At 48.1% G+C, this 72,089-nt stretch overlaps 1 pseudogene; it reads left to right on the plus strand.

Moving 5' to 3' along the window:
• The first annotated feature begins 9,034 nt into the window (after positions 1-9,034).
• On the plus strand, positions 9,035-45,943 carry LOC144121997 (uncharacterized; annotated as a pseudogene).
• The last annotated feature ends 26,146 nt before the right edge of the window (positions 45,944-72,089 follow it).

The following is a 72,089-nucleotide window of genomic DNA, read 5'->3' on the forward strand; positions in this document are numbered from 1 at the left end:
GAAGGCTAGTTTTCTCTGTAAGTCTCCCAAAAGGCATCCTTTGCCTACGTTAGGCGCCATGCAGAGTGGCAAGAAGTAATGTTTCCTTTCAAGAAACCAGGGAAGGCGATCGCTGGTAGCTGTAGGTTTATGGGGCAGCGTAGTTTAAAATTTTCTTTTAGACATCATGATGGGCTGCTCGGTTCATAGTGATTGCCAAAAAAACTGCGCGAAGATGATTCGACAAGAAGAGAGACGTGCGTCCCTCTTTGTGCCCCTTCTCTTCCCGACGTCTTCGCGAGTTTTTTTGGCGAACAAAGTTGCAGCCACTGCATCAAGGTGAACCAAGATCTGGGAGGTAAAATGGTGTGCCCTTCTTTAGAAACCGCTTTCCACTTGCAGCGTGATACGCACAGGTTGTACGGGTGAGAGAGAAGGTTTATGAATAAGGTTAGCGGGTCATTCACATGTGGTTTCATAGCGCAAATCCTTGAAGGAACAAGACACATGCATTTGTGCCGTCTCTCTTCTTTGCACTTCTTTAGAAGCCGCTTCGCACCTGTAGCGTGATACGCACAGGTTCTACGGGTGAGAGAGTAGGATTATAATTTAGGTTAGTGGGTAATTCACTTGTGGTTTCATAGCACAAATACTGGAAGGAACAAGCCACATGCATTTGTGCGGTCTCTCTTCGTTGTTTTGCGATGTCAGGCATCTCCCAGACATCATTCGAATCTCACAGCGCTAAAGGTTCCGATAGGAATCATTTTGCTGCGCTTGACAATGGTGATTTCCTTGCAGCCCAACATAGCAGCGACGAATCCGCAATATAGAATTATCGAGTTCTGCGATGATACCTACATTCAGTAATTGCAGAGACAGTTTTGCCAGTTAGAATAGGGAAAGAAGGAAACTATGGGGACGCTGAAGCCACCTTTAACGTGGAATGCGATAGGATTAAATTACACATTTGCCACAGTTCTTGCTGCAACATCTGTGCGAGTTTGCGTCAGTTTCTTTGAAATTGTCGGCGCACCAATCAGCATATTCGGATTGCTAGCTGCAGATAGCTGTGCTCACAACGTGGTCAGCCCGTTGCGATAACGTCACAAGGTCGCATGACCTCTCTCGACTAAACAACGAATATAATGAACTTATGGCGAATTCCGGTCCTTACCTAATCATTAATGCCCTCGCAGTGATATTTGGCTGCATTCACTCCTTCAATTATCCAATGCTGTCGTCCGTCATGCGGTGCCAGTGCTCATTGTTTGGCCAGTTCATTCTGGGCCGCGATTTCGCCTTTTAGAAATAGAGAGCACCTGTCAAAGGACTCCAAGAAAAGTATCGTAAACGTCCGTGTATGGCTGACTTACCTCACCATGTCGACCAATGCTGTGTCAGCACGCGCAACAATTCCTCGTCCTTCGTAAGCGGGAAAAAAGAATTTCAGGCATATTTTTAGATGCTTAAAGATCGAAAGGGTAGCAGCTTTCTTGATAACAGACTTATCGTTTAATGAAAAAGACCAGATCTCTCTAAAAAATACTGTTAAGAAGACACTATTGCATCACTAAGTAGCGGCAAATATACATGCAGCTTGAAAATTCCCGAAATTTAATATTGAGAGTGAAAATTTACAGGATGAGTGTCTGAGGAAAATAATACATTGGTTAAGGAACCTGACACAAAAACGTGACTGGAGTGTTTGGGAAAAGTGTACACAAGAGTTTTCGGCATGCATGTTCTCAGAACAAAAAATAGCAGTGGCTTATTTCAGCTATGCCAGGATATACGTAGCCCGAGCTGCACTTCCCCCCTTGTTGCGCATGTTGTCTAGCTTGTTGTTGTGACTGTAATGTTAAGGAATAAAGAAGTATTCGGTGAAATAGTGTTATTCATTGTTTTGACAGATATAAACACTGCCTATGATCGGTAAAGTAACAGGCAGTTGTCTAAATCCTGCCTACACAGTATTTAGACTGGTTGGCTTCTCTCAGATACACAAGGTCAACGGTAGTTCTTCGATGTGTAGTCGGAATGCGAGGATCGCTAGCTAAATTAAAATGAAACTTCCCTTTGATGTATCGACTAAGAAAATTTTGTTTCCTATTGAAATCATCACACCGAGTCGTATCACCTCACCTTTTGTACACACTGGCGCTTCCACACGACCCCACACGACCCCACACGTGCCATTGGTGACGTCATGCACCGCACACCAGCTGCCCTTCTCCGGTTGCCGCACATGCGCACTCACACGCGGCGCCCGCTGGCCTCGTCGGACGCGCGCGGCTCCTCGCGCAGCGGTGTCGCCACCCCCTTATGGCTCCTCTCCAGTTTCACGCATGCGCACTGTCGGCCTCCCCGGATCATGGTGAAATGCTCGGCTGGGTAGCGTAGTGTAGCTCTCGCAACGAAATTACTCTTGCGCCGCCTCACGACGCTGCCGCCCATTATTAGCTAAAGATTCGTGATCGTTTCCACACACATTCAGTCTTTTGACGCGATTAGCGTACGTCGCTAGATCCAAAAAATTTTTCAGCAAAGCCGCAACCCGTAACATGGCACCTTTTGTGGCCGATAGTAAAAGCTCCATCCGCTGATACGAGCACAATGAGTTGAAATTGTTGTTACAAAAATATAGATTTTTCTTCGAAGACATGCTTCCTGTACGCGGCGCCGCCGATATCGCGACGTTCTAGCCACGTACGAGAGTCATTCTCAATACTGAAAGGATCCTTCCGTCGCTTTGCAGAGAGAAGCGGGCATCCCGCCCCCCGACCCCGCCCACACTACCAAGTGTGCCTGTCATCGGGACAACGGTTAGGAACGTCGGTCACGTGATGCGCGGTCGCCGCTACATGGAGAGGGAATTCCTTTCGACGTGACTACGTCACAGACGGCATCCTTCATCCTTTTGCACAGCTGAAGCGTGAGCGGTAAGAACGAAAACTGTTTCCTTACTACGTATTTTATATTAGCGAGGCAATCAGCTATAGAGACCATTGCATATTCTTTCTTTTCATTACTGCGGTATTAATAACTATATGCACCCATCCATGCAGGCCTGTGTTGCAGTCTTGTATCAATCGCGAATCGTAAACTTACGTTTTTTGTCCCGCTGCTCTTCCCATGAAGCTGGCTCTTCGGGCAAATACGGGCCGCCGCTTCCATGAGCCTCCCATTGTTCAAGAAAGATATATTCGGGCGCAGGCGGGCGTTCGCTGTGAGTCAAAGTGAGTCAGGGGACAAAGCGGATATACTGATTGGTATAGTGAAGTCTAAAAATATATTAAATAAATATTGCGATCATAAACGGTTTTCCGCTCAATTGTGCTTTTGTCTAGAATTGCTGGGTATAAATGATTTTTTTTTGGAAACTGTCTCCGGAAAAAAATCAACTACGGCCTCTCTGTTCGAACTTGGTGGCAAATTTTCGAAAACTACACGAAACCTTAAGAGCGCTGTCGAATGGTGGAAAAGCATTTTGAAGATGTACTAGTTGATTCGCTAAGCGACTCGAATACAAGAGAATGCGATCAGCTATCTGAATATTTCGGATATTCGCGAGTCTCTACTGAAGAGAAATATTCGATGCACCGAGGCCGCACTAAACGATGCTAATTACAGTTAACCACTACAGGGTAAACATAAAACTAACGAGGAAATTTGCTATAATAGCGCCAGTTATTAATTTATCACGCTCGTTTCATGCCGACCGCCAACATCGCCGGCATGACCACTTAGAAGTCATCTCTGTAGCTAACAAAACCATATTTTTGTATAACTTATTTTACCCGCGAATATCCGGTAGTGAGCGTCGTCTCTTCTGTCGTCCGCAATGTCGACCGGCACATTTAATTTTTTCTCGAGTTTACGTTGCGCACAGATAGGAAGGCCGGAACGCCGGTTTGTCTGAAGACGGTCGCTGTTTCACCAGTCACACTTACAATCGAAAAGAGTCTAAATACGTTTAATATTCGACGCAGAATGTGCAGGCGCAGCAGCAAGCATTCGGCATTGGATATGCCGCTGCGACGCATTGGTTACGGCAGCAGAAGGTTCACGAAACATCCCGGGATCCTGTCATGGCGAGCTTACCGCCTTAAATATCTGTAGTACACCCGAAAGAGGGACTTTAAGGGTATTCTATTCAATAAATAAACACACGCTAATTTCACGCTAAAGTCATGCTGAGTGGAAGTTCCCGCCATCAAGTCCTGCCTCTGGCCACGGCTGTCGCATTTCAATGCATGCAATGTATGAACTGTAAGCACCTTGAAATTTTTGTGCGCGACAACTACCCCGAGTGACTGCTGTAAATACGGATCCCCCTTCATAACGTGCCTAACGGGTCACACTGCTCTTCTGGGATGCAAAAGTTATTAGGCATGAACAACTGTCATTGACAGTTAACTTTACACGTGAAAGGCACAAGGCAATTGCAGTGATCCTGGGCGATGCAAGGTTCGTACCTGAAAGGCCTCGAGTTCCTTAATGATTCCGCCAGATGAAACGTGTGGCTCTGAAACAAAATGTGCACAGCTATGAAAGCAGGAGGCAGTTTTTTCTAAAACGTGGAATTTGTAGAGTTAACGAGGCAAGCAGTTCTCAGCCATCCGAACAGAGCGTTGTACAAAGTCCGCTCTTCCCCCTTCATATTCAGGGCAACACAGGGGGCGTAAATAAAGAAGACAAAAGCTGAGTACTTCTCACGTATCAAGTGAAAGCCTTCCAATTGCCTGAGGCCGAAGGAATAGCTTGCAATAGAGGCTGGCTTGAAATTCTGGAGCTGAGAAGAAATATAAAGTGTGCTCATAGGCTGTTTGAGCTAAAATGATTCTTTCACGATCGCAGTGACGGCATTGGAGGACGTCATAATCCATTGGTAGGCTAGTAAATTGAGATATGTGAATGATCTTTTATGTATTAACTCTTAGGCTGTTCTTTTCAATTAGTGAATAGGAGCGATCCGTCAGGGTATTTTATATCAGTTACCGGGTGTGGAGAAATATAAAACTGCCCTTAGCGCAGTGGATCGAGTAACTTCAGCTGTTCAGACGTATCTAAGGGACACATAAGCAGAGCGCAGCCACGACTACCTCTCTCCAGCTCTGCCAGAGCAGTGCCTCGCATATCGCCACTCTAACCAGAGGGAAAGCGCGAAAGGAGCATGATGCCTCAACTCTGACATACGTCACTTCGTGGAAGTGATGCGTCAACTCGGACATACGTCACTTCGTGGGAGCGACCATATAGCAGGCTCCGCAGCCACCCCGCGTCCCTTGGATACGTCTGCACGGCCGAAATTCCAAGCGTCGTAGAGCTTCGAGAAATTACATCTTTACACATCTACTAACTGGAACCAGCAGTCTTGATGGCCCGCTACAATTCTCTAATTGCTACCAAGCTCCCAACAGTTAAAATTTAAACTTTAATTAGCAAATCTAAGTAACTTACTGTACAGTCAACTTCTATCAAAACCGCTTCGGCGTTCATAAATGCCGACGCCATGATCGGGAAACAATCATGACTTTTAGCAAAAAATGCCTGTTTTTGAAAATCAGTTACCTTCTTGTGAAGACCCTGTACTTCTTTTCTGTCTTGAACGGTTCCAAGAAAGCTTAATGCCTCATTATGCCTAGACGCGCAGTGATCGAGTGCGTATGTAAAGCAGAGCTCACAGTGGTAGCTTCCACTTTGCTGCCACTGCCACGTTAGCCATAGCGAACGCCATCGCCAGTTGTTACGGAAAGCGCAGATGCGTTTTGTGCGTGCGCCTTTGGGTTCTCCTCCCTACGCGCCTCCTTCGCGCTGTTTTATCAATGCTGAAAGACACGAGTACGACGCCCAAAATGGCGCTCTAATGCTGCTAGCCCAAAAGTGCGCATTTATGTCCAACGCTAAAAATAACACCTTGATTTTCTGGAATACACCTCTGCGACTGCAGGCTTGTATATTCATGAATGCATTGCATGTTTAATACGTCTTGTCCTCTGTACATGTACGCGCGGTTCCACTGCCGGTCGGGCTTTGCCACTCTAGCCGTATGGAGCCTTGGCAGGTCGGATGTCTGTACATTGTGTTTATATTTGGCGCAGTGATGTATTATTATCAGCATATTATTATACGCACATAATATACCAATTAGTGGCAGTCAGAGGCTATCCAGATGCGATTTAAATTTACAGACGCATCTGTTTAGCAAAAGACAGTGGGAAACACACTGCATAAAATCGCGCCGAAAACGCCCCTGATCACGTGACTAACCTCGTCCTCACAGCCATAGCCTCCGGTCACTTGCTTGGTGGTTATCAGCGTCCGGTGAAGGAACCGCGTCCGGTGCTCTACCAACTAAGCTACGGCGATGGCTGTCCAGTCTGCTGCTCTCGGATGCGGTATTTGGAGGTCGTGGGTTCTGATCCCACCGTCGGCATGGGTGTTCTTTCTGCTGCTTTATAATGAATTTTCTTTAGGCTTAAGAATAATCGAAGCATTAATAAAAAAAGAGAACAATAAAAACATCCCCTGTGCACCATAGTTTCGGTGACTTGGCTTCCCCCCCCCCCCCCACACACACACACACACGCACACACACACATATATATATATATATATATATATATATATATATATATATATATATATATATATATATATATATATATATATATATATAGACAAAAGAAAGGAAAATGGGTGACTCGTTATGCATGTGAGACAAGCTAACAGCCACAGAAATCAAGGAGCATAGGGCATTTCTATTGTAGTTTTTTGTTGTGTACCTATGAAGATTGTTAGTAAAAATTTTACAAATAATTCTTAGGTCGTGGGTTCGGTTGCCACCGGCGGCATGTGGTTTTTTTCTGCCTTTTTTAATGAGTGCGAACCTTTAAGCGAACAAAGCTTTACCAACAATATCCATTGAACAACACCACAAATTAAAAAAAATGGTTGCCGTTTAGCTCAGCTATACTAGCGAAAGCTGCAAACGAAAGCTTGGTTTGGCTGTGGTTTTACTTGGGCAACGGTTCCCTATCCTTTTCCGTATACCTTGCATGACCAGTAATGTCTTTGGGATCGTCAGACTCGGCCCGGCGCCGACGATACACAGTCGCAACCGACGGCTTGGTATCTATGACTAAAATTTTAAAATGATTCGCGACTGCGAAATCAAATGAAGAGCGTTAGATAAGTTGTCTTCACCAAAGCTTTCGCCAAATTCGAATACCAAATCATACATCATGAAACGACGATTCGATTGGTGCCATCCGTATTCCTCTGCGACCACCGGTTATCCCGCCATGGCCCTCCGAAGGTCGCCTCTCATTACGATTTTGAGGACCAAAGGTCGTCGGTACGAATCCTTCACACAAGCCGGGATTCAACTTTACTAACAACTTTTTGCAGAGAATTGCGCCAATTTGTTCGACATCACTACAAACCGTCTGCGCCAAACGCGCGGCCCATATTTTTGTCATCAATGATGACTTCTAGTGGCACAAGTCTGGGCGCACGCTCGTATTCATACGGTACATATAAAGCTAAACGCCAGCATAGGAGATAAACCAGCGAGCGCCTGTTGCAAGGCTGTTTTCTAAGAGGTGAGTTCGCTCAGCCCTTCTAGGCCAGTAAAGCTTTGGCTTTAAAAATGTCCTATGCCTCTTAGCGTCTGTGGCTGTTAGCTTTTTCATATGTATAACGCCCCAGGCATTTCCCTTCCCTTGTCTGCTTAATTTATTAACGAGGGTCTCGGTTTTGACAGCCTTGTTGCTATGGATTTCGCGGGTGTGTGTGTGTGTGTGAGTACAGAAGCCAACAGCCACCGAAAGCAAGGAGTATACGGGAATTTTAATGCGACAACGTTAAGGGCCCCATGTCGCAGAAAAACCGGTGTCGTCGGCGTCGGCCGCGAGCGAAGAATCCTGCAATCAATTTCATAAATAAAATCAGCGCATACGCACCGCCATCATGTAGCAAACGCAAAATACCAGCTCCTCGCAATGTATGGCGCTGCCCCGAAAGATGGCGCACCACTCGCCCTCTTCTCCCCTTCGTCTCGTTTGAGCACATTGGGGCCGCGCGCGGACCAGTGCGAAGATGACCCAATACCCTTGCGTTTTATAAGTTTTCTCGCTCTCTCCCCTTCAAACTTCCAGCGTGCGTCACTCGAACCATTATGTTTAGGCGACGCGTCTCCTCTTTCCGCTCACAGCGCGATTCCTAGGTGCAGCGTACGGATCGGATCGAAAAAACATTTATTGAGCTCTAGAAAAGAGATCTTCGCGGCTTCAGACAGTGTCTTCCATCTTCCGATGGCGTCTTCCGTCTTCATTCACATGGTTGTTGCCTTAGTCCAAGGCTCAACTGAGTATGGCCATCTCGCGAGCTCGCTCTACTAGGCACCTTTGACCTTTCAAGCTTACGCTAGAAAGCATACTCTCCCACTGCTCCGGACTCGGGTTTTTCATTTTATGGATAGTTGCAGGCTCAATCTTTTGACCAGCCCATGATATATGGTATAAATGTGGTTTCTTTCCGCACCATGGGCACCTAGCCTCATAATGCGTAGGGAACATTTTATTAAAAAGGTTTAGATTCGGCAAAGTATCCGTCTGCAGATGTCGCCATGCAACAGCATCCTCTCTGTTTAGATCCTTATGTGGGGGTGGATACTTCAGTCTGACCCTTTATAATAATTTAGGATATCTGAGTAGCTCATGGGTACTGACTCGGGTTCCTCAAGGCTGGATGTGCCGGACGCCCGGTTGGTGTGCCCTCGAGCTATCCTATCCGCCTCTTGGTTCCCTGTTATGCCAGTGTGCCCTGGTACCCAGGTTATGGTATGCTGAACTTTGTTTCCCTGATCGCTTGAGCAGAGTATGTGGCGTGGTCTGCGCCCAATTCTGCCGTTTGTATAATTACGGCATGATGCTTGAGAGTTCGTTATTATTGTTAACGACCTGCCAGATTGGTAGCCCTCCAGTGCTGTCACAGCTACAGCTGCCTCTTCGCCCTCGACTACCATGCAGTCCTGTAGGTGCAGCGACCGATGCGGGTCGCCTCTGACGTGATCGCTTCGCCGTTGCGCGTCTTGTCGGAAAGCGTCCCCTGCCATGTGTGCCGTGCTGCTGACGAGGAACCAGGCGTCTGCGTGGTGCTCCCAAGCGAGATAGAGGAAGATCCCATCGGTACATCAGCCCCGTGACCGCGTCCACCTTCATGGCGCGCCGCGGCCCGGCTGTCCGTGCCGATCACGACGTTTGGCTCGCGTACATCATTCCTCTCTACGAGGCACCGAAATCGTTGGTTCGATCCGCTTGCTCTCTAACTGAAGTTTGCTGTGGACGGAGAAGTGTTGTATTATGAAAACTACGTCATATTGTGACTCAACAGCACGCCGAGCGAAAGAGTTGGCGGTGGGAACGGGGTGCGATAACACTATCGCGTTCCACTGTTAAAGGCGATGCTTAAGCGTCCTCCAACTTTCTTTAATAAGTGGTGATGTTAAATGGAGATTGTTACTGAATATTTTATCGCTTAAAGGTAACTGGCTAAAAATGCCGAAGAAAAAAATCACATGCCGCTAGTGGAAGTCGAACTCACGACCTCCCATTTACCCGTCCGGTGCTCTACCAACTAAGCGGCGGCGACGACTGTTGGACCTTCTGCTTTCTTTGGTATTTAAGCTTACGTGTTACCTAACCTTGAGAGTGTTCATCAGCGCCACCCTCCTCCATAAGCGGTGGACGTAGTACGTCCTGAATTACCGATCGATGGTGGACGTAGAACGTCGCCAGAACGGCGAAGGTGGAAGCTTTCCGGGGACCCTCTTATGTCTCTTATGGCATCAAGGTTGCCAGCACCGAGACCTCCGTTAAGAAATTAGGCAGACAAGGACGATGAAAATGAAGAGCTCGTTACTTAATTGAGGTTAAAGGTATCTGGTGAAGAAAACGATAATACAGTATACGGTTTGATAAAGCTGTCCATTAAGAGAGCTTATCCTCGACCCTCCCAGAGGTCGCGCTGGGAGGCGTACCGCGACTGGGAGCCACAGGGTGACCCGTCGTTTATCGCCAGTCTTGTCGAACGGCTGGCACGGGACCAGGCAGAAACACTTACCCGTGGCAAGGTCATGGTGCACGCGGCATATGCAGGTGGCGAAGCGGGGATGCACTATAGACCCACCATGCCGATTTAAAGAATAGCGCGTTACTGCCGCACAAAGGAGAAAAGACTCTCGTAGGCGTATTGAGTTTCAGTAAAATGTGCACGCCGCAAAACGTAGGATTAAACCTGTCAAAAACAACTTTGTTACCATCGCTTCTCCGACCTTATAAGTTACTGTAAATAGGAGCTAGAATAAACTATACTCGCGGACAGCTTTTAGTGGCTACGCAGCAGAATCTACGGGTGTGCTCACCAACTTAAAGGCCTATCTTTCTTCCTCGTGGGAGAGTGATAAGAGCGCGCTTGTGAAAGCCTTGCGCCTCGCCCTCCTCGCTCCCATTGCATAGCCACAAAAAAGCTGGCCTCCAGTTTGGACATAACTTCTCTGTACAATATTACTGTGCCATAACGCTCGCTGTGTCCACTTATAGGTACTGAAGACCAGAGGCCAACGCCTGAATACATGCTGTGGTGACGCTTCTTGAAATATTACAGAACCGGTGGATTGCGCGTAATCGTTCTGGCATTTCCAATCGCAGTTGTGAAAAAACTAGCCCCTTAATTCTCCCTTCAACATTGTCTTGTAGTAATGTTCGATGATATTTCACACGGTTTATTGATGACAGAAAGCGATCTTTTGAAACAGATACAATATAGTGATCATTGTGGTATGTAACCTTGGAGATGATTTCTGGCACATTGGCCATCGCACCCTTGCTGGCGCATACTCCGCTAAGAAAGCTTTGCACATGAATGTGAAAAATACCCGATTAGTTTTATAGGTAGTATTTATTCTTAATTTTATTTTAGACTATTGAAATGGATTAGTTTTTTATTATTGCTACCTCAGATATAGACTGCGCGGACTTTCGAATATTTCTAGCACCTTTTTAAGAGCTAGATTTCTCTCTTGCTAAAACTAAGACTCCTGTTTTGTGAGGTCTATATTTCATGACTCTGTCTGGACTCGAGCTTAAGAATTTATCGCGGGCGCTAAATTTCTCGATGATCAGAAGTAGCGTTCCTCTTTGTGAGTGAATAGAAGAGTGAGAGCGAAAAACTTAATTCGCTCTCGAGAGTGTTCGTATTTTTCAAGCCATATTTCCTCCGCTGTGCCGACTGAATTTATGGCTTTGATGGGCGCACTTTAGCAGTAGACTTTTCATGGCAGACGTAAGGAAGCGCTTGTTGTGTGTGCTACTGCCCAGCACTCTTTGAGATCCGAGTTTTTTTATTCTCTTTATTTCTTTGTTTGACAGTTATCCAACTTAGGCAGTCGGGGATTTTCACTGCGTTGAAGGTCCCTACAGTGATGTAAGCCGTCGCAGACTATATATGCAGACTGTATTGTGGGCTACGAGGAAGGAAGCAGCTTGTTCGTTATTATTCGCTTAGAGATGCGTGGATCACTTTACACGGCGATTCGTTCGTTGCTACATGGTAACGCGGCAGGAACAAGAGCCGGCTTGATCGTTTTTGTTTCCCGGAACATCTGGCCGCTCATGTCATTGGTTCTGATGTCCTAACGTTTCCGCCTGATGCTCCACGCGTCTCTGGTCATTTTCCAGTATCGGTGAGGCTGCACTTTCTTCAGCCTTACCCGTCCAGGGAACGAAGGAAAATGGATATTACATTAGTATAACACATGTTAGCGTAGTCACTTTGTATAAGGTTCTTGCAAACACATGCAGTCGTCGCGCACAACCGCGCGAATGAGACACTCTGAAAGCCAGTTGGCGTACAGAGGTAATGAAAGCAGGCCGGGATAGAAAGTCGCCTTTAACTGCAGAAATTAATGACACTCTTCGAAGGACATGCATTGTGCGGTGTGGTGGGCCCCTTACTTTCAACATGCAGCACTACACGTATCAGCTGCAAGCGCGTGATGAACTTTTGCTTCGCCTCAGCTCCCGAACAGCAGCACAGATATATGTCAATGGTAGATTAGGTGCAGACCCCGCAGTGCTTCGCAGCCTCCGCTGCAGTTCCGTGGAAGGTCGAGCAACGATCCGGTTTGTGGAACTATCAGATGGAGGGCAGTTTGATAGCCCTGAGGACATCAAGACTGTTTTCAGTGCGCATTTCACGCACATATTTTAGGCTGAAAGCACATGCATAGACAACCTAGATGCAGCTGTGTGTGAATTCTGCTCAGGCATAGTCTGTTTACCTGAAGGGCGCCGCGACAGCCTATGCAGTCCAATAACATTGAAATAGCTGCGCCTGGTATTCCAGAGGATGAATTACTCCTATGCAGCTGGTCCTGACGGGTCTACAACTCGTTTTCTACAAAAATTCTTTCTCTGAGATACATGTTCAGTTCTCTTCAATGGTTAATGGCCTTTTTAATGGTAATATTTAGCGAGAGACAAGTCGTATTCCTCCTGAAAAGTGGTGGCGTGCCGTCTGACTCGAAGGCATAGAGTCCCTTTTCCCTTTTGTACTCTGACTACAACATACTAGCCGAAAAATTATCGTATCTCATAACATCACTTCTTCCTGACCTAATAAGCAATGTCCAGGCATGTTATGTGCCTTGACGCACATTTTTTTTCTTTACAAGCCTTAAAGCGGCCATGACAAGGTCGCTCTTCATATTGCAGTTTTGTGCTTCAATAGCTAATACAAGAACTTATGACTCAGTTTCCGAAATTTGGCTGCCCTGCGCACACTGTATATTAAAAAAAATGCGATCGAAATTGAGAAAGGGGAACTCCTCCCACCGGAAGCGACCGCCATATTGAATGCTCTCGTGACGTCACTAGGGCATGCACGGAGCAACGTCGTCTGCTCTCGTTGCTGCAATGTGTGCAGCGAGGGCCAATACCACGCCCCCCCCCCCTCTCTACTGTCGCGGACGATCGAAATAGCAGCCGTCCCCAATTTATGAGTGACTGGTGCCGCAAAAGCGTTAATAACAGTAACGCCGTTATTCTTCCGTATAGGTAGGGTCCAGTCACACTAGGTCGATGAGACGGCGACCGACGTTCGGTTGGCTGGTCGGTAGGCAAACGCCGTCCCTGACGCACCAGTCTGTAACGCTAGACCGTAGACGACGCCAGCACGACCAGCGACCCCGTATCGCAGTAGTGTAAAGAGTGAATTTAGTGGCAACTGGCAGAGTGTGGTGGGGGACTAGTACTATGACATTCTGTAAACTTAAGAACTTTAAAACTTATTGGACCTGATGCTAGTCACGGCGACATACGCGATGTGCGTCCACCAGCGAAGATGCGCTTTCATTCGGTGCCTGCGCATAGAACCTACCGGCGAGACAAGCGACACGGGCAGAAAACGCCGCACGACGGTGCCGCTGGTCGCTCGCCGCCGTCGCCTGCGCATGTGCGGCCGAGCTAAATCTTCACGCCCAGTATATATACGGCCCGAAACACTGCGCTTCTGTATTTTATCGGTGTAAAAAAAGCGAAGCGAGCGGCTGCATTTAATATCTTCACACTTTCTTACTAATCAGTGGGGATCTCTTGCTAGATTCTTGAAATTCGGTTGACGGTGGACTACCGGCATCTTCCTGACAAGGCCTAGCGAGTACGCAGGATGCGTGTGTGCGTTTTCGGCGATTGCTGAGAGCGAATACACAAGTTTTAGGGCCTTAAAATAGCTCTCGAGCGTAGTTTTGGCTACAATATCCTTAAGCGACGACTGCCTGCATCGCAGGACGCGAGTACAATACGGGGGAAGTGTCAATATGTAACCCGGTCTTCACAGCATGCATGTGCTGAAGGCAGCCGGCAGCAGCCGTCGGCGTCGACGGTGGCCAACAAATCTGGTTGTTTTCTTTAATAAAAGTTTTGTCCGAACGTAACTTTAGCTAAAGCGATTTAAAATGAAATATTGATGACACAAGAGAAAACATATACAATTGGAGAGAAGGGCCGGTTCTACGCGAAGCGTTTCCCAACCAGGTAATATAGCATCAGTGACGCTTATTACAGTGTTATAATTGTGCGTAAAGGAGTAAAACTACAACTTGTGAGCAATACTACATATTATTTAAGCTAGAGAGAGCCAACCTTAAGTTTTATGCCACGCAAACGAGCAGTAATGTTTGCGCACAGCTATGTAAACAACAACAGCGCGGGGCTGCAGCGGTCGTAATTGTCGCACTCCTGGGCCACAATGCGCACGCAGAGTAAACACTAAATGATGTACTATTATTTAAAAGCACTCATTTAGACGGCGGCGACTATTCATCGGTGCGGGCAGTGAAAGCATTCGAGCAGCATAGGGTTCTGCAAGCGGCTTGGTTCCTGCAAAATTGTTCTACGAGCCGAAGGGAATGTATGTTCGACTTACAAATGCTGACAAGCAGCGGGGAAGTCGTCTCATGCGGCACTTTTGCCTTGTCCTTTCGTGCTTCAAGGCTATACTCTAGTGCCACCTTGTGATAATTTGAGTTTAATTATCTAGCTGATGAATACGGGAGAAGAAATTGGTAGCCATACTACAAAATGCCGCGGCTTTCACAGCGCTCATCGGCGAAGGCATGGAGGACACGGGCAGCTTTTCACATACGGGAGCACTTGACTGCTCAAAAGAGACTACACTCGTAACATAAAAATAACACGTTTCTGAGCGAAAGTTATAAAGGAGGGGTACATCGATTTCTGTTTCCTCAACAATCACAAAACGGGCGCCACGAGAATGTCCGCTTTCCCAAGGATCATTCAGCTCGCGTACTAAGTTGAAGGCTTCCCTTAAGAGAACACGGAAAATGCATTTTATTTCGATAAGCCTAAAAAAACTTTCCGAGCGACCGCCGTTTATGGTGTGCATACAAGCACCTCAACAGCGCGCAGTAGACGACGCGGGGCGGGTATGCCCCTGTGACGTCAGCGATGAGAAGTTGCCGTACCAGCAAGCAGTTCGCAGAAGAAACAGAAAAAACTCGTTTTAAAAATATTTGCAGCACAGAGCTAACTGAAACGGGAGAATTTTAATTCGACGTGTTGAGAATTAAATGCGATAAGCAAAGTATGCGTGAAAATAGGTTGTCATGGCCTCTTTAACTCGCGAACTGTTTACATTTGCTACGCGCACACAGGTTTCAGGTGCGTTAGTTTCCCTGGATGAAGAAGAAGCCCTCAATCGCGTGGAGAGAGACTATCGTTTCAAGTATTACACTGCTTCGGCTTATCTATGCGCCTCATAGGCGTCTTGAGGCTGCTGTACACAGTTATAGAAGCTAGTCTTGTAGACAACGATCAGCTAATTGACTCCATCGCAGTGAGCCAGGGTACACACCAGGGCTGCCCACTGTCTTCAATTCTCTGCGTCCTTTGCATAGAATCGTTCTCGCAAAAGATTCAAAGTTGCAAGTCGATACGTGGCTTCCCTCTCTCAGGCATGAGCGAGGTTAGAGTAGCAGCGTATGTTGATGATATCTTCCTTTTCACTAGGAACATTGACAGCTACAGATCATTCCTGCAGCTTTTTCACTCCTACAGCTGCATACCATGTTGGCGCCTCAATCCGGCTAAAATCCAAGCGTTACGCTTTAGATCCTCTGACGATGAATTCTCTGATGGTGTCGAATGGGTACATGAAGTAAAAGTACAAGGTGTAACGTTCCTAGCCACAGGTGAAGTAGCCCGTACCACCTGAAATGAAATGAGACGCAGAGCTCAAAAAGCAGATCGAAGTCGCCAGGACCTTCCCCCAACCATCTTCTGAACGAGCATACTTTATTAGAACCAGTATTGTAGCATCTCTCTTCTATGTCGCTAAAATTGGATGTCCTCCTCGACGCGTCCTCCAGAGGTTATCCACCGCGTGTAGCTCTTTCTTTTGGGACGGACAGACAGAGAGCTTAGCAAGTGTCTTTGTTCGCTCGGCAACGAAGATCGGTGGTTTCAGCATTTCAGACCTCGAAGCTGTGTCCCGTGTTAAGCTTAAGAGCCATGTGGGATCTCATCTCGGACACAATGTACCGAGAAAGAGAGCTAACTGCATAAATAATGCGCGCATCGTGCCATATCTATAAACTATCAAATTGGAAAGGCCATGCGGCCGAGACGTTACTGGCATTCTAGTCATATGTGTTGAAATCGTTACATTTTCTTGAAAACACCCTACCTGAATGTGAATTGAGACACCTGACCGCAAGTGAAACTTGTGAATATGTGGCGTTTCACACATTGAATGTAGACCAGCGCAGAAAGCGCACAAAAGGCGGGAACAAAAAGTTTCTGCCTCCCTCCCCGCAGATGTCCGCAACTTTACCTGACTTCGAGAATGGGAAGCGCTGCCTATAGATGACCGCCTCATGCCCGCAATGCGGTCGAACTGAAACCTTAAGTCTTGCTCTTTATAAATGCCCGGTCACACGCAACTTTTGGCGTTTGGTAACGTGCATGTTTAAAGTACGTTTCAATGGCAGAGTCGCCACAGAGAAATCTGTAGAACATAGAATGTTATGTTTCCCCTACTGGATTGTCAAGAACCTTAAGTACTTAAACGAGGAACCAGTTATCCTAGGAGAGGAATCCGTCCTCCGGCGCAGGTCGTCGAGATTCATTGCCAAAAATAGAAGAGTGACCACGCCCATCCTTGCCTACTAGGAATGTTGGCCAATGTATGTACTTCTCCTGCATTGGATGCAGCTGCGTAAAGCCAGCTCGTGCAAATTTGAACAATGGGAGTGGAAATTATTACACCAATTACTTGACCAAAGTGCAGATTTGTATGGATATTGTCGCCGACAAACGTAGGGCGGCACGAAAAGGGGCTTTTTTTAATCCGAAGGCCAGAAACCCAGCAGCGCGCGGTCGAACGGGAACGTCCTCTTCTTCGCTCCCACACGAGCCCAGTAATGCCGCTCGGCCGCATGGCGGCGCTCGCAGAATGTGAGCAGTGTGGCATTGCCCCCCTCCTTTCAAGAGGTATCGCCTCGATGCCTCCGGCAAGGGGGATAAAGAGTGTGGAGACACCGAAAGTGCGATGGCGTGTGGTGGCAGCTCTGAATGTGAACTCCGGGAGGGGCTAACGGGCGTAATATGGTTTCATGCGGGACACGTGGACGACTTCAGACTTTGGCGGGCGAGAAGACCGGACAACTCCTTGCGGGTACACTTCATAGTTCACATCGCTGAGTTGGCGTAGCACCTCGTAGGGGCCGAAGTAGCGCCGCAGAAGCTTTTCAGAGCGACCGCGCACACGTATAGGGCTCCATACCCAGACGTGCTCGCCGGGTTGGTAAATCACCTCCCTGTGGCGGAGGTTGTAACGCCGGGCGTCAGTTGTCTGCTGGTGGCGAATGCGTTGTCGAGCAAGGTGGCGAGCGGCTTCTGCATCGCGAACGAATTGGTCAGCGCCTGGGACAGACGAGGGTGTACAATCCGGGAGCAGCATGGCGTCAAGCATGGTCAGGGCATCTCGGCCATACGCCAAACGGAAGGGGGTGAAGCGCGTCGTTTCTTGGAGGGCGGTGTTGTACGCAAACGTGATGTAGGGAAGTATTTCGTCCCAGTTGCGATGGTCAGCGTCGAAATACATAGACATCATATCTGTGATGGTCTTGTTCAGCCTCTCAGTATGTCCATTCGTTTGAGGATGGTAAGCAGTCGTTTTTCTATGACTGGTGCCACTAAGACGGAGGACCTCGTGTGTAAGAGCCGACGTAAACGCGGTTCCCCGGTCAGTTAATACAACCACGGGAGCGCCGTGGCGAAGCACGATGTGGTGAACAAAGAACTGTGCAATTTCAGCCGCGGTGCCACGGGGAAGAGCCTTGGTTTCACAATAGCGGCTTAGGTAGTCCGTGGCAACAACAATATACCGGTTTCCCATGGAGGACACCGGGAATGGGCCCAGTAAGTCCATGCCGACTTGTTGGAATGGGATTTGCGGTGGATCAATTGGCTTCTCGAAGGCCGGCCGGTTTTGTCGGTGGTACCTTCCGTCGTTGACACTCACGGCAGGTTCGAACGTAGCGTTGGACGACCGCAGCAAGCCGTGGCCAGTAGTATTTGTGGCGGAGGCGTCCCAATGTTCTGGAAAAACCGAGGTGGCCAGAAGAAAGGTCGTCGTGGCATGCAGAGAGAACTTCCTTACCAAGCACGGTTGGGACAACGAGGAGATACGCAGTGTCGGTCGGACCGTAGTTTTTCTTGTAGAGGACTCCATCTATTAAGCAGAACGACGAATGTCCGCGCGAGAAGAGTCTGGGCGGAGACGGAGCGGTTCCTTCGAGGTACTCGATTAGAGGCAGCAGTTCGCAGTCGGCCCTCTGGTGGTGGGCAAGGTCGGATGTGGTGACAGCGCCGAGGAAAGCAGAATCGTCGTCGGACTCATCTGGTGGTGTTACGTCTCGCCTACGACGCGCGGTATAGCCGGCGCGGATGCAGCGGACGCCGCGGCTTCGTTCATCGCGGCGCAACGCCTCCCGCCAAGCGCGTCCAGGCAGGTTTCAGTGCCACGTGTCGTCGTGCGTGCGTGTGTGCCACGCGTGCGTGCCACGCTTGTCAAAGCGCGGCAGCCGGGGAGAGGAGCTCCCCAACTGGGAGGCGAGGAGGTCTGACCGGCGCCGGCCCGGCGGACGCGCCCGTCACGTCTGTTCATGTCCGTGCGTCGCCGTCTTGTGCGACTCTTCCCAAGCCGTTCCTTCTTGCCCTCGACTCCGAGGGTATAAAAAGACAGCTGCGCCGGACGCCAAGAGACACTTCGATTCCTTCCTTCGAGTAACGTGGTCGCCCTGACCGGCTGCTCTTTTGCGATGCCAGAATAAACAAGTTGTTCTGTTGCCAGTCGACTCATCCTTTGCCGGGACCTTCGGATGTTTCCATCTGTGCCCCAGGCCGCCAGGCCAACGCTACCCTTGGGGCTTGCAACCCATGTGCAACAGTGGGCACGGAAGAGGAGCTCGGGAGAGACAGTCTGCATCGCTATGTTGCCGACCCGACTTATACACGATGGTGACGTCGAACTCTTGCAACCGAAGGCTCCACCGTGCAAGTCGCCCCGATGGATCTTTGATGTTCGCAAGCAAGCACAAGGAGTGATGATCGCTGACGACTCGAAACGGGCGGCCGTACAGGTATGGACGAAATTTTGTGATTGCCCACACAACAGCGAGACACTCCTTTTCCGTTGTGGAATAATTCACTTCGGAACGGGACAAAGTGCGACTTACGTATGCGATCACGCGTTCCACACCGTCTTGCCACTGCACAATCACCGCACCGAGGCCCACATTGCTGGCATCTGTGTGCAGTTCCGTGTCGGCCTGCTCGTCGAAGTGGGCAAGGATAGGCGTAGATTGGAGGCGGGCCTTAAGCTCTATGAAAGCTTTTTCCTGATCTTGGCCCCAGAAAAAGGGTTCGGAGTCTTTTGTCAGGCGATTCAGCGGCTCTGCGAGCTTGGAGAAGTTTGTACGAACCTCCGATAATAGGCGCAAAGCCCCAGGAAACGCCGCAAGCTTCGTTTATCTGTTGGCTGGGGAAATGCAGCAACGGCGGCGGTCTTTTCTGAGTCGGGGCTAACGCCCTGAGCGCTCACAATGTGGCCAAGAAACTTGAGCTCCCGAAATGCGAAGTGGCACATTTCAGGCTTGAGAGACAGACCCGCAGAACGAATTGCTTCGAAGACGGCACGCAAACGTTTCAGGTGCTCCTAGAACGTGTCGGAGAAAATCACGACGTCGTCGAGATAGACAAGGCAGGATTGCCACTTCAGGTCAGTTAGTACAGTGTCCATCATACGTTGGAACGTCGCAGGGGCTGAACACAAGCCGAAAGGAAGCACCTTAAATTCGTACAGTCCGTCAGGAGTAACGAAGGCGGTCTTTTCTCGGTCACGTTCGTCGACCTGGATTTGCCAATAACCACTACGAAGGTCGAGTGACAAAAAGTAGGTAGCATGGCGGAGGCGGTATAATGAGTCATCAATGCGCGGCAGTGGATAGACATCTTTTTTGGTAACGTTATTGAGACGTCTATAATCTACACAGAACCGTAGGCTGCCGTCCTTCTTTGCGTCGAGAACAACAGGTGACGCCCAGGGGCTCGTCGATGTTTGTATGACGTCGTCGTGGAGCATTTCGCCAACTTGGCGGCGGATAGCATCGCGCTCCTTCAACGAAACACGATAAGGACGCTGACATAGCGGTCTCTGGTCACTGTCGACGATAATACGGTGCTTAGTTATTGGCGTCTGGCGAATATTGAATGTTGATGCAAAACAGTCGCGGAAAGAGTCAATAAGGCTTTCCACGCGGCGTTTCTGATTGGTCAGAAGGTCAGGGTTCACGTCGGTCCTAATGGCTGTTGCAGTGTCCTGTTCAGCTATTTCGGGGGCCGTTGTTGTACGGTTCCGGCTGCGGTGTCCGTAGGGCTTCGTTGTAGCTGCTGGCGTACGGCTCCGGCTGTGGTGCCGGTGGTGGCTGGACTGTTCGCCGAATTTCCTCGCGGACGGCATCGGCTACAGCTGCAACACTGGCAGGTGGAGCATCTAAGCGGAGGTTGCGCAGTTCTTCGCGAACTACACTCCGCACAAGCTCCCGAAGAGCCTCGTCCCCGGCGACTGGCAGGGACGCACAATAGTTGCTGGCCGCAACACTTCCCGGACGACCGTACTGCGCACTGCGTTCCTGTAAGGAACGTTCCATGCCTGTGGCTTCTTTAGCGAAGTCAGCGACGGTTCTTGGTGGGTCGCGTATGAGGCCAGCGAAGAGCTGCTCCTTCACACCACGCATGAGGTGGCGCACCTTGGTAGCCTCTGGCATGGCAGGGTCAGCCCGATTGAAAAGACGTGCCATGTCTTCAATAAACATAGCGACGCTTTCGTTCGCCTGCTGTGACCTGGTGCGAAGGGCGAGTTCGGCATTTTCCTTGCGTGCGTTTGTGCTGAAGGTAGCCAGCAACTAACGGCGGAACGCTTCCCAGTTCGTAAAAGATGCCTCATGGTTCTCGAACCATGTCTTCGCAGAGTCTTGGATCAAGAAATAGACGTTTCGTAGTTTTCGGTCATCGTCCCACTGGTTAAAAGTGGCCACACGGTCAAAGCTGGACAACCAGTCTTCGACGTCCTCAAACCGATCGCCGTGGAAAGATGGTGGTGAGCGAGGGGTGAGAACTACAACGGGCGGGACAGTGCCGGAAGGCTGGTCTGTCTGACCGCCTGTAGTAGACGTCATGGTACGCACCGGCCTCGTCAGTGGCTGACACTCAGGTTGCAGGCCTCGCCGGCGGCGGCTCGCTTTGTGGACGGGTGTTGTGTCCAAGCGTCGCTGATCAGCGTCAGAGTTGCCCTCGGGGTGAGCGTTCATGGAACGATACCCAGCGAATGTCGCCGACAAACGTAGGGCGGCACGAAAAGGGGCTTTTTTAAATCCGAAGGCCAGAAACCCAGCAGCGCGCGGTCGAACGGGAACGCCCTCTTCTTCGCTCCCACACGAGCCCAGTAATGCCGCTCGGCCGCATGGCTGCGCTCGCAGAATGTGAGCAGTGTGGCAATATAGTCAATTTTACACTGTGATACCCATTGAAACCTGTCCAATCTTGACATCGACAAGAACACGTCTTCTATACTGCAGACTTTTTGAAAACAATAAATTCTTTTAAACGTGGAATGCATCGCCTGTTTTAGGTGTGTTATCTCAAAAGACGTAACTTGACTGCGTTATTGAATTTTCTGGAAAGGGAAGTACATGGAGTAGTAACGGCCGGATATATTTCGGTGGGCAATCGAACTGCGTCATAGCGAAAGGAATTCAGGAGGGAGGGAAGGAAAAAAGAAGTGCCGTAGTGGACGTCTCCGGTATGATTTTGACTTCCTGGTAAACTTCAACGTGCACTGACTTCGCATTGCCTACGGGTGCCTTTTGCGTTCAATTCACGAATCTGGAGCTTCTGAGCGCCCTGACCGGTATCAGGAATTGCGCAGTTGACTCTAAAAATTAAACTGCCGGAGGTCGCCAGAGAGAAAGAAAACCTTTCCTATTTCAAAAGGTATTCGTGACACACTCCGGAGCCCCCCACGACCGCGCTGAACTCAAGTATTCATGTTCCTAAGGTCCATAACACTGGGAGCCCGGCCGGTTGCGATGATCTGCATGGCCCGGTCTTCCGAGCGCAGCAGGGTATCCAAGTCTTCCCAGGTACTGAGGTTGTCTAGGCCTCACGGGGGGCGCTGGGAAGGGGGGGGGGGGTTTCGGATAGAGGAAAAGGTTGTGGAGGGGAGAGGCGAAGGGTTCTGTTCATAGGGCGCAGGCAGGTGTGCAGCAGGAGTGATGATAGTGGTTGGAGTAAGAGGTGAGGAGAGGGTGTGTGTCTGTAGTGTCCGCCAGAGTGTTGCGTGTATATTTTCTAGGGAGGGGTGGGGCAGGGGTAGAGCTGGCGCGATGCCCTGTATACGCCTGCGTCAGCTCGCTGAATGATCGCATGCGCTCCCAGTTCGTGAATACCCGAACCGAAGCCACCGAAGCGCTGACATCCGCCTTTAAAGAGAGTTCCGAGTGCGCATGAATTTCGTTGACGCACTTCACAGTACATAATTACCGCGAAATGCTCTGATGTGCCATGACACGTTTACCATCAGGTGATGCGACATGCTCGATCCTTTTGTAGCATTTTCCTTGTATAAAAAGCCGTAAAACAGCATCGCGGCGCATGAAAGGGCGAGTGGCTCTTTGTCGTGTGCGGCTGTTTGATGTAAGTGCCGCAATCCAATAGCTCGATTGACTTAATCCCCTTAAGCAATTTGACATTAGGGTTTTTTATGGCCATTGCCTCAGTCTGCTTGACAGCTAGAGTACACATTGGGGCTACTTATAAAGAATATAGGTGTTCTCGCCTAAATTGGTTTTGTATTACGCTCTGCAGCACTATACACTGCGTGCGGTAAACAAAAATGAAACTGTTTCGTGCATTTCTGCTTCCACCTACGTAGCTGATACTTATATGCACACCGAAAAACTGCTGTTTCAATCGTTCCTGATAAATCTGTGCGAGTCGCCGTGGACGAAAAATTCTATTATGAACTCGTCCCGCATCGGAAAAGAACACGGCACAGTCGTCGTCGGCGAAAAAGAAAGATAACAAAATGCATCAGGTAAGCAACCTTGGATACTTGCTTATTATCAAAACGGTGACCATCCAATAAACCAGGCGGGGAAGTTGTTCCATTTAATCTGTGAAATCGTTTCTTTTTGAAAATTATGTTCGTTCTCTTGGGGCGAAAGCAAATTTCCGACGTTTATTTGCAATCGGCAACAGAGGACATGCATAATCCCATGTGCTTGGAGGACGATATACACTCCAAGCGCGTCACTGTCGCGGAACACATCTTAAAGTAACAATTGAGAAGAAGCAAGACACCCACATGAAGTTACAATTTGTGTGCGAGGGTGCATCCTATCAGAAATGCTTCAAACTGGATGATTTTCCTGTTTTTTAAAGCACGTTTACAGCAGTCGAGAGCTACACTGGATGCCGCCATCTCGCGAACAACGTTGCCAGGTTTCAACTCCGTTCTTTGTCCAGATTTCTCAAGCGTCTAAGCAGCCGGAGGCTGGAGGCACATATAATTCGTTGTACCACTGCCACGTTCTCGCGTTGCCCACTGACATTTATGGGCCCAATGGGCAGCTTCCCCTCTAGAGTAAGTATATAATCTACGTGTATAGGAGTGTCCACTGTTTATGAAATTTCTACCTCTGTGCGATAATTCGCATATAAGTGAAACAATCCCTGTGTATGACACTCTGAGGGAGCAGCGCCCAGTGCAAGCCAGGCGCTGTGAGCACGTGTTAACTTGGTAAGCCAGGAACATGTACGGTCTTTGCCAAAAGTAACAAGGCTGCCCTGTTTGCTTCTCAGTTATATACCGGAACATTAATCGCACCCATCAAGCTATAAATCACTGTGAGGTAAAGGGAACCCTTTTCGTCAGCTAAAATATCTTTTTATATTAGGGAAGTCGTAGGCGCTTCACTATATGAGGGAGAAGCAAACAATGCTGTGTAGTTACTTTTGTAAAAAGCTGTACTTACTCTCTGTGCAGTTTTTGCTCAAACATATCGGCCAGAGCTACGCTTGGTTTAAAAAATTAACAGTCTATATCGTCGAGAGCTGAGGTTAATGCGGCTCAGCCACTTTTCTTGGCTGCTTGCCTGCCTTATTTCTGGGATTATAGCGACCCGCGTGACCAGAGGTGTCCACGTTCCCCGCTAAACAGAGCGTTAAGCCAGAGGTTAAGCCCTTCGCCACGCACCACGCCGCTTCTCCCTCGACCACCGCGCCGACGCATCTGCAATTTCGTATCGATAGAGGCGAAAAACTAGACAGGACATGCGACGTCAGTGCACGTGAAACAATATCAGGAGGCAAGAATTGATCCGTAGCCCTTCAATTCTCCGCTTCTGACTCCCGTTTTTCATTCGCTCCTGTAAAAGTAATATTTACGTTGGTTATTAGGAAACACCGTAATTCTAACTTCACGGTGTGCACTAAGTGCAGAAAAGGATACAGGACGGACTGTAAGAAGGACGAGAGGGCGCTGAAGTGGAGTGCTCCGGATTTATTTCGACCATTTGTGATTCCTTAACGTGCGCACGCATCGCAAACTATAGACCTCCTGCATGTTTGTAAACAAACGAGGTGGCGCTGCAGTCGCTAGCGAGCTCGTGGTAGGCAAAAGGTCGGGGAGTGGCGTCGCGGATAGGTGTTGAGCGCGGGTTTTCAAGGCTTGTAGGTGCGTTTCCAGTTTCTGCGAATCATAGCACTGGTCGATGCTTCCAACTTAGTAATTTGTTGAAGTACACGAGCTCGCGTTGGCCACGTGCGGCCTATAAAGAGAAATAGTTTGCCACTTTATTGCATATATGGATAGTAGTAAGCATGTAGAAAGCGTTCCTGCCGTTTATTTATGCGCTAGGCATTGAATAAAACAAGTTTTGACAATCTGCACTAGCCGGAATGATTTTACTTCGGGAGAATAGTGAGGGGAAGTGCTGGCCTTGTTTCGTTGGAGCAGACATGCGCTCATCGTCTGCTGACATACGTACGTGTCGCGCTGTGCGAAAAGTGGGGTCAGCGTCGTGTCCCTGATCTCCTGTCTCGCTTAGCGCTGTTTTTAGCCGCATGACCACGCACCAGCCAGGCCGACTTGTCCTCTTGTTAAGCTGGTCGATTTGGGGAAAATGTCTGATTTCTATAATTACTTTCTTTCCTAGCCCTGAAGTCTAGTTTGGTGACGAAAAATTATAGCAAAATATTGAGTAAAAATTTATAAATTACGCTTTTTGAAGTGTGGTCGTCAAAAATTGTGAGGTAATTTCTTTGATTTCAGTGCCGCATTTCTTTGACCAAAGCGAAAGCGAAGATGCCATAAACGAGGGAATAAAGTTTAAGGTTCGTTTTGTGACTTTTCACATTTTCTGCGACTGGATCACTCACCTTCGTAATTCGCATGAATATCATATGATTCCATTTGTCGCAAATTATACCTGAGACGTTGAGGAGCGTAATAAATTTCTCGATTTTTTCCCAACACGTGCAGTACTGTGTTAGTTATTTCTTGTAAGAAACGTTTTCATGTAACTATGCATGCATAATTACTGATCATATAGAAAAATAACTAATCGCGTCATCGTACAGAACAGGGCTTTATGTACATGCTGGCATAAAAAAAACTGCGCACTATCTACTCAATTATTTGAGACCTTGGCGAGACTTGACGACGGTGTTAAATATAATAACCCAGAACTGCACCAGGTATAGCTATAAATAAAAGGAATTACTGAAACTAGCGTAGGAATTTAATATTTGCACCAAGTTTAGTTACATATCGCATGCATGAATAACTAAAACACTTTTCATTGCCGCGTCCCCTCTCAATCTCGCCACGTGTCTGTTAGTAGCACGCCTGCGGCAGCTTCTTTCCAAACAAGCTTCGCGATCATGTACTACCTCATGAAGCATGACACATGCATGATGCAATGAAAAAGCATATGGCGTTTAGCACATTTAAGGTACGCTATTCTAAGCCCACCAACGCGACCGCGCAAGATTGACACAACTTTCCAGACTTCTCTCTACTAGAATGAAATAATTACGTCGTCATATCAAGAAACAGTTTCAAGTAAATATTAAATATAATAAAACGCGGCAATTAATTATGGTGCGCTATTAACAAAAAAAAAACGCATTCCTTGGGGGCGAGTGAACATGTCGGCGCCCCGTGCACTCCGGATCAAGGTGATAAGTACGTGTGCAGCTGCATATGTCTTTTTTTTCCTTGAGCAGTTATCAGCCTCTATCCTGAAGTTCAGGTGAATGAACGCAGTAACTTGCATGCTATTAAGTGCATTGAGTGGCAGTGCCTATCGACTCCCAGACTTCGCGCTTTACTACCGTGGCCCAATGCTTGTTAGCCAGTTTCCGAATGCGGCATTTATGCGCGAGAAACCTATCGAGGCTAATTTAATATTTTTTATGCTACTACGCGGATCCAGCAGTGACGCAGCTGGTCAATAGATGCTGCTTCTGCAGTGCACAGGCTTGAAGCAGCCGCCGGTAGCTGCAGCAGCTGCGGTAGGCACGGGCAAACGGAACCTGACATGGTTTATGCAAAAAAGCGTACAGGCGCTAAAAGACGAAGACAAGCACACTCAAGACAGGACAGGCGCCAACTTCCAACTAAGTTTATTCATGGAAAAAAACGCTTAATAACCACACCAGCAGGCAAAGATAGAAGCAAAACAAAAACACGCAGTGACAGAGCATAGGAACACGTGCCAAAAGGATCAGGAAATGATTACAACTCTGATAATGACCCACTGAGAAACCTAATCTCTTCTTCTGAGAGCGAGACAGATGGCTTGCTTATGCAGATATGACCCCTCTGCTTGTAATAAGCTTCTATGATTTCACGCTCTAATTTGTCTTTAGATCTTCCGAAGAATTTGGTTTTTTCAAAACCTGGACGACACTTGCAGCTTTTGCAGTGAGTGGCCATGTGGCCCTCATAACCATTTTTTATCTCAATCTTGTTCTGCCTCACTCTTTCATTGTAGCATTGATCTGTCTGGCCAATATATTCCAGACCGCAGCTAAGAGGCACAGCATACACAACGTCCGTAGTGCAAACAGTGGCGCGGATTTGGTGATTAGTTTTGCACTGCCTAACCATTCTTGCTTTGTTCAAAGTGCACACGCGCGACAGCTTGCAAGGAGCAGATAGAACCACATTGACCTTATACCTGCTGGCTACGTTCTTTAGATTGTGCGAAAGCCGATGAATATAGGGAATCACCACCGTCGGTTTCTTTTTTTTCATGAATAAACTTAGTTGGAGGTTGGCGCCTGTCCTGTCTTGAGTGTGCTTGTCTTCGTCGTTTAGCGCCTGTACGCTTTTTTTGCGTAAACCATGTCAAGCTACAACAGACTAGCTCAAATGAAAGTCTTGCTGAAACGGAACCTGTTTTGCCTACCATGCGAAAGTTACTGCTAACATCAGCGCCACCGCATCTTCGTGACGTCGCGGGGTGAAGGAGGTCCATAAGGGCGAGATTTGTATTTCGCCTCCACCGGAACATGTCCACATTGGCTGGGACATGAACCTGCGTCATCGCAGTCCGCATCACAACATCGCATGCACTGAAAAATTCACGGTCGCGGTGGCCGCATTTCGACAGAACCGAAATGCAAGAGACGCCTGCGTGTGCTGAGTGAGGCGAGTACATAGTAAAGAACCATGGTTGTCCAAATTTCTGAAGCGCTGTGTTACAGCGGCTCTTTATTTTTTCAACTGTTTATTCTCTTCCTCGTCTCTTCCCTGACGACGCGGTTCGGGCATCAACTGAGAGCAGGACAGTTACTGCGTCTCTGCTTTATTTCTGTCACGGATCCCCGAAGAACATTTGCGCCGAAAGAATGGACTAGATGACAGGTGTATCCACACAGACCCTCATTTAATACACCCTACGTGACACAAACACCAGCACACAAAACTAACTAATAAAACTAACCCAAAACACAAAGGCTACCAATACACACGACATGAGAAAACCCAGTATACTATAGCGTTCGGCGGTCGTAATCACGGTTCAGTGCTGATGAAGCGCTGGATGGGTCCAGTCAGTGGCATCAATAGAGCCGGCGTCGAGGTGCAGTTCGAAGAGCTCAGGCTGGCGTCGCTGGCGGCGTAGCTGGCGGCGTCGTACGAGCTCCCGGTCCAAGTGCCCGTGGAGACGATGCTGTGGATGTTGGCGTTGTGGACACCACCCGGATGGGTGGCAACAGCGCTAGAGGCCCCCCCGGCAATAGCTGGTGGTTTGCGTCAGCCGCTAACTCCCCGGAGCGGGCTCAGGAACGGCAGTAATTCCACGGTGCCGCGCCGTAGAACTCGAGATCACTGGAGCAGTAGCCGGTTGCCCTCTTCCAGCCGAGATGTTCCTGACCCGCTGAAACCTCCACTGCTCTGTTCTCCCCACCCCCGTGCCACGCTATCCCTCGCGTTTCATAACCTTGGCGTTGGTACACGCCATCCTTGTAGTCTTCGTCTTCGTCTTCCCTTCTCCGCCAGTCATCTCTTTCCACCTCACCGAAGACTCCTTCATCTTCTTTATTCTTGGGTTAATACACGTCATGCTTATCGTCATCCTCGTCGTCTTCTCCAAATTTCCTTAGTTTATACTTCTATTTCAAACATCCTGCTTCAAAATTGTTTAGCTTATAATTTTATTTGAAACATTGGTTCTGTAAGAACCGAAACAACAGCGACCGCGGAGACTACCACCGTGGCCATTGCCATTAGGCATTACGAGTCCCAAGGCCAATAGGCTCATGTGATCACAGACTCGCAACCCGCGTGTCGAAAATTCCTGACAAACAAACATGCTCGAGTCATCATCAACCGAGCGGGGCCACAAACCGTGCTCGCTTTTATCCCTCTACCTTCCCGGTATAACGAACGCCTCGAGTTTCAGCGCCTCCAAAGGAGACACTTCCTTCCACTTCATAGGAAATTAGACACCCCAGATGCCGTCTCTTGCTGGTAGATACAGAACACGTTTCCAAACTTCCATAAACTACATCTCATGCACCCAACTTTATACTCCGACACCTCTCTCTGGTGCCAGGCTCGCCCTCGCTCTTCCACATTTCGTGGGGCTGTGGGGCCAAACCAAACACTCCACAGACGGAAAAAAACGTCTTTCGAGCGGTGGGATGCGCTGCTGACCAGCGATAACCTGGAGCACCAACAGACCCTCATACTACAGGTCCGCAGAGAAGCTCGAGCCAGTAGAGCCCTGGATCAAGTTTTTCCTCATCCCCCTCTTCAAGCTTCCTATCACATGTGACAATTTCACAACCAATTTTCAATGTCCTACCCTAAGCCACCGCGGCAATGAAAACGCTCTTGAGGTGTCCACCGCGAGAGTTACTGCGCCCTTCATTTATTCATAGGATTTTTTTTCCACGCTACCTTGAAAACCTCGATTTCCTCTCTCAGCCTGCTCGAAATCTACTGGAGCAGCTGTTATCTCTTGCTCTCAACACATCGCCTTCTACCTATCGCTGGCTTGACGCCGACTTCTTATCTCTCTCTATTCCATGTTCAGCATGCATGGCATGCGAATAGAAGCCGCTGAGCCGTAACTCCCTGGTTCGAATCCGACCGCCGCAGTCGTGTTTAAATTTAGGCGAAACGAAAAAAAAGCGCCTGTGTCGTGGTGGCACTAGCCCGGGCCATCGCGGAAGCCATGGCGGTCCCGGACTAGTAACCTCCCTTGAATTTGTAAGGGTCAGGCTTTTAACGTTTGACCCAAAATCCTCTCTGCACATAGTCCAATAAAAGTTTACTACCACCGCCACCACCCGTGTGCTCGACGTCAGGGCGCGTTCAAGATCTCCCGGTGGTTGAAATTATTCCTGAGCCCTCCACTACAGCACCTCTCTATTCTTTCCTTCCCTTAGTCCCTCCTTTATCGCATCCCTTTGGCGCTGTTCAGGTGTCCGCTGATGAATGAGTCAGATACTGCGCCATTTCCTTTCACAAAAAAAAAACAATTTTCATTTCATTTCTTTCCGAACGAATGTTGTCACTTGAGGGAAGCCCGCTTTTTAATAAATCTATTTATGAAGCTATGCAGCAATGTGCATTTTTGAGTATCTGGTGGAGACATATTGCAAACGGCATGCTGGGTAGGTAGTGGCTTCCTGGCCCTTTGGGACTGCGATCTAGGGGCTATCGCCTATTGTGTCTCGAGGTCCTTGTCACAGGATCGCATCTGTCGCTAATGCCATCGGCGTCCCTTCGGCGGACGTGGCTGTTGCGTTGTGCATCTATACATTCAATCTTTTCGCTCGCATCTATTTGAAGTCATCTCCCCTACCCTGTTTCAAATGGCAATGACTCCACTTTCCCTCCAACTCAAAAATACCGCGTCTGCAACATACCTACTAAGCAGATGATCTCACCCTGTGCTTGACTCACGGGGCGCCAGGGAAGCAGAGGTAATACGTTTGTCCGGCATTAACTTGTAAAACGATTACATTGGACAAGCCGGTCTTGCAAAAGCACCAGAAAAATCAATTGTCCTACAGCCTACTAAATGCCAAAAGGATCACTACCTCTTAATTCACGTTCACATCGAAGCAAACCCAATTCTTCGGCTCTACTCTTATAGGAGTACTTCGAGTGCAGCTTCATGAATCCTCTGCACACGCTAATGTTGCTTCCACAATCCACAGTGGCCAGCAGAAAACACGCATGATCCGCCGCACCGTCACACGCCATGCACGACTGAGACACTGCCAAGCGAGACAACTCATACTCGCCTTAGCTCTAAACAAAATACTGTACACTGTGCCTCTCAACTCTAAACACTCTCATATAGAATCGGCACTTATTTGTATGCTGTATGCATATGTGGGGCGCGGCGGCACCGCAGAGAACATGTTGCTCAACCACCCTCTTCTATATCTTATTCTGTGTTTTCGTATAAGTGACTTGGTCCTGTTGGTTCTGCCGTGCCCAAAACAAATGTGTGAGAGGTTAAGTGACTATCTGGCATTTTTTGAAGCATCTTCTTTTGATTGCTTGTGACAAAGAATGCAACCCAGGGACTAATGTGCAGGAGGCTACAGCTTAAGTACGTAAAATAGCCGCTGACATCAATGCAGTTAAGAAGAGAAATAAGATCGCGAATGAGTCCCTAGCAGCCATACAAGTTAAACTTGAGGAGCTGGTAAACCTCGAGAACAAAGTAGCAAATGTTAATTGAGGACATAATTGTGGGTCTGGAACACAGCATTAGACATCTAGTACGGCAGGTTGATGAACTAGAAATCCTCAACAGACGGTCAAATATGATAATTTAAGGCTTTGAAGAAGATGCACAAGAGACCACTGAATGCTGATTACACGAACAAGAAAAAGGCTTGTTAACATTTATTTAAAAAAGTGGTTCATCATGGTAAAGTGTCTCAGAAAGTAATGCGACTTTATTTATTTATTTAGTCCTCAAATTCCCCTTGGACAGGGGTTTTACATGAGGGGTGGTCGGCTTCACAGATAATTTCAAGGGTGGGTGGCTTCACAAAAAAAATTTGCAATAGCCGTCCTGAAATTTGTCGCACTAGAGTGATGAACCGCTTCTTCCGGCAGATCATTCCAGTCTTTCGCTGTTTGTGGAAAAAACGAGTGATGGTGCGATGATATGCGCTCTTGCGGCAGGTATACAGACTTGGAATGACCGGTCCGGGATGAATAGTGGTGAGCGGGAGATATAACGCTATTATCAATTGGAAAATGAAAGAACTTATGGTAGAGAACCAGCCTGGCTATTTTACGTCGCGTTTATAGATTGCGAAGATTTGCATTAGATTTTAGAGCTGTGACACTACTAGAGTTAGAATAGTCAATGAACATAAACCGAGCTGCCCGGTTTTGGATCGATTCATTTGAGTTAGAAAGATTAGTCTGATGAGGGTCCCAAACTGAGCCTCATATTCTACCTTGGCCATTATAAGGGTTTTGTAAGCAAGGATTTTTACGGAAGTGGAGCAGAATTTAACATTTCACCTTAGAAAGCCGAGAGTGCGGTTAGCCTCGTTAGATATCTTTGCTATATGAGAGGACCATGAAAGATTCTGTTTTAAAATAAGACCTAGATAATTATAAGATGTTAGAGAGGATATTGCTGTGCTACCAAAAAAATACGTGGGCACTACGTGAGAACGGCAGCGGTGAACAGTGAATAATGACGTTATGCTCACATTTAAAACCTTAACCAAGTTTTACGTTATTTTTATAGTGTTTGTGTGTCGCGTTGAAGAATGAGGGCATCTGAACAATCGTTAATCGGTCGGTATATAACATAATCATCAGCAAACAGACGGATGTTAGAAGATATATTGTTAGGGAGGTCATTGATGTAGATAAAGAGCAGTGGGCCAGAACGGAACCCTGAGGCACACCGGAAGTCACAGGAGACAGCGCAGAGGAATGGTTATTTGCGAAAACGAACTGATGACGGCCGATCAAAAAACTACGTAACCAGTTATAGACTAGGTAATGAAGATTTAGGCGTGAAAGTTTCAATAAAAGTCGATTATGAGGAAGCTTGTCAAAAGCTTTCTCGAAGTCTAAAAGCAGTGAATCTACATGTATTTTGAAGTCTAGGTGAGAGCTGATGTCATTGATGAAAAGTGCAAGTTGTGTATCGCAAGATAAATTCTAAAGGAATCCATGCTGACTGGAATGAAAAGAGTTGTTAGAAATAAGAAAATTCATGATTTTTCTAAAACTGATATGCTCCATGAACTTAGAACAAGCGCTAATTATGGAAATTGGCCGGTAGTCAAGACATGATGATGATCATTTTTAAAGAACTGGAATGACCTTACCTGTTTTCCAATCCAGCGGCACCACTCCAGATGAAAGAGACTGTTGAAAACTGTACGACAGGTTGACACTGGTAATTCCTTTGGCGTTTTTGAGTACTTTGGCGTTAGTGTCTTCAACTCCAGCTGATAAGGTTAGCTTCAGTGATTCGATTATTTTCAAATGTCGTGAGGTTCAAAAGTGATATCTGGCATGCCAGGGTGTTGGAGGTTTAAATAACAAAAGAGATTACCTTAGGGTTCTTTGGTGAAAACTAAACAAAACGCAGAGCTTAGAGTGGTTGCAACTTTGGTATCAGGAATAGGAATGTCGTTTTGGTCAAGTGTTCTCATGGGGTTGGTACGAAGCATATCAAGAAGTGAGGTAGGAAAGAAAGATCGCTTAGTTTTTGCAGCCAGAGACTGAAACATTTTAACTGCGCTGCGGTTCTTTTCTTATGCGCTTGAAGTTTTACTTTGTTTGACGATGCGATAGAGTCATTTTATTTTATTGTTAAGGCGCTTTAACATATTATTGAACCAGGGGGAAGACGGCCGTTCGGTTACGGTAACTGTGGGAATATGGGCTTTGATTAATTCCTGTATTTGATTTAAAAATTAGCCAGTCATCTTCAACTGAACGACAGGAGACCGTATCAAGAAAAGAGAAACTAAACTGAGTTAACTTTTCCTCGCAAGCCATGTAATTACCTCTGTCGTAGAGGATTATTTTCTTCAACTTTTTCGGGTACGCTCTACGTGATTGATAAGTAGCGTGAATTACGGCATGATCGCTGAGCTCGGGCAAAAAGGTAGCGCAGAAAGGTAATCAGGGTGTATGGTGAACAAAATATCCAGCAGACCGAGAGACATTATTATGCCTTGTTGGGGAGGAAATAAGCTGTGAGAAGCCAAACATAAGGCACGTGTTAAGAAATTCACTTTCGGTGTTGTTTTTGGACTTTGTTAGTGCTATGTCCGACCACGTTATTGCTGGAAAGTTGAAATCCCTGAACGAAAAGATTGGTGTGCTAGGAAAGAGATGTGCCAGAGTGCAAAGTGCCGCGTGGAAAAATTGACAAAGTTTGGATCGGCGTGGTGGTGGGGGGGGGGGTCGGTAACATGCTCCTAGTATTAAAGGTGGGCGGGACATTTTAGCGCAAACGAACAGTATTTTCAATGGAGAGGAGATGTCAATTTTAAAGCAGTGTATACTACGGTTAGGTGCTATTAGCACCCCTCCACCACGCTTCTCATCGCGATCGCAGTGGAAGATATCAAAGTTAGGTAAAGCAATTTGAAGTTCAAGATTGGCTATGGCAGAAGTTAACCAGGTTTTACTTTAATGACAACGTTGCTATCTCTAGTGGAAACAAGGTTAGCAACTGAGTCAAGCTTTGGTAGAATGCATTTAATGTTAGTATATGAAACGGAAGAAGGACATTTTTCTGGTTGCTTTTCAGACCTAACACTGAGCTTTGCAGGACGTTCAAAAACTTTCTCTGTAGAGTGATCATAAACATAGGTAGTGTGTTCTATGGTCAACCTGTCATGACGAAGTTTGTAATATTTACCTTTGGATTTCGCAAATTCAACAAGCTTTTTCCGGTCGAGCGGAGTGTTCGTTGAATAGTCCGATGACACACTGAAATTGGTGTTTTTCAGTTTACCCGCGTTTGCCAGAATACGCTCTTTAACATTGAAATGTGCGAATTTAACAATTATTGATGTTGTTTTATTGACGGCGAAAGAGCCAATCTTGTGTGCCCGTTAAATGTCGACACTGTGTAAATCGGTGTGAGGCTTTGTTTTGCCGAATTCAATCACCAAAAACTCCCATTCATTTCAAGTTTCTTCTTGGTTATCTGATATGCCATAGAAGAGAAGATTTTACCTACGGGCCCTATCCTCGAAGGAATCCATTTTTGACGACAGGTGGAAAAGTTTGTCTCCATTTTCATAAGCGACAAATTCTACGTCATCGAAGTTTTCTTACAATGCAGGAACGGAGGAACAATCTTGTTCAATTTTAAGAAGCCGGTAACGAATTTCTTCGGATTCCTTGTCATTTTGTGATAACTTTGCGTGCATTTCTTTCACTGCATTGAGTAATGATAACTGCTCTGATTTCAGTTCTTCGAGTGCATACAGTATGTCACCAGTAGTTTCAGTGGATCGAAGATTAGGGCCTGGGTTTAAATCGACATCACCCAACAAAAGTAACAAAAGTAGAGCATTTATAGAGCAAAAATGTTGTGACATTCTTGCAGTTGACATCATTCTGCTGCTGTGTGCCCCTGTTACAATGGCAAATAACTTCTTCCCCGAAGGTTTCCGCAGGACGGATGAGCTATATGCTTTACTGCGCAACAAAAATGTAAATCTGGCTGCGGACTTCGATTCACATCATGTTATATGGGGTTTAAGGACTGACTACATCGGGCATTTACTTCGGTCTTGGATTTCAGCAGATGTGTGCTGTTACAACAGTCGCACCATAATTTACATGAGGGCTAATTCTCATTCCGCTGTCGATTCAAAAAGACAGTGAGATGAACTCTATCAATTTTTTTTTTGTTAGCAAAATCTGATAGCTCGGCATTTCGTGGCTGTGTTGCCGCTTGTCCGGGAGCGAAAGATTCATTTATTTCGAAGAAATTTGGACTCGAAGTTGAAAAAACTTTACCGGTCATTTCGATCCACACTCGGCGTCCTCTCATGATGTCACGGCGCGCACTTATGACGTCATAGGACAGAGTGACGTGAAACGTGATGTAAGCGCAGACTCAGTGATTTCTGAGGCCTAGCGGTGCGGTCTAGCAGCCCCCTAAATGAAAGCTACCGCTGCCGCACGTTGAAGGCATCTATCGGGGGTCGCTACCGTCGTTTTGTTTACGTTTGCTCTGGAGTCTTGCCAGCGTTACGATGGATCGCGTTCCCGAACCCAACAACGAAGTTCCCGCAAAAACTCCCACCTGCATTTCAGCGACCTCAGCCCCACAGAGCGTGCGACCATTTTGACGGAGGATGGTTAGGTTAGGCGCCGGCTGGTCATTTTTCTCATCTTCAGTGAGCAGACGTCGCTAATTAAATATCTTAACCCCAGTGCGTGGAGTAATGAGGGGCGATGACAAGGTCGGCGCGCCGCACCCATCGGAGGCCGGCCGGAGCTTTGGGCTAATGGAATGTGATTCCTTGAACGGCGCTGTTGAACGGTGCAGCAGGCGCCGTTGAGGAGGTTTCCCAAGTTTGCTAGGGCCAGGTTATTTACTTATTTATTTATTTTGCTACAAAAACGGATGGGTGCTCAAAGGCGCTCGCGTTTAAAGTTTGCGCCTTAAAAGTAAAACCGACGCACGAAGCTTCAACGGTTTCTTCGGGTTTTCGGAGGCACGGGGTCCACTGGATAGGGCTATAACGCCCACTTGCATGTACCTTCAGATATGTACTGTGAATGGATTAAATTAGCCGAAAACTCGAATGGAACAGCTCTGCCCAACTACAGAACCTATTGAATAAAGCCGCAAACAAACGAGTTGGAGGAGAACGCAGTCACGGTCTTAGCAGGTTCCTGATCTCTTTTTCTTAACTGCCTTGTATCCTGTCTCGCGTCAATAAAAACGATATCTGTTAATAATTTGTAGTTTACTGGCACAGCCGGGAATGTTTCGCCACGCGAGCGTAAGAAGTACAAAGCGTACTTTAAATTGCTAACCGCCTTGTGCGATCACCGAACATCGTGCCATTATATTTTTTCGTCGACCGTGGCAATCATCAGACCAGCCTTAACACGCTCCTTCAATGGTTAACTAGCACTTAAAGTGGCACTTGGAGTCCCTCTGCTGCTCGGCGCTTGTAAACCGAGGCGCGTCAAAAACAAAACAACGCGGCACGCAAAGCTCATCGACGCGAAGCGCCATAAAAAACTCGAAACTCTCCTGGCCGCCTGTGGCGCCACCAAGCATCGGTTTTCTTTGCTTCATTCAGGTTGCCTTTTGTCTGTCCTCATTGCGTGATAAAAGTACACTATCGGTTTCAAAACAAAACCTACTTGAATACTGAACCGCGCAACTTTTTTTTGTCAGCCTCAGAGATTAGTAGACCCTATCGAGGAAGGAAATTTACTCCAAGGTGGCGTCTCTTATCCTATGACACCGTCACTCTTGTACTTGCGAGATTAGCCTGTGGCGGCGATACCTGTTTTTCGGTTCGTCCTATTTTCTACCTTACAAGACCTTTGTTTTCAATAGGAGTGGCGTTTTTGTTAATCAACAGCTGGTACTCTATCGATACAAGCCAACTTCAATTTCTCCTCAGTGTCCCTTTAACGTAAACTGTTATTGGAATTAGGGTATCTTCGTGGCCTAGAATTTACTACGGTATGTCAAGTGACCGCTGCCCAATCTCTTTAACCTTTGCATGCAGTCCGCTTAGGGCGACTGGTAACGCACAAAAGTTTGTCGATAACACACTGGTCAAAAAATATCCAGGTGAGGCCTTTTCGTCTTTTGTCACCTCGGATAAATCTGACCGGGGTCCTCAAGCATTAACTTCTTTGTTAAACGCCATTCGGCGGTAAGTGTTTACAGTTCAGTCAGCCGTCAAAAATAATACTCCGAGCTGGCGGAATGAAGACTATGAAAAAGCATATCGAAAAGGGGGGGAGGGGGTGTCAGAGGTAAGCCGCATGGAAGAGCCTAGTGCATTAACAGTGCCCTAATGACTGGAGAAATTACAAATTCTTTTCAGCATTTTTAGAACAACGATATCTAAGGCTAAGGATGAATACAGTAAAAACATGAACACCTATTTGTCTAACACAGTCAACCGGAAGTCCCTCAATAGATACATGAAACGAACTAACGTGTGCTCTCTTCTCATATCAGCCGCCGTGGTGGCTGAGTGGTTATGACGCTCGGCTGCCGGCCCGAAAGACGCCGGTTCGATCCCGGCCGCGGCGGTCGAATTTCGATGGAGGCGAAATTCTAGAGGCCCGTGTGCTGTGCGATTTCAGTGCACATAAAAGAACCCCAGGTGGTCGAAATTTCCGGAGCCCTTCACTACGGCGTCCCTCATAGCCTGAATCGCTTTGGGACGTTAAACTCCCATAAACCATAAATCTTCTTCCCATATTCTTTCCACAGTGTTGCCCCTCGGGAAGAAGACCAACTGGAGTCCATAGCTCAAGGCCTCGCTGCGCGTTTTCATGCTCGCACTAGCTTTCCTTCATCCCCATTTAATTTGGGCGCACCCTTCACTGAGGTCTCTATATTTGATTTAGCATCTGTAGTAAATTATCTGCAGTCTGCTGCCCCTGGAGTTGACGTAATACCCGCTGGCATGCTAAAAAGACTCATGCAAGTCTTTGCCCGGACCTGTCGCAGATTGTCAATACGGAGTACCCGCTGGCATACTAAAAAGACTCATGCAAGTCTTTGCCCGGACCTGTCGCAGATTGTCAATTGGTGTTTGGAAAAAGCCTGGATCCCACATAATTGAAAAACAGCGTATCAATGGAGGCGAAACTCTAAGGTGCCCGTGTGCGATTTCAGTGCACTTTAAAGATCCCTAGGTGGTCGAAATAATTACGGAGTCCTCCACTATGGTATCTCTTTCTGCCTTTCTTCTAATCCCTCCTTTATTCCTTCCCTCACGGCGCGGTTCAGGTGTCCGCCGATATGTGAGAGGTACTGCGCCATTTCCATTCCAAGAAAACGAATTTTGAATTCAAAATATTTCTTTGCTAAAAGTCCAGAGAAAGGGTTTCGATCTCGACAGTATTCGGCCAATTGCATTCACTTCAAATTTGGTTAAGCTTGTAGAACGGGTAGCCTTCAGCGGCCTCACGAATCATGCTCTGTCTCTTCAAGGCTTCAGCGAGGCTCAGATTGGTTTCCGCTGTGGGTGTTTGATTTGGACCGCGCATATAGACTGCGAGAGCCGTATTAGGGTTGCTATGAAGCAAAAAGAGGTGTCAGCTCTGGTTACTTTGGATATTGAAAAGGCCTATTAATACGTTGAAGACAGCATTCTGCTTCAAATTAGATAGATAGATAAAGAGGAGGAGGGAAAGGCAGGGATGATAACCAGAAAGGGGTTCCGGTTGGCTACCCTGCACTGGGGAAGAGGGATTAGGGGACTAAGAGGAAGAAGAGAGAAGGGAAAAAAGGCATAACACACACACGCACAACGCTGTCACAATTTGTCACTCAATCCAGTCGCTCTCAAGTAGGCAAAGAGTGCCTTGTATGCCTTGAGGGCAGTCGACTGCTGTGGCCATGGACCGAGGATCTTTTGCTCTGTTAATGGGCGAGGATCGAGGCGGTCCAGGGCACAACACAGTGTATGTCTTGCGCTCGCAAATGAAGGGCACTCACAGAGAAGATGAGCGATGGTCTCCTCACAGCCACAGCTCTCACAGGCAGGGCTCTCGGCAATCCCCATCCGGATAGCATAGTAATTGGTGAATGCAACACCGATCCATAAACGGCATACCAGTGTTGCGTCGCGACGTTCTAAGTTACGTGAAAGACGAAGGCTCAGTTCAGGGTCCAGTGCCTTGAGGCGGAGGGTGCAAAACTCTCCCGTGTTCCACGCTGAAAGTGTGAGCTCCAGCGCCAAAGGGCGAAGCCCACACGCAGCGCCATGTCTCGATATTGGGATCCTCACTGGAAGTCCGTAGTTGTGATCAGAACGCGCAGCCACATCGGCCTGATGATTAACGTTAATACCACAGTGTCCTGGCAGCCATTGAAAAATGATGTCATGACCTTTGGAAACGGTGCCGTGGTACAGTAGACGGATCTCAGCAACAAGTTGCTCCTGCGACCCGCGGCGTAGCGAAGCTTGCAGGGCTTGAAGGGCTGCTTTATAGTTGGTGAAAACCATCCATTCTGCTTCAAAAACTTCCTGACGTGCAACCGCCTTGGTACCTCTTCGCGTGGATAAGGAAGTTCTTAAGGAATCGATCATTCTTTTGCACAAAGGGTGCGCTTATTTTATAGGTGTCCCACAAGGCTGCAGTCTTTCGCAGTTGTTGTTTATTATACTAATGTGGGAAATCCCTATTCACCCTGTAGTCAAAGTTTATGTGTATGCTGATGATATTGCTTTATTCGCTTCTGGCAAAAACATTCATATCCTGTATAAATTGTTGAAACAGTATTTAAATGCTCTGGAAATTTGGCTGGACAGCCTGAAGTAAACTTTAAATGTGAACAAGTGTGCCATCCTTGTTTTCCCGCAGTCATCCTCTCTTTACATTTCTTTATCGTATCACTCTATCCTGTTGCGCAAGTTTATTCAAATAAATACTTGGGTATATTATATGACCCGCAGTTAGACTGGCGGCCCGAAATTAGAAGCATTTAAAAGGCGAGCGTGCCCTTGGCTGGTTGGCGATGATCAGCAACAAAAAATTTGGTATGCGTCGGGACGCTCTGCTCTTTCTTTATAAGAGCGATGTACGACCCATACTTGGAGTTGGCTCTGTTCTCTTTTCTGGGGGCCCAAGACACAAGCTTGAACTCCTGCTTGTTATGAAGCAAAGCGCTATGCGCCTTCGTTTAGGTCTGCCTAAATCAGTGGCAAATGCTCTGCAGTACGTGTAGCCACGGATACCTGATCTAAATTTGCGGTTTCATCTTCTCACTGTGCAGACGTTTTTAAGGTCTCTGGAACCTGTCCCTGTATTGGCAAAGCCCATATTTACAACGAACCTATGTCTATTGTTTGGTACTTTTTGGCCTAGGTATAAGTTTCAAGTTGTGTTCACTAAATCCTTCCTGTAAAAATTGTCTGCATCATAAAATTATTTAGTACAAGTTAGCCACCGCCGGGCTGACACTTTAGTCTCCTTAGACGACACCCTACCAGGGAATGCTATCAATCTGCCTGCAAAGGTATTAAATGGGCTTATTGAGAAGTATCTGAATGACTTTCCTAACCATATTGCCGTTTTTACAGACGCCTCCCAGCAAAATGTGGGCTAGGAGACAGCGAAAGCGGCAGCATGCTGATCCACTTCTTATTCTTCACGCAGTTCTGCGCCTGCCTCGCTGGTGCCTTCGTCGGGACTACAGCGGCGCCTTGTTTCCTTGCGCTACGGACTTCAGTTCCATCGCCATCACCAATCCTACACGTGGATGACCTCTGTGCGAGCGTGGACTGCCCTACCTTTCCTGTAAAAGACAGCACGGGTGTTCCCTCCACTGCGCAACCTGGCCGAGCATCTCCCTTCGACGATGTCATCTTCGATCTACCGGTCATCTTAAAGCCAAGTTCTGTGACGTCACCTACGGATCGTATAAAAGCAATGCCTACACAGCGGTCTGCCACTGGGCTAGGAGAGAGCGAAAGCGGCAGCATGCTGATCCGCTTCTTATTCTTCACGCAGTTCTGCGCCTGCCTCGCTGGTGCCTTCATCGGGACTACAGCGGCGCCTTGTTTCCGTGCGCTACGGACTTCAGTTCCATCGCCATCACCAATCATACACGTGGATGACCTCTGTGCGAGCGTGGACTGCCCTACCTTTCCTGTAAAAGACAGCACGGGTGTTCCCTCCACAGCGCAACCTGGCCGAGCATCTCCCTTCGACGATGTCATCTTCGATCTACCGGTCATCTTAAAGCCAAGTTCTGTGACGTCACCTACGGATCGTATAAAAGCAATGCCTACACAGCGGTCTGCCACTGGGCTAGGAGAGAGCGAAAGCGGCAGCATGCTGATCCGCTTCTTATTCTTCACGCAGTTCTGCGCCTGCCTCGCTGGTGCCTTCATCGGGACTACAGCGGCGCCTTGTTTCCGTGCGCTACGGACTTCAGTTCCATCGCCATCACCAATCCTACACGTGGATGACCTCTGTGCGAGCGTGGACTGCCCTACCTTTCCTGTAAAAGACAGCACGGGTGTTCCCTCCACTGCGTCTCCCTTCGACGATGTCATCTTCGATCTACCGGTCATCTTAAGGCCAAGTTCTGTGACGTCACCTACGGATCGTATAAAAGCAATGCCTACACAGCGGTCTGCCAGTGGGCTAGGAGAGAGCGAAAGCGGCAGCATGCTGATCCACTTCTTATTCTTCACGCAGTTCTGCGCCTGCCTCGCTGGTGCCTTCGTCAGGACTACAGCGGCGCCTTGTTTCCTTGCGCTACGGACTTCAGTTCCATCGCCATCACCAATCCTACACGTGGATGACCTCTGTGCGAGCGTGGACTGCCCTACCTTTCCTGTAAAAGACAGCACGGGTGTTCCCTTCACTGCGCAACCTGGCCGAGCATCTCCCTTCGACGATGTCATCTTCGATCTACCGGTCATCTTAAGGCCAAGTTCTGTGACGTCACCCACGGATCGTATAAAAAGCAATGCCTACACAGCGGCCTGCCAGTGGGCTAGGAGACAGCGAAAGCGGCAGCATGCTGATCCGCTTCTTATTCTTCACGCAGTTCTGCGCCTGCCTCGCTGGTGCCTTCATCGGGACTACAGCGGCGCCTTGTTTCCTTGCGCTACGGACTTGAGTTCCATCGCCATCACCAATCCTACACGTGGATGACCTCTGTGCGAGCGTGGACTGCCCTACCTTTCCTGTAAAAGACAGCACGGGTGTTCCCTCCACTGCGCAACCTGGCCGAGCATCTCCCTTCAACGATGTCATCTTCGATCTACCGGTCATCTTAAAGCCAAGTTCTGTGACGTCACCTACGGATCGTATAAAAGCAATGCCTACACAGCGGTCTGCCACTGGGCTAGGAGAGAGCGAAAGCGGCAGCATGCTGATCCGCTTCTTATTCTTCACGCAGTTCTGCGCCTGCCTCGCTGGTGCCTTCATCGGGACTACAGCGGCGCCTTGTTTCCGTGCGCTACGGACTTGAGTTCCATCGCCATCACCAATCCTACACGTGGATGACCTCTGTGCGAGCGTGGACTGCCCTACCTTTCCTGTAAAAGACAGCACGGGTGTTCCCTCCACTGCGCAACCTGGCCGAGCATCTCCCTTCGACGATGTCATCTTCGATCTACCGGTCATCTTAAAGCCAAGTTCTGTGACGTCACCTACGGATCGTATAAAAGCAATGCCTACACAGCGGTCTGCCACTGGGCTAGGAGAGAGCGAAAGCGGCAGCATGCTGATCCGCTTCTTATTCTTCACGCAGTTCTGCGCCTGCCTCGCTGGTGCCTTCATCGGGACTACAGCGGCGCCTTGTTTCCGTGCGCTACGGACTTCAGTTCCATCGCCATCACCAATCCTACACGTGGATGACCTCTGTGCGAGCGTGGACTGCCCTACCTTTCCTGTAAAAGACAGCACGGGTGTTCCCTTCACTGTGCAACCTGGCCGAGCATCTCCCTTCGACGATGTCATCTTCGATCTACCGGTCATCTTAAAGCCAAGTTCTGTGACGTCACCTACGGATCGTATAAAAGCAATGCCTACACAGCGGTCTGCCACTGGGCTAGGAGAGAGCGAAAGCGGCAGCATGCTGATCCGCTTCTTATTCTTCACGCAGTTCTGCGCCTGCCTCGCTGGTGCCTTCATCGGGACTACAGCGGCGCCTTGTTTCCGTGCGCTACGGACTTCAGTTCCATCGCCATCACCAATCCTACACGTGGATGACCTCTGTGCGAGCGTGGACTGCCCTACCTTTCCTGTAAAAGACAGCACGGGTGTTCCCTTCACTGTGCAACCTGGCCGAGCATCTCCCTTCGACGATGTCATCTTCGATCTACCGGTCATCTTAAAGCCAAGTTCTGTGACGTCACCTACGGATCGTATAAAAGCAATGCCTACACAGCGGTCTGCCACTGGGCTAGGAGAGAGCGAAAGCGGCAGCATGCTGATCCGCTTCTTATTCTTCACGCAGTTCTGCGCCTGCCTCGCTGGTGCCTTCATCGGGACTACAGCGGCGCCTTGTTTCCGTGCGCTACGGACTTCAGTTCCATCGCCATCACCAATCCTACACGTGGATGACCTCTGTGCGAGCGTGGACTGCCCTACCTTTCCTGTAAAAGACAGCACGGGTGTTCCCTCCACTGCGCAACCTGGCCGAGCATCTCCCTTCGACGATGTCATCTTCGATCTACCGGTCATCTTAAAGCCAAGTTCTGTGACGTCACCTACGGATCGTATAAAAGCAATGCCTACACAGCGGTCTGCCACTGGGCTAGGAGAGAGCGAAAGCGGCAGCATGCTGATCCGCTTCTTATTCTTCACGCAGTTCTGCGCCTGCCTCGCTGGTGCCTTCATCGGGACTACAGCGGCGCCTTGTTTCCGTGCGCTACGGACTTCAGTTCCATCGCCATCACCAATCCTACACGTGGATGACCTCTGTGCGAGCGTGGACTGCCCTACCTTTCCTGTAAAAGACAGCACGGGTGTTCCCTTCACTGTGCAACCTGGCCGAGCATCTCCCTTCGACGATGTCATCTTCGATCTACCGGTCATCTTAAGGCCAAGTTCTGTGACGTCACCCACGGATCGTATAAAAAGCAATGCCTACACAGCGGTCTGCCAGTGGGCTAGGAGAGAGCAAAAGCGGCAGCATGCTGATCCACGTCTTATTCTTCACGCAGTTCTGCGCCTGCCTCGCTGGTGCCTTCGTCGGGACTACAGCGGCGCCTTGTTTCCTTGCGCTACGGACTTCAGTTCCATCGCCATCACCAATCCTACACGTGGATGACCTCTGTGCGAGCGTGGACTGCCCTACCTTTCCTGTAAAAGACAGCACGGGTGTTCCCTCCACTGCGCAACCTGGCCGAGCATCTCCCTTCGACGATGTCATCTTCGATCTACCGGTCATCTTAAAGCCAAGTTCTGTGACGTCACCCACGAATCGTATAAAAGCAATGCCTACACAGCGGTCTGCCAGTGGGCTAGGAGACAGCGAAAGCGGCAACATGCTGATCCGCTTCTTATTCTTCACGCAGGTACATTTTCTTGAAAACGCACGTTGCGTCCGCTCTGATGGCAGATTTTTGATGCTGTTTCCTCTCCCACACAATCGCCGTTTTCGTTATGTGTCTGTATCGGTGTATTCACAGCTTGTTTACTGCATTTCTAGTGTTCTCTTAAGCGGAGATCTGGAAACTAATCCTGGACCCTCTCACAGCAATCCCGGTTCCAACCAGGCACACGTTCTACATCTTCTTCCGTTAATGTTCAAGTAGCAAGCACTGATGACGCTTGCTCCACTTTCAATCAAACAGCTATTAATGAAATGCTTGCCGAATTGCTTGCGGGCCAGAGAAAAATGGCCGAAGATATTGCAGATATAAAACGTTTCCAGCAGAGAGTGAACTCTCGTTTTGAGGCACTTGAATCACGAGTCTCTGCTCTTGAGTCAAGCTCGCCGACCTCGAACGGCGACGCAAGCGACGGGGCCGTGCAACGCCAGTTGAATTCGTTGTCTGAGGTTGTTAGCAAGCTTGCTTCAAGAAATGATGAGCTGGAAAACCGTTCTCGCAGAAACAATCTTATATTTCACGGTCTTGCTGAAGAAGATGAAGAAACTAACAAAGCTCTGTTCATTGCGGTGACTAAGGTATTCATCGACAGCCTTCAGTTGGATTGTCCTAAAATAGAAAGGTATCATCGGCTAGGTAGAAAGCAGGAAGGGCGCCCTCGTCCTGTCATCGTCAAGCTACTTGACTTCCAGGAAAAAACTCAAGCGTTAAAAAATGCTCATAGGCTCAAAAACTCAGGCATTAGCTTATCCGAGGATTTCTCTGCTCCCGTTCGATCGACCCGGAAAAAAATATGAGATGCAACGCAATCTTATCGTGACAGTGGCTCGAAGGTTTATTTGCGTTATGACCACGTGTTTATTGATAGCGTGCGGTACAACTGGGATGATGTTGAGAAAAGTTTGGTCAAAGATTCGAAATCAACGCCCCCGGACACTGCTGCTGCTAATGCTACTGCTGCCAAGCCACCCACAGATTCTGACTGAGGGGACACCGCCGCCAACCTTCGTGTTCTGAACATGAATGCCAGAAGTTTAGTAAACAAGCTTCCAAATTTTATCTCTTTAATCCTAACTCCTTCGCCTGATGTCATTGCGGTCACCGAAACGTGGCTACATGATGGTATAATTGACTCTGAAATAACTCCTCCAGGTTTCGTTGTAATTAGGGCGGACAGGCAGCATGGGAAAGGAGGCGGTGTCGCTCTCTTCATTAAGTCTAGTCTGAAATTTGTTGAAATTTCGGTCCCTGTCGATATAGAGTCAACTTGGTGCAAACTCTACGTAGGTAACAAATCGTTTTTTATCGGTGCGGTGTATCGACCACCAGGCACTTCCGTAGACCACGTGCATTCTTTAAGTAACTTCTTACATTCTCATCATATCAACAATCCAAATATAATTATCCCAGGAGACTTCAATCTTCCCGGAATTCAATGGCATACAATATTCATTACTGGTCAAGACATTGCAATCAGTAACGAACTTGTCAATTTTTCTTTGTCATTTGGATTGAAACAGATAGTTAATAAGCCCACGAGGTCTTCGGCAATACTGGATCTGGTATTTTTAAGCTCTTCTTTTTTCGCGACGAATTTTACATGCGAAGTCGTCGAGGGGATATCCGATCATAACGCTGTTCTTGTTTTGATCCCGTGTTTTATTCCTTCCTCAAAACTAACTTATTCAACATTTCCGGATTTCAGTAGAGCAGACGACGTGCCTATCCTGGATTTATTAAGTGACGTATTTGAACAGCTTCAGCACCTCAGCATATCATGTGACGTGAATTCTTTAGTAACATTTTTCGAGAACATTGTGAAGGTCTGTATTCAGCGTTTTGTTCCATTAAAAACTAAAAAGCAAAACCATTGTATGCCCTGGATAACAAGAGACATACTGCATCTTTCTCGCCGTGTTGCCAGACTACGCGTTTCCAAGCGCAGTGGTAACCCTGAACTTTTGCAACAGTTCAGCGACGCTAAAGAAGAACTCCGTGCCAAAGTTCACTCGGGAAAAGATTTTTACTACAGAAATTCCTTGCCGTAATTAAGAAACACAATCCCCGCAAATTTTGGGCATCCATATTGCCACAGAGCACTAGTCCCAATACCTTCATTATTTATGATAAGCCGGTCTGTGACTCATTAGCTATAGCTACTAGATTCAACACATATTTTCAGTCGGTATTTACAACAGATAACCTTGAAATGATTACTTTTCCTAGCAACTCTCAATGTTCTGTCGATGATATTTCAATAAGAGTCGAAGGTGTTCTGAACCTCATTCTGAACATAAATGTGAAGAAAATAGTGGTCCTGATGATATCCCTAATGTATTTCTGCGATGTTACTCTCTTTGGACCAGCCGCTATTTGACTACCATCTTCCAGAAATCGCTATTATTCGCAACCGTCCCCGTAGCCTGGAAGCTTGCAATAGTTATTCCCCTGTTTAAAGCTGGAAGAACCCAAATCTTGTCCAACTATCGCCCCATTTCGTTAATTCACACTCATGCAAATTACTAGAACATATCATTCATAAGCAAATTACAGAATTTCTTGAAGCTAACAATATCGTGTGCAAATTTCAGCATGGGTTTCGGCGCGGGCTCAGTACCATTTCACAACTTGTAGAATTCACGCAGACATTGCTAGTTTCCTCGACACGGGCTCACAAATCGACGCTTTATTTATCGACCTTTCTAAAGCTTTCGACACCGTTCTCCACAGCAATCTTCTTTGTAAACTTAATGCAATACTCAAAAACCCGTTACTGGTAGACTGGATATCGAGTTTTCTTTCTAATCGTACACAGTATGTTTCTTTCAACTCCTGTTCATCTGAAACTGTTAATGTATCATCCGGTGTACCACAAGGATCCGTACTCGGACCACTGTTGTTCTTATTATACATTAATGATTTGCCAGAAAATATTATTTCTAAACTTCGGTTGTATGCAGACGATTGTGTGATATACAGTTCACTTTACACCCCTGAGGATTACGTGCAACTAAATCAGTCATTCGTGTCATTCTGCTCATGGTGTGAAACATGGCAAATGCAAATAAACTTTCGTAATTCTGTATACATGTCATTCTGTAATCGCACAATACCATCTTCTTACACCTACTCATTCAAAGATAACTCTCTGAATCAAGTGTCCGAGTACAAATATTTAGGTCTTCTTTTTTCTTCTAACTTGTCCTGGTCAAAACATATTAACACAGTATCCAATAATGCAATGCGGAGGCTCGGTTATCTAAAACGTACACTTAGTGTTGCCCCCCAAGAAACTAAACTGGTAACATACAAAGCTTTAATTCGTCCACTTTTGGAGTATGGGTCAATAATCTGGAATCCTCATAAACAGTCCGATATCAGTAAGCTGGAATCCGTCCAAAGGAAAGAAGTACGGTTTATTTGCCGACGGTATGACAGAAAGTTTTCACCTTCATCCACTCTTCCTGCCATAGGCCTTTCCCTCCTTTGTACCCGCCGCGACAATAAGCGTTTAAAATATTTTCATGGTATTGTTAATTCATCCCGCTTTGCTTCACTGTCTGAGTATTTGCATTTTTCAGCATCTTCATCTACAAGGAGCTACCAGCCATTGAATGTAACACCCATTCACGCGCGCACTGATGTGTTCAAATTTAGTTTTTTCCTCGTGCTATCGAACGATGGAATTCTTTACCCGGTGATATACGCTCCCTGGAACCAAGCCTATTTTTCAATGTTGTTTCAAATCTGTGATTAGTCTGTTGCATTTCTGTTCTGTATTTTAATGGTGTTCACTTCTGAATATGTTGTCCCTCTCTGCCTTTTTTTTCCTCTCCTCTTCCTCCCACTCCTGCAATAGCCCCATCAGGGCTGCAGAATATGTAAATAAATAAATAAATAAAAATGAAAATGCAGCTATTGGTATTTGCCCAAGGGCTCTTGATTGAAGTTTCTCATTTTGTGCCCCTGACTAAACCTCTATTTTTGTAGCCGCGTTTCTATCCATTGAGTTGGCTTTAACATGAATTTCCTGCAGTATCTCACAGGTTATTATACTTTAGGACAGCCTTGCCGTATTTACATCGCTCCAAAAATCAAGGGATACTCATATGAGCCGTTCTCCTTAATTTTTATGCCACCTCATATTGCAGAATTATGCTCTCAGTGGGTCTCTGGCCACTGTGGCGTTGCTTATAATGAGAGGGCTAATTTTTTAGCCATGTCCGCCCTTGGTGGACCTATTGTCCCGTTCGTACCTAACATTGTCTACTTGACTGTAGCACGCTTTCAACAATTCCAGCGTCTCCAATAATTTAGCCATGAGCCTCTCCTTGCTGCAGCAGATTTTAAACACCTAGCATTTCTCTTGGAGTGTGCGGATGTGCAGTTCATGCCAATGTGAGGTGTCCATGCCTCTCCTGCGCTGCAGAGTACCGGGGCTCCTTCTCTATTTATGTCGATCGGGGCTATCTCTGACTTCCCTGTGTGAGACGTGTGGCGAAATTGAGTCTATAGATCAATTTTCCCTCTTCTGCTGGCGGTTCGCTTCCCTTCACAGAATTTACTTGATCCCTCTCGCTCGAATGGCGCTATCTCTATTTTTGCCAATTCTTCTCTCCTTCGGGACAAGCGCCAAGGGATATGCCCTGAACCCAGTGAGCGATTTTATTCACGAATATATAATTGCATCAGGTAGATTCCTCCGCTAGAATGAGAATTCGCTCCTTTTTCGTTTCCGGGTTTTTATCTCCATTTTAAATCTAAATTCGAATCTAGGACAAAAATTTATCGAATTACTCCACTCCACTTCTTGTCGATGAGTGAGTTTGTATCAGTAATGCACCCTGACCAGTCCCCCGTCGTGGTTATGTGCCATTAAGCCTAAGGTCATCATGATCGTCTTGATGAAAAAGTATCCGACGGCGTTGTTAAAGATAATATTGGAGTATAGATTTCTGGAATTGAGAGGATTCATCGGCTTGGGGCCAAGAAGGCAAATAAATCTCGTCCAATTATAAGAAAGCTGCTTGAAGATCAAAATCCTCAAAAACTGCTCGAAGCTCAAGAAATACTAAACGAAGATGCTAAGCCAACTAGCCGAGCAACATGCTTTATCAAGGAATCAAATATATCAGTCAGTGAAGATTTTTCACTAAGGTTACGCAATTTGAGAGAAAGCTTCGGGATTGTTCAAAACCAACCGAGATAGCTATGACAAAGTAAGATTATTATATGACAATCCAAAATAAAAGATCAGCTTTTTGCCTTAGATGATGAAAAAGATGACTAAGTAGTCATTACGAAAAACTATGTACCCGCGGGCGGCAAACAAGCCGGTTAAAGAGGTCAAAGTGTTAAGTCATGGATATATTAACGCCAGAAAAGTGGCAAACAAAGTAGTCCAGCTTGAGGCGTTCCTTCTTGAACATATGCCTGATATAATAACAATCACAAAACATGGCTCTCTTCCCTCATTAAGAACAACCACATCTTCCCACCAGGTTATTTGGTTCTGCTAAAAACAGCTGCGGTCGTGGCGATGGCGTCGCGATTCTGGTTAGTAATTGCATGCAGACTACTCCTCTGCCTGATGTCGTTGGTGTTGAAACATTGTGGTGCAAGGTATCAGTTGGTAATTCTTCTATTTATGTAAACACTATGCTCAGGCCTCTGACGTTGTGGCTGGCACGCTGCACATATTGACCGTAAACATGCAACAGCGCATGCGCCAACATAGTATAATTATTCTTACTGAAGATTATAACCTGCCTAGCATCGCATGGCACACTTTTGATAGCGCAGTAACAAATAAATTCAGTGCAGTAGCTCTATTTGATACGGTATTCAGTTTCAGTTTAAAGCAGACCATATTTCAACCAACACGTGTCACCTGTATAACCTATGGCACCCTGGACCTAACTTTTAAACGTGATACATTTCCACTAGCTGCTAATCCTGGGGAGTAATAAATGGCACGTCTGATCACAAGGCAACGAAATGCTCGATATGCCCATTCGAAAGACCACAGCAAGAAAAATCAACTACCCAGATTTACAACTGGGCTCGGGCAGATGATGTCAGCATTCTGGATTATTTTGATAGCGCGTATGAGACCTTCGCCCAACGTATCGCTGACTCCAAGGTGTCAGTCAATGAATTATGGTTGTCATTCAAAGCTGCTGCCTCGCACTGCTTTTGAGCTTTTTCCCCACAAAAGTAAAAGTGCTTCACAAAATATTCCGCGGACTTCAAAAGAAATTATTCAGTTAAAACAAAAAATCAAGAATACGGAAGCCTCCAAACAAGGTGCCAGTGAATTTTAAACTTATCTCCTCGGCTTCGGTGGGGAAAACAACCAATAAGGTACAGTCAGAAACAACCACCCAATAAATATTTGGGTAAAGGAATGCATAACCAACTAAGGATTGGGGAAAGGAAAACACAGCAAATCAATGATTGGAGAAAGAAGATAAGTCATCTGGACCAGCACTGTAGAATCATGCACACACTCCACTACCAAGGTTTAAGAGTATTCCCCTTTTCTCTTGACAGCTTCAGGAACACCCGCTTTCCCACGGGTGCGGGCTGTTTCATGGTGAACCCATTTTCGAAGAAAGGCAACCTTCAAAGTCCGTCTATACGGCGCCGTCCCCCGCAATCTTTCATCACGCACCGTAGACGGAGGACTCATACGAACGAGCAGTCATTGTAAATGTCAGCAGCCAGCGGCTGCGCTGTCTTGTTGACCGCGCTTTAAGGCGTGATAGACCGCTACCCAAGACATCCTGCGCTTAGAGCAGCGACGCTGCAGACACGAGACAAGAGCGGCTTGTCGTGGATTATTGTGGCTCGTCGCTGCCCTCGTGCTCCCGCCTCGCCACAAGAGTATGCACAATGGCATGTGACCCGTCGTATAGGCTCCTGGAGGGGCTTGACCTTTCCCGTATTCTCGAATTCCTCCGCTGTTAGGTTCCCTCTATCCAGCCTGGTAGAGACTGCGACTCACTCCGCTCTTCTGCCGCTACGCGGAGGGTAGCAAAAAAAACTCAATGGGCATTCTTTTTCGCGAACCCATAGGCGGCAAACATGCATAGCGTCGGGAACATCACTGCTCCCAACCAAGACTGGGACACGAAAATTTGTTATCAGTGGGACACTAAGGTTAAGCCACGTTATCCGAGAGCAACAAAATTACAAAAACACACATGTGCACTAGGCTGTTAAATTGGTACACAAACACACACTCATACGCACGCACAGCGGATGATTCAGTCCGCGAAACCAATCTGCACATTCACCCTTCTATAAGTATCCTCGAGTAATGTGATTGGGCAATAGCAAATCTACAAGAAAAGCATCCTTTCCATGTCATAATCCATCATATTTCCTTCCGGAAGATCAAGAGAGAAAACCAACTGGCGAAATCGCGACAGGATTGCGACGTCTTTCTGTTCGAGGCTTCTAACGGAGAACGTGAAGAATAGGTCGTTGGAGAAGCTGCACATACGGTACGTCTTAAAGGGGCTCTAATAAAGTTGCGTTATGCCTGTGATGTTAAAGCACGCCGCTTCATGAATATTGTCGAGCAAGAATTTTTTTAGTGCGCTTTGTGCAAGCTGAGCTATCTGTAGTCAAAATTTGAATTTCGGCGTCTTAGCGCCTTTCCCTATCCTATCGTCACTTTTTGCGCGCCGGAAGGTACGCGCTCCTTTACCAGCCTCACCCCCGGCAGCGGAGCCTCCTGACCCGCCGGAGCTACGCGGCTTACTGGCCGCGGCTATGGTAGCTGCCTGACGTCTGAAAATTTCTAGCCAATAGCCACCTGTCTACTTGTATGCGAAGATGCGAGCGACGGAGGAGGGTTCGAGCATAAAAAGTTGCCGGGAAGGCCTCGCCAACATTCGCACGTGATTGTCGGTCCTCTGCTGCGTGTGGAAGTGTATTTTTTTACTCACGTTTTCATGACAACACAATGTACTGATTGAGCGAATTCGTGTGCACTCCTCGGAAGGTGTTTCAGAGGTCCTGTAACGGAGGAAACGTGAGTCAGCGTCAAAAGACTGACGTTAGAAGCTTCTGAGTCCACTAGTAGAGATCCCCGGGACGCACGAGGCTCAAGTCATCGAGGAGCTTAAGGAGCCAGGCGACGAACAAGTCGTGGAGGTGGCTGATGGCTGATTAACTACGTACAGATTCGAAGATGAGTGTTGATAAGGTCAGTCAACCAGATTGCACAGAGGATCTGGCATGCGGAGCCTTGCACACCGAAGATCAGAGTTATGACGTGAGTGGTGATCCATAACCGGAATAATGCAAACAGGCGAAATGATTCTATAACTTTCTAGGGGTGAGTGCTCGGATGAAACAAAACAGGAAGCTTTTTATAGTTCATGGGAGTTTAAGGTCCCAAAGCGACTCAGAAAGTGATTCTCCAGGAAGCACACACTGATCTAACGTGTGTGCGGATGTCTACAGCTGTAAAAGCTGCAACGGTTAGTCAGTAGGCCCTAACATTGTGCGCCTAGCGAGAAAAATTTGCTGAGGTCAAATGGGCGTTACTCACTTCTAGGAGTCTGCGACGAACTTCTTGACAGAGCAAGCTGAGATAGAAGAGAGCCAGCAGCCACACGAGTGTACTGCTCGCGAACAAGATTTCAGCATTGTGCCAAAGCAGGTTGCTGCTAACTGTGAGGCTGCAGTGACGCTTGAGGAAGACAAAAAAGCAGAATTTGATAGCGGGACCACTCTTTGCAGGCGATGGTAAGCTGGCTGCCAGAGAAGAGGTTGTTGGCCAGCCGGTGCTGTGAGGGGAAGTTGATAACACCTGAAAAGCACTCGCTGCTAGAGCATCGAGAAAGGGAGCAGCTGTAAAGAAACAAAGAAGCAGAAACAGCAGTTCCCCGTAAAGAAGCGCCAAGCTGTGGAAAAGTGCTACAAGGCAGGAACATGCGGCAACAGAAACCTGGGCGCCCTTGGAGGCACCCGAACGGCGGCACCCGAAAGAGAGCAGACAAAAGGCCACCAACAGCAAAACGCCTTTAATTGGTAGCACATTGGGGAGAGCCGCGCGGTAGGCAACAGACGGCGCTTCTGCTCTACACGCCCGCGAGCGGTCTCTTTCCCGAACAACTCCAGATGTCGGCCACGGCGCCAGTGTGGGGGTGGGGACTCGACGGCCAAACCATGTGTACGTGCGGGGGAGACAGAAAGAATGCCGCGTGGACTTTGAGGGTTAAAAAGCGGGTGGACGGGGCCAGTGCGAAACGTAGAGTCGCCGAAGGAAGACGTGTGTAATGTTTCTTGAATATAGCCAATGTTTTTGTTATCGTTATTCAGTTTTTGTCCTCGTGTAATTGGTCTCCCATTATTCAAACTATAAAGATTAGAGTTTTTTTTAAGCGATGTTTAATGCCTCAGGGCATAAAGGTTATGAAGTGAGAGATGAGTAAGATGTTTAAAAAAAGGAAAGAAGGTGGGCTGATCTAATGATATCAAGTAGTGAACGATGATATGGACCCTGTGTCCAGACAATATAGGAATCCGGATTGTCCGGTGAGAGACCCACCGCCGCCAGGTGCCGAATTCTCGTCGACTTCAGCGCCGGGAAAGCTCACTGCAGGTGGTGGATATTCGCCTCACAATCTCTGACCTTGCCGACTGTACTCACGGGGCGGGGATATAAATCTTTGTAATGTAGTATTACAGTTAGCTGCAGAAGAAGTTCCTACAATATATTACATGGTGCCGAAACCCGGGAGGAGACGACAGCGGTGAAGTCCGAACGGATCACGAATGACTCCAAAGACTTAGCTGAAGAAATGAGAACATGGAAAAGCTCAAGGACAAGAGACGTCGGCGAAGACAGAACATCATCATCATCAACGAGGCCACAGCAGTACTGCCAACAGCCGACGTCCATCAACTGACAGCTCTGCTGCACAGACTACAAGTAAGCAACGATGAACAGCGGAAGTTAAACGACGACATGGAGAACCATCTACCAAATGTAGTTTTTGAGAACGAATTCACTGAGGCCATCGAATACGACGACCGGTCCATTAACACAATCGGTCTACTCAAGACAGAGAGCAGCTGAGAAATCGACTACGCCTGCAGTAGACAGCGCCGAATCGACGCAAGGGTCACTGGCGGCACCAAGGCACAGTAGCATAAAGCTCCCTAAGCTGCATCTAGATTCATTCAACGGTGAGCTTTCCAAGTGGCAGAATTTTTCGGAATGCATCCGCGAGACGGTGCATGAAAATCGGAGCTTGTCGAAAGCAGAGAAGTTCCAGTTGTCGAAAGCGGAGAAGAGCCTCCTCACCGGGCCCGCCTCGTCGGCAGTAAGAGGATTGCAGGCAACAGAGGCCTGCTATGACAACGCAGTACAGATGCTGCAGCGCCGTTTCGGCGACAAGGCACAAATAGAGCTGGAACACCTTGCCATGTTAAGGATGTTGCCGCCTTTGTCGTCTTCAGTCGATGACAGGGGACTCAGCCGGATTTACGGCCATGTGTAAGCACACATTTGTGCACTCTCGGGACTGGGAGTGACCACGCATGCTTACTCTGCAATTCATTGCGACATAGTACTAACAGCGCTGCCACGAGACATGGTAGTCGAGTTTCATCGACTGACAAGCTGAGCTACAAAGACAGGTGTGTCGTCGCCAGCCGATAGCAGCCCCGCCTCGCCAGCGCAACAGTCCGCGTCTACGAACACAGAAGACAGATCCGACGGCAGCTTAACTTCGATATTAGGGTTCCTGCTAGTAGAGGCCAAGTGCCGAGACCGGTGCCGTTAAGGTCCTGTCTTTGTGGCACAGAAGACATATCACATGGAGCGCTTAGGAAAACGCCCAAATCATCATACTGTCAGTGCCGCTCTGCTTTCTACTCAATCGGAAAAGGCTGCGAAATGTGTGTTCTGGGATTCAAGCAAGCACGGCACAGAGTTCTGCACAGCTGCGCTGAAAAACAGAAAAGACAGAGAAGCTAGTCAAGGCAAAAAGATGCTTTCGGTGCACGAATTGGGGCACAGATCAAAAGATTGCAGGAAAAAGATAAGTTGCGAGAATTGCGAAAGAAAATATGCCACCTCAATACGCAATCCCATTCAGACGATAGACAAAGTCGACGCACGAACTGAGGTCGCTGCCACGAACGTGCATGCAACCGCTAACAAAAAAGAGACTCAAGAGACAGCGCTGCAGACTTTCCGCGCGTTTGCTGTTGGGGACACTAAACATGGCTACATTCGGGGCGTAATGAGTGGAGGAAGCCAAAAAACATTTTTTCGAGAGGATATCTCAAAAACACTTGATTTGAAGACGTTGGGACAAAGTGACTTCCAGCTGAACCCCTTTGGGAGGTCTGCCGAGCAGTAGCAAAAATGCCGCCTCGTCGAACTTCGCCTCCGGAGCCAGTATCGCGGCCAAGAAACCACAGTAGAGGCTATTGAGGGGCCTTTTATATGCAAGGATGTCCGGCAGGTGCCCGCAGATTACACTTTTGTACAAAATATGGAACTCAGAAGAGCATTATAGCAGACAAATTTCTCTATCCCGGCTTGGCATCTGCCCCAGGAATTGGTTTATTAATTTGCGCTGATCACCTCTGGAAAATCCAAACTGGTGAAGTGCATCGAAGAGATAAAGAGGAAGGTTTGGCAGCCATTAACACCAGGCTTGGTTGGACCATCCAGGGGTCGTTCAGTGTGACCTCCAACCTCATACTAGCAATTCATGTTTGCATATTACGAATAGGCTTGAAGACAGCTGACCAGGTATACACTACACCGCAAAACCTGGCTAAACTGGACGCCATAGGCATGGAAGATTCCCCAGAGACGTCCAACGCACCAGCACTGGACAAGGTGGCTGCAGAAGAAAGAGAAAAACGAATGACCTTTTCCTCTCTTAGCCTAATACTCTATTGCTGCGGGCAGAAAATTGTAGCAGCCTTACTCGCTTGCTGAGAGTGAAAGCCTGGGTACGAAGAATTGCAAACAACTGCCAGAGAAGAAATGTTATTGCTGAGGAGTTCCTTACCTTGGAGGAGATTGACACGACACGCAACTTCTGGATTATATGTACCCAAAGAGAAGTCTTCGAGCATGAAATTATGACGCTATCCCGCGGAGAAACTCTACCTAACTCGCAAGCTGCTCAGCTTCAAATCTTTCTAGATCCTGAGGGGATGCTCCTGGTCACAGGCCAACTGCCATTTGATACGCTGCCTGAAGAATTGAAGCACACTATTTTCCTTCCTAATCCCGAAGGATAACGCTGTCATAAACCTTGTGATGGATGCGGCGCACCGCCGCACCCTACACAAGGTGTGGGGGTGCAGTAAAGTATGACAGAGCTTCGGGAGTCGTTCTAGATTCCTAGCGCCCGACAACAACTAAAGAAAATCATAGCCACCTGCCCTGTGTGCTGCCGACAGCGACTTAAGGCGGCAACAGCACCCACGGCACCTCTTCCTTGCGACAGAGTGAGCGGCAATCAGGGCTTTGAAGTTTTGGTCATTGATTTTGCCGGCCCATTGTACACAAGAAGGAAGGATGGCAGCTCCAAAGGTTACAGTGCCCTATGAACTGCGCAACATCAAGAGCAATTCACCTGGAGCTAGTCTTTATTGTATCTACTGAATAGTTTTGCTAGCTCTACGACTCTGTTGCGCGCCGGCGACTGCCTTCGACTATATACAGCGACAACACTCTGACATTTAAGAAGGCTTCCAAAGACCTGCAGATGCTGTGGAAGATTCTTCGCAGCCGCGGAACGCAAGATTACACCACTTCTCTGCAGCTATCTTGGAAGATCATCGTAGAAAATGCAGCATGGTGGGGAGGCTGGTGGGAACGAATGGTGAAGGCAGTCAAAGAAACGCTGCGGAAAATCCTCGGACATCAAAGCCTCTCGTTCGAGGAGCTAACCACCGTGCTAGCAGACATAAAGGAAACCATTAATTCCCCGCCACTGGCCTACTCCTCCGCAGATCAAAGGAACTATAGGTTCTGAGGCCTTCCCATTTCATCACGGGCAAACGGCTGCTCGCTTTTCTCGAATCAAGCACAGCCGACATTCCTTTGGCCACTACAACAGACATAGGTCGAAGATGGAAAGAGCAGAAAACTACCATGAATTCATTTTGGAAGCGATGGTTGAAGGAGTGCCTCCTTCAGTTACGGTCAGCCCACTTCGCCTCTTCAAGCCCTGCGAGTGTCATAACCCTGGACGACTTGGTGATCGTGTACAACGAAAATGCGCCGAGGCATATCTGACAGACTGCTCGCGTTTTGGATGTCTTTAAGCGGCGAGATGGACATGTCCGATCGTGCTCCATCAAGATGCCGTCCGGAGACATCATAAAACGACCGGCACAGCTCCTATATCCATTAGAAACGAACCAAAAATGAGTGTATACTCATTTGGGAAGAGGGAGGGGGACGGGACGATGTAAAGAAAGAAACAAAGAAGCAGAAGCAGCAGTTCCCTGGAAAGAAACGCCGTGCTCTGGGAAAGTGCTACAAAGCAGGGACAGGTGGCAACAGAAACCTTGGCGCCCTTGGAGACACCCTTACGGCAGCACCCGAAAGAGAGCGGACAAATGACCGCCAACAGCACGACGCCTTTAATTGGCAGCGACATAGGGGAGAGCCGCGCCGTCGGCAACAGACGGCGCTTCTGCCCTACACGCCCGCGAGCGGTCTCTTTTCAGAACGAACTGCTGATGTCGGTCACGGTCCAAGTGTGGGAGTTGGGACGCGACGACCAAACTATGTACACATGCGGGGGAGACACAAAAGGATGCCGCGTGGACATTGAGTGCGAAAAAGCGGGTAGACGGGGCGAGTGCAAAAAGAAGAGTCGTCGAAGGAAGACGGGTGTAATGTTTCTTCATTATAGGCAATGTTTTTTTCCCTTATTCAGTTTTTGCCCCCGTGTGATTTATCTGCTGGTATTTGAACGCCAAAAGTTTAAAGTTCAAAGTTGTAGCATTATTATTATATTCATAAGAACCTACTACTGTACATTACAGCAGCTACATGACCAGAATTTGAGAGCAGATTTCGAAAAGGATTTCAAAATTGCGTACGAACCTGTTGGGGACAGACATGAGGCTCCGGTAGGAATTTGGGCAATTCTGTATACTGCAAATAATTTTGCAGCTGATTGTGAGCTAACAGGAAATGATGATGCTGCAGTTCATGACGAGCAAGGCAGAAATGCAAATTTCATCACCGCAACGGTTTCCGCAGCAGGCACGGAACTCGAGAGTGTGGGTAAATTGCCCATTCCTGTAGGTTTCAGCATGGAACAATATGCTTCAATATCATAAGTGCAGAATCAAGATGGTGACGGTAATAGTGAGAAGAGAAATGCATGAGGGCATGTTTTTCTTTTAAGAGAACATTGGCTGCCATCTGTATACAAAATGCTAGCGCTACACGAAACTCGATGTAATACTGCAGGTGAAGTAGACGATGGCAGGCCTAACCTTAGTGTACAATTCAGAAAAGGGAAGAACGCAGACGCAACAGCAACAGCATTCTTCGTACCCCGCGGGTAGTCGGTGAGTTCTATTGGTTCTTGAGGAAAGCGAAAAAGTAGGTCCGATAGCGGCGGTAGCCTTTCCAACCTGAGCTGTGCCGGATAATTCGGAATTTCGGTACAATCCTGAGGACGAATCTCAAAAGAAACATGATGTTCAGTTTCACGATGCAGGCGGCTGGATGATATTTCAGCCAGTTTGGCGCACCGACCTTACATGGTTGATTCTGGACTGTGCGGATTGGCTTCTGACCTTGTGGGTGCAGACTGAATGAACCGCTAAGTATGCATATGAGTGCGTTTTTCTGTACTGATTTAACAGCCGAGCGTACATGTGTGCTTCTGCAGTTTTGTTTTCCTCTAACACTGTGGCTGAACTTTAATTTTGCACTAACGGCAGATGTCCGTGTCCCAATCTTGGTTGCGAACAGTGAAGTTCGTGGTGTTATCTATGTGTTGCGCGTCTGGGTTCGCGGAAAAAGAATGCCCGTCAGTTTCTTTTTTCTGGCCCCGCAGAACGGCATGGAAGAGGGCGAGTCACAGTCGATACCGAGCGGGATTGGGGATGGGAAAGCGGAGAATTCGAGAATACGAGAAGTATACGGGAGGAATACGGAAGTGAACACTCACTTCGGGAGCGTACATATCGGGTCACATCCCACTGTGCACGTTCTTGCGACGAGGTGGACGGCGACGAGCGATCATAATTCGCTTCGCGCGCCTTTTGACCATGTCTGCGGCACCGCTGCTCAAAGCGCAAGGTGTCTATAACGGCGCTCGTCGCTGGCTTAAGGCGCTGTCTACAAAACATTGCCCCACTGCTGAAGACATGAAGAATGACAGCTCGTAGCACGAGTCAACCTCAGTTCACATGCACAAGGGAAGGACACACGAGAGACACGCTTTGTACGAAAGTTTCTGTCCGTCCTTCCACTTTCTATGATGACAGTTAATGAGGGACAGCGCCGAATCTTCTGGAGAATCTACTGAAATCTCGGTGGTGAAGAGTGTTTATGCTTGTACAGTGTTAGTTGAGATGACTTATCTTCTTTCCTCAATCTTTAATTGGTTATGTGTTCCTTTCCCTAATGATTCATTGGGTGGATGTTTGTGGATTTACCTAATTGGTCATTCTCTCTACCGATGGCGGGGACATAGGTTTTAAAACAAGCTGTCTCGGTGAGATCCAGTGCTGGTTAACGTCAGGCAATTCTACAGTTTAGTCAATTGTGAATAACATTTGTCCTTGCTTGTAGCTTTCTGCGTTTATTTCTTGATAAAGAGGTCACCTTTCCAGATGTACCCTCAAGAAATTTAATGAAGCAATATCCGACTTCAACGACGACAAGCATTTTTAACCATCATCATCAATATATTTCTCTCTTTAAGTTCAAGAAAGAAAGTCAAAACCACCCCTCGTGGGTCCGTTCCCTTTGCCTTCCTATTAAAACACCATACCCATTCCTCTCGCCGAAAAATTGGCAACAATTCCGAACTTTAACCACACATTCTCAGCCGATATCACACTGTGGACCACCCAAGGAAGCGACGGCGACATATAGAACACCTTACAGGAAGCAGGCACCCTCACCTAAAATTACGCACGGAGCATCGAACTGTCTTGCTCCCTAGAGAAGTCAGGACTGCTCCTCATCCTGCATCAGAACCGCCGCTCCCCCATACCCTCATTACCATTGAAATGAATGAAGACCCGGTACCGGAAGCCGACACCCTCCGCGCATTGGGTCTGCACACAATCCACAAGAAACTCAAGAAGATTGCACGCACGATATCGCATCTCATTTGCAGAGTTTTGGGCCACCATACGGGCATGAAGGACCGCGACCACTGTCTCGCCACATCCATACCTTTGTCCTCAGCCATCTGCTCTACAGTATTCTATTCCTACAACTATCCAAATACGACATAAATGCTTTCTATACTTTTTACGCAAGATATAATCAAGGCCACAATTCACCTCCCCTCGACACACCCATATTAAGATTACTAGGCCTTGGCCTCCGCAACTTGACCAGAGAACTCGCGGAGGCCCACCGAAAGGCCTAACACATCACCCACACAAACCGCCACAGACCACTATATCCTGGATTGCTTCGGAATCAGAAAACCGGCCAATGACTCACCCCTCCTCCCAATATCTCAACCCCTTCACCGAGAGCTGCTCAGTAAGCTGCTGCACAGAAATATGCACTAGTATGTCCCATCATGAGCATCGCCTCAGAGCACATGCAAAGGCACTCCACCTATAGTACGGCTCCGAGCCGGACGCCGTGTGGGTGGACGCTGCGCAGGGGTGATGAAGTGACAGCAGCAGTGGTGGACTCCTCTTTATCCGCCCTCTTCACATCACCTCTCCCGCAGACACCTCCCCAGAGGCTGAAGAGGAAGCCGCCATTTCACTTGCGGCCACCCGCACGGAAGACCAGTACGTTTTAAAAGATTATTCTAAATTTTGCGCGCGTCCGAGTCCATGTCCCTATTTTTGGCATACTAGGCTCGCCCGATGCATCCCCACCCCACCAAGTGGAGTTGATATAGATGCCAGGATATCCCGAAAACGAGACCGCCAACATTTTAGACAGTCGTTCTTTGAACCGGGCCTCGGATCGGGCTTCATGAAGGAGCGCATGCACTGAATCAGCGAGCTGACACAGGCCTACAGAGCATCACGCACGCTCTATCCCCGGCTTCACACCCTCCCTAGCTAACAAAGCAAAACTGGCTCAGATTTTGCACAAAAACACAGGCGCACACACACACACACTATCCCCTCACCCCTTACCCAATCCAACTGCAATTTGTTCTGCACCACTCCTACCTGCACCCTTGGCCCAGAACATTTTGTCACTTTCCTCCACACTTTCTCCTTTTTTCCAGCGGACCCTCACCCTGGAGCTTTGAGCACCTCAGCAGGTGGGAGCACTTGGAGACCCTGCTGAGCTCGAAGGTCCCGGCCGCACAGATTATCACCACAGGCTGGGCCAAGAGTGTTATGGGCCTCGCGAACATAAACGCTGGAGTGCAGTGGTGCCGTGCAGGAACCCAGGGGCGTGCCCCGAACTTCTTTAAAGGGAGGTAACTGTGTTTCTCCGGCCATCCCTGCAAGCAGAGCCTCAGAAGACGCTGGCAAATGTCTTCGTTTTGCTCCCTCTTGATAAGACCGACGGCAGAACTTTGAAGTCTGATGACAGCTCCCTGTATGTAGGCACAGACGGCCTTCTGACAGGCCGCTAGTTGCAGGTGCGGTAGGCAAAGTGTCGGCTGTTGCAAGGCGTCTCCCTGGCTGACACTACATCGTGTAGATGAAGCGCATTAGGCGTATGTGGAAGCGTTCAATGCGTTCAAGCCACGCAGGCACGCGCTCTAAGATTCTGACAGTGTGAGGGCGCTCGAGCCAAGAGCAAAGCCAGAGAGAGTGAGAGAGAGGAACTTTGTACTCAAAGCCAGACAGAGAGGAACTATGTACTCACAAAGTCAGAGAGAGAGGAAGTTTGTAATCACAAAGTTTCTCACTCTCTATCTGTCTTTGCTCGTGGCACGAGCGCTCTCACACTGTCGAAATCGTAGAGCGCGCGCCTGCATGGCTTGAACGCATTGAACGCTTCCCCATACGCCTAATGTGCTGCATCTATACGATGTAGTATCAGCCAGTGAGACGCCTTGCAACAGCCGATTCTTTTCCTACCGCACCTGCAACTAGCGGCCTGTCAGCAGGCAGTCTGTGCCTACGTACAGGGAGCTGTCATCCGACTTCAAAGTTCTGCCTTCAGTCTCATCAAGCGAGAGCAAAACAAATACATTTACCAGCGTCTTCCAGGCCTCTGCTTGCAGGAATGGCCGGAGAAACGCAGTTACCTCCCTTTTCACCATGCTGGCAGCACCGAACAAGTGTATTTGAAAAACGACTGGCAGTGTTATTTCGAACGCACTTGTTTATCCCCCTACCAATGCGACGAGGACTTCTCGCTCGGCTGCATTAACGGCACCAAGGTTTCGAAAGCTATAGATGGAGAGCCACACAGTCTATGTGGTGTCCGAGATTCAAACCGTGCACAAAAAAACTGCAGAAGAAACTGCCCTGGCACACGATGGGCGTAAATGTATATAGGCGAGAATCTTGCCGCCGTAATTCCCAGGAATCTAGTTCTGGTGGCCACTAGACCCTGTGACCATAATGCGCTTTCCTTCCAGGGGCGAACTTTCTGGCAGCCAGGGGTCTATTTGTGCGCGGTAAATCGAAAAGGCCGATGATCTCACGCAGCGGCGTGGAGTACAACTTCCGTACCCGGAGATAACGCTCCTGGCTTCCACAACGGCAGGCTCAGCCTCAAACCACTTCTTGAGCTTGTTTGTACATCACATCAACAGCATCTTCAGACAACGACTGTCAATTCTTATGCTAGAATTTCGCGAATTTCAACAAAACGTATGGCTTTAAAAATTTTAGGAGCAGCAGGGGAAGCAGAGCGAGCAGAGCGAGCGGAGCGAACGACAAAGTGCGTGCTGAAGAATCCTGAAGACCCCAGTCTTGCCTACAGAGACATACCCGGAACCACCGGACTGAGCCCATCGAAACTCCTCATGGACGACGGCTGCGCACACATGTTCGGGCGTTTCCCGCTCTTTTCGCCCCGGCGCGTCTGGTGGAAGGACCGAGAAGCCAAAGAGCGACACGGACCGTCGACCCGCTGCCATAAGCTACCGATTCTCGCACCCAAGACCCGACTGTGGGTGAGACTTTGAATGCAAGCAGGAAATACTGCGGAAAATGGAATCCCCATGATCATGGTGGGTACAGATAAACCGCGGGAACGTGCTTCGAAATCGGCGGATGCTGATTTCCTTCAAACTATCGCAAAGTCAAGCAACATCGCCCACTCCTGCTATCCTGGGCTACAAGATGAGTCTGGCAGTCAGCGCCAACAGCATTGCCGGCAGAGCAAGACAGTGGAGCTGGACCGCGGCAAGGCAACCCGATTATCTGCGCCGGTAGTAACTCACCCCCAAGGCACACTACGGCACCCGCTCAAGATGGCAACATTCCCTCGGGGCGCAGGGCGTTTGCGCCCGTCCTTTGCTTGGTGTAAACTAACGTAGGGAGATGTGGTAGGGCGTCGTAGTGGTACATCCAAGCGCATATCATGTATACGCAAAGCGCGTCCTCCCAGCGCAGGTAAAAGGTAACGCGCATGAGCACCTGAACCTTTCAGCAATAAACGCTTTTCATTCCCAGCCAGCCGTCTGGTGTTCATTCGCTCTGTCCGAACTCATGACGCTTTGCGCAGCTAGCTAAGACGAGGGTGTGTGGACAGTCGTTGTGGCTGCCTTTCGTATTAAAGAATATCTCTTCACCGCACAGCTTTTCTAGACTTCTGCTGTTGGCCGTTTTCTCGGGGTCTCCGGTCTCGGTGATTCTCCTGCAATCTGGTGGAAAAATAGTTTCTTGCAGTCCGCCTGCCCGCCTTTCCGGATAGACGCGCTGTTGACACTGGCATGCTCCCTTTCTGGTTCCACAGATGACTTTGTGTGGGCTGTTCTACGGCAGACAGGTGTAGCACCTTCGGCCTATCTTGGCATTCCACGCGTCGTATTTCGCGGCTGCTACACATTCGTGACACACCGTCCTTGTGATCTGGGCATTCCGGTGTCCCTGACCCAAAAACATTCAGGGGAGGGGAGATTATGGAATATGAAGTCAAATTTTTAATGCAAGAGGAACAGCGCTGGGCGCGTGCTGTCCAACATATGTCCTCAATCTGTGCAGGCGGGTATGCGCCAGACAGATATAACTTAGGAGTCTGTCATGGCTTCTTGAACATGATTACTGACCTCAAGCGTTGTGTAGTCCTCCCCAAACATTCCTGTTGGTTTCAAGTTCTTGAATTGCATGATGAAAATATCAACTTCCGAAAATTTGCCCCACATTGTCGACGGCCAAGAGTTGCACCACCCAGACAGTAGTACGTAAGTAATGAGGAAGTAATTCATCATCATCGTCATCGTCAGCCTGACTACACTACTGCAAGGCAAAGGCCTCTCCCATGTCTCTCCAATTAGCCCTCTCCTTAGCCAGCTGGATCCACCCTTGGCCTGCAAACTTCTTAATCTCATCCGCCCACCAAATCTTCTGCCGTCCCCTGCTGCGCCTACTTTCTCTTGGAATCCACTCCGTTACCCTTAAGGACCAGCGGTGATCTTGCCTTCGCATTATTTGTACTGCCCAAGACCATTTCTTCCTCTTGATTTCGACTAGGATATCATTAACCCGTGTTTGTTCTTTCACCCACTTTGCCCGCTTCAGGTCTCTTAACGTTACATCTACCATATTTCTTTCCATGAATCGCTGCGTTGTCCTTAACTTAAGCTCAACCGTCTTCGTTAGCCTCTACGTTTCTGCCCCGTATGTGAGTACCGGTAAGATACAGTTGTACACTTTTCTCTTGAGGGATATTGGTAAACTGCTATTCATGATCTGAGAGAACCTGCTATATGCGCTCCATCCCATTGCTATTCTTCTACTTATTTCCCTCTCATGATCCGGATTAGCTGTCACGACCTGCCCTAAGTAGACGTATTCCTTTACCACTTCCAGCTCCTCGCTGCCAATTGTGAACTGCTGTTCCCTTGCTAGACTGTTGAACATTACTTTCGTTTTCGGCATGTTTATTTTAGGGAGTAATTACTCATTGGCATCCTCGCAAGCGCAGCCATGCGGCCACAAAAAGAAAGCCATACAGCTTTCGAAAAAATCGCAGTTAAAGAAAAAATCGTTCTGGTCCGGGGTTTCAACACGGAACCTTCGCTTCATCGGAGCAGTCGCTTTAGCAATTGAGCTAACCGGGACGACAAGCTTAATGTAGGGTGAGAGCGAATTGATCAATAAGTCGAAGTGGGAACAGTGTTTGTGAAATTTTTTAGGGCAATCCCCCAAGGTGGAGTAGATTTGTATAAGATAGTTATTACTGATTGGTATCCACGCAAGCGCTGCTATATGGCCAGAAAGGCATACAGATTTCTCAGAAACTTCGCAGTTAAAGAAAAATTCCTCCTGGTCCTGGGCTCGCACCCGAGACCACCGCTTCAGCCAAGCAGTCGCTCCACCAAATGAGCTAACCGGGACGGCAAGCTTATGGTAGGGCGAGAGCGAGCTGATCAATAACTCGAAGTGGGAACAGTGTTTGACAGATGTATTAGAGAAATCCCCCAAGGAGGAGTAGATTCGTCCAAGGTGGAAGCGGTAGTCGCGGCTACGATCCCCGGACAAGGACGAATTTTTATTTAACTGCGAACTTTCTGAGAAGGCTGTATGCTTTCCTTTGCGGCCGCATGACTGCGCTTGGGTGGATGCCAATGAGTAATTTCTCCCTAAATTCAAATCTACTCCACCGTGTGGAATTCCCCTAAAACACTTGACCAACAGTTATACATAAGCATGGAGAACTGAGTTTTCTCTTATCTGGCCAGCAGAAGAAGTAACTGTGGAACCGAGGCTAATTGATTTCAAGAAATGCCGAATTTTCGTTGCTAAAACTGCTCTGATATTTTCACAGCCTAAAGCTATAATTAGGACCCGACGGCGCCAATTTGACAATGGATCCATGGGTCCTATATATAACCGCCCTCTAAAAAGCAGTATCTGTAGCGCAGCCAATGAGGTACCTTCATGATAAGCGCCTTCACTCTGGCAGCGCGTAGTCCCCCTTAGAATGTTTCGAACAGGTGAAGGCAGCAGGTATCGCCATAAGATCTGCACAGCCTGGACGTTTGTATTAAGCCTTGTGGACCGTAGGCTGCACAAGTAAAAAAGCCTGGGGGTTCTAACCGCGATTGTGATGCCCACTAACGTAATACTACGCAACGTGTTGTGCATACCAGCATACTTGAGAGTACTATAGGCGTTTTTTCCGGATGTTAACAGTGAAAAGTAAGGGCCTTCTTGCTGGAGATGATTGCAAAAACTGCGTTCACTATTCTCAGCTGTGAGCTCTTGGTGGTCTGTGGGCTGGTCATGCTACCTTAGAGCAGATTTTTCCCGCCGTACTTCCATTTCATATGTTCGAGGGCAAATAAACAGTAATATTTATTTTCTCACTGAGCGATGAGAACAAAATCTTGAATTCCCTGCATCAGCTGTCCCGTTCCTCATATTTTGGTGCACAATATCAGCGAAAGGCAGTTCGAAAGTGCAACTCCAATAGTAAAGGCTTGCGCGTTTGTGCGTGTGTCTGTTCTTTCTGGACTACGTTGAAACGCAGATTCAGCATTGCGATGAGAACAGGCAGGTAGCTCATTGCATCAAGAGGCGCCATCACTTGTCTCATGAAGGAACAGTCGCTTCAACCGTGTTTAAACCGGCACCGCATGGGTTTAAGAGAATGGCGATCAGAATAACACACCCACAGAGTTTCCAGGAGTGCCAGATTTCTGTTTCACTGCCCGTGAAAAAGCACAGAAGCAGGCTGTACTCAAAACCGCTTTTTTAGAATATTTCTTTTTTGTTTTTCATCACCATTCGTTATTAAGGACAACTCACTTAATGGGCAGTTTTGCTCGGGAACCAAAGGGTCTGTATTAACGAGGAATGTGTGTATACATGCAAGAATGTCACCAGCAGCAAACTGTTGTTTCGCTAATGTGCTCTTGCATATTTGCCACCAGGTTGGCTGTGTTCTGAAGAAAAAAAACTGGCCGACAATTATTCTTCTCGGTAATGCGATTTTTGAGTGCAGCTACTGCAGTGTTTGAACCATAGGCGACAGCAGACGAAAAACGGAGTGCCGAACAGGTGGCACTCTGTTTGCACATCGTCAGCAAGCATACAGCAATCCGCCGCCGCCGCAGGCGGAGCACCGCTCTTGCTGTGCCCTCCACCTCTGCTATCGCTTTTCTTTTCATGCTACTGCTTCGCTTTCCTGTGCGCGCTCTCTTCGCTCTCGCCGCACATTCATCAGCCGCTATGTTCTTCTTTGGCTCGGTCGGTTACAACACTGACGACGCCGTTCAACCCAGGAACGGGGGCAGAGAGCTGCGCTTTAACATGTGAAATTATATCATTCGTGATGTCTTTGATGCTTATACGAAGAAACATGAACTAATCCTTGCATGAGAGCCTACTCGATGTAAAACTGTACAAGGCAAACATCATCTTTGGGTAGGATAGATGAGTGTGGGAAAAAAAAAAGATGTGATTCAGGGAGAGAAAAATCGGAACGAGAGCACTTGGAAAGCAGGGGCCACCTTGAAGTTCCCGCTACATAAACTGCAAAACATGCTGCTGTGTTTGTTAAAAAAGTCTAAATGTGAAAATGTTGCAGTGGCTTAGCTCGGCTATGACAGGATATACGTAGCGAAAGCTGAGACATAGCTTGGCTGGCCGACGCATAAGCCGGGCTTGTTTCAATCTTTCCGACTCGCTTTCCATGACTCCAAACACGGCGACTCCAACAAACCAACCGCTCTTATACAGCGCCCCCAAAGCTGCTCTCTCCCAGGCTGAATCTCCAAGATCAGTGAAGCATAGAGCCTAATAAAACCAAAAGAGTAAGAGGAGCTCAGACAGCAGGAAGAGCGGGAAAAAGAGGCTTGAGCGTGAAAGAGAGAATAAAGCAAAAAAACTGGAGCGGTAGATCCAGCTCCCTAGGCTAGAAAAGTGAGTTGAGCAAATGGTCGGGCAATAGACGATATACGAAACTGCTCGGAGGTCTGGCAACACCGCGCCCACAGCGTCTGGTTCCTATCTTGGTTGGTCGAGCTAGTCGAGCTCGTTCGCCGTTTGCTATCCGTGCTTTCTTGATACCGATGCAGCTATCATGAACGTCGCGAGCGGAACATCAAAAACCGCGCTTCACCCGCTGCACTGCTTGCACTGCTGATCTTATACCAAATGTAGGTCCTTTCAGGCAACGCCAGCATGCTCGTACCGCGTCCTCAGCTTCGCTTGAAGTGTGGCACTGATGATGGCAACAATCGGCAGTAGAAACTGTGTTGGAAAGTCAAACTGTGTGCCGTTGCCGTTTTAATGCGCACATTAGAGCACTGGTTTAAGCGTCCCGCATTATCATCGGGCTTTGATTTTCAAGTGGACGCAAATTCAACCGGTAGGATAGCGAGCGGTTATTTTGCGCTCAGTGCAAAGATGTTTTAATCAATCATTGTGGCAGAGCGAACTATATGCACGCTGACGCTATCAGCTGCGTGCATTGCACTATAATCACACAAGACCGTAGGCCAGCTGCGCAGTGCTATTCCTTTAAATGCAATGTGCAATGCATATCCACAGTTTTCAATGTTACCGTTTCAGAGCTCGGCGCCGTTGCTAGTGTTTGTTCAACGCGGCAGTTACAGTGAATTTTCCGCTGCTAGCAGTCAATATTAATAAGAATAAAGTATACGCATATATAATTCAAAATATTGTATGCATAGATGCAGATATTCACGGCGACAAACTTTTTTCGCAGTGGATATCGATTGCAGAAATTCTGAGAAAATAAAACGTTTAAACCTGAGTTTTATTAATAATGTGCATTAAAACACAAAGGCACGTTCAAGGCAACGCACATAACATGCGGCCACGATCGCACGGCTTAAGAGGAAAACCGCTCGTGGGACCTTGCAACATCTCAACGGTCGAAAGCTTTCTAGCCCTTCCAAACGTAAATGACCATGAGAAAAACGAGACAAAAACTAAGCTGTAATAAGCGTATTATTCTTTGAGTGCACTTTCCTCGCGACGGCATGAGCGATCGAGGTTTGTAGATGGAGTGCACTGAGTGCCCGTAGCCGCGATCTGAAGGCAAATAAAGAATGCGCTTCGTGACAAGACTACTGGCTTAAGCAACACAGGCGTTGGTCGGATAAAAAAATCTTCCTCCTCTATTACGTTGTTCAAGCCAGCATCAACATGTACACGCCCAAACGCTATGCGCTATGGGAAAGTTAAGAAATGCTCGAAATCGGCTTCAGCTTTTGTCCAAAGGGAACAGAGACTCTGATCCGTATCTTACATTAAACGCAGATCAGCTATGAAGCTGCGTGAAAAATGAGCGCAGAGAGCGAGAGCTGCGCACTGGTGGCGTGCAAAACCTTACCTCGAGTGGCATTTGGTATTCTGCAGCATTGGCACAAAATTAAAAAAAATAAACAAGCGAGAAGCTGAAGCGTGCCTGGTTGCCGAACGCATCGCAGCGTCCTCGCAGAGTCCACAACGTAGCGTAACAGTGCACCAGCATTTCACATCTCAAACGATGCGCAGCCGCTTCAGCCCAACGTTGGGAGACGGTTTCGTTTTTGCGGGCCTAGTGCCCGGTGCTCCAAGAGATGGCGCTGCGGATTTCGCACATTTTTGGCTCGTGACGCCGTCGGTGGAGGACGCTTTCTTTGAGGTCCAACGACTTCTTCTGAAGCTAAGTGCTTTTTGGTATTTGCTTTTGTGCATGCTTTTGGGTCGGTATTTTAAACCGTATTAGGGGTAGGAAGGCTAGCAGAGGTGTTTGTGCCGTAGTTCTTTGTGTAAGCATTTGGCGGGCTTTTACGTTACGTAGTCGGCCGGACGATGGGTCGTCAAGCTTGCAAAGTCAAGGTGGACGGAGAGCAAGTGCAGCGCCAGGAGTACGAGCGTAGTTATTTAGACGAGACCGAGTTCGGGAGCTTAGCCGAGGCAGATGGGGCTAGCTTCGCGTGCAAGCTATGTAAGCTTTTTGAGGAGGTTGTTCCGACGTTGAAAGGGAATGGGCAGCTAGGATTAAGGAACTCAAAGGAGACCTGAAGGTGGAACGAGAGGAACGGATTAAGCGAGAGGCTCAGGTCGCCGAGTAGTCGCCACGGTGGCTGAGTGGATGTGGCGCTCGGCTGCCGGCCCGAAAGACGCCGGTTAGATCCCGGCCGCGGTGGTCGAAATTCGATGGAGGCGAAATTCTAGAGGCCCGTGTGCTGTGCGATGTCAGTGCACGTAAAAGAACCCCAGGTGGCCTAAATTTCCGGAGCCCTTCACTACGGCGTCCCTCATAGCCTGAGTCGCTTTGGGACGTTAATCTCCCATGAACCATGAACAAATCAGGTCGCCGAGTCGCTTAAGAGGAAGGGAGCTAAGGCCGACATCTTGGAGCGAATTTTAGGCGAGCTGAAAGATGAGCGGGAAAGCGGGCACAGATAGAAAAGCACGTAGAAGCGCTCAAGTCGCGGCTGGCAGGTCACCCCGGTTCAGAGCAGTGTCAGGTGGTGGACGAGGAGAGTGGGATAAATCTAGAGGAATTTCGTCAATCCTACAGCCCTGTAGCGCAGCAGGCTTGAGTGGGAACGAGACATGTAAAAACTGGTACGGTGACGCGCGACAGTAGCAGATGGCAGGAGAGACAGCTAGCGGGATTCGGAGGGCAACAGTCGCAGTCAGGAAGAGAACGGCTTAAGCGCAGAAGGGTTCTTGTAGTCGATGGCTGGAACGAAAGCGAGGGTTGAGGAAGGCGGTTTGACGACAGTGAAGGCGGACTGGCGGGTGCAGGTAGAGGCCCAGTCAGGGAAGTGCATGCTAGATGCAATGGCCAAAGCCAAGGAGGTG

Source organism: Amblyomma americanum, chromosome 1 (assembly GCF_052857255.1).
Source record: "Amblyomma americanum isolate KBUSLIRL-KWMA chromosome 1, ASM5285725v1, whole genome shotgun sequence".
NCBI classification, from domain to species: domain Eukaryota; kingdom Metazoa; phylum Arthropoda; class Arachnida; order Ixodida; family Ixodidae; genus Amblyomma; species Amblyomma americanum.